Source organism: Vicia villosa, linkage group LG3 (genome assembly GCF_029867415.1).
Source record: "Vicia villosa cultivar HV-30 ecotype Madison, WI linkage group LG3, Vvil1.0, whole genome shotgun sequence".
NCBI classification, from domain to species: Eukaryota; Viridiplantae; Streptophyta; class Magnoliopsida; order Fabales; family Fabaceae; genus Vicia; species Vicia villosa.
Genome location: NC_081182.1, coordinates 182,207,466 through 182,279,554, shown reverse-complemented (window position 1 = coordinate 182,279,554; position 72,089 = coordinate 182,207,466). Strand labels below are relative to the sequence as shown.

Below are 72,089 nucleotides of genomic sequence, written 5' to 3'. Positions count from 1 at the left end.
AAACTTGCATTTTTGCGTTTTCCTTGAGGCAGCCATCAAAAGCTCAAACTAATCATTCATTTGTTCTCAATTGACATCAAAAGGAAGGTAAGTATCAAAGCTTGGTCCCTTGGACGTGTAAAGCCTCATTCCCATGGTGTTCATATGCATTCATTCTTTACACTTATCGTTTTACGTATGTATGACTATTTCTATTTGATCTAACCATTCCATCAAGTTTATAGCTTGTTTTAGAAGAGCTTTGACCCATCACATGCAAGGTTTGGGGCCAGAATCGTTAAGCACCATGGCTAGGACATGATGAAGTTTTTTCATCGTATTCACGGTTCCACTGCGTTTCAGGACAAATGGCCACCATAAATGAATTCAGAGTACCTTAATTAGGGGGTCTGGGTGTCCTTTTATTTTTCCTAGCGTGTATTTTTTTTAGTTTTAATCTGCACAAGAATATCCAGGAAAAATCGCAGGTAAAATCGTGACAAAAACTGCAAGAGAATCCGCAGGAAGGATTGAAGAAGATGATGAACAGGAACGAGACCAATAGATTACGCGTGTAACGTTAGGATTCGCTGGTCAACAATTCTGGCTTCTCTCTCTTTCTCCCATTCGCTGGTCAAAGAAGCCAACTTTCCTCTCTCCTCGCAATTGGTTGCTCGGAACACAGTGGGACCCAGTTTTGACTAACTTTTTGAAATTTCTAATTATGATGTGTTTTTATATATTTACTTTGTTGCTCATTTTAATATCAGCGCAAACAATCAGCATAAGTGGCTTGAGGGAGGATCCTAACACTAACAGGACCTGGGTTCGAATCCCAGGTTTTACAAATTATTTTTTCTCTTTGGTTGATCACAGATCCAGCACAAGTGTCCAGTGAGCGCCCACAATGCACCTTCGCCACATTTACCATCAGATCATTTTAGATTCCAATCTAACGCTCCTGAGAAGGAAGTTGCACCATGCACCCTCACAAATGTGATGCACAAGATGCCACGCCTTGGTCCCAGCTTCCAATATTGGGCCTACTGTGTTCATACACCTCTCTTTTCAGATTACACCCCAGGTTCTTTAATTTGTTTTTTTTAATTTATTTATTTTATTATTATTATTATATTTCTTTTTGAGTTTGTTTTTAATTACCAAATTACAATTAAAATTAACCCACTAATAGAACATTAATTTAGAAATTAGGATTGGTATAATTAATTTTAATTTTATTTTATATTAAATTAATTTATAAGTTAGGTTAGTTATCTTAATCGATAATTTAATTAGTTAACTTATGATTAGGATTAATCTAATAATTGAATTAATTTAGACTTTCAATCAATCTCCCTTAATTCTGATTTTTCCAATTTTGATTTTCTTCCGATTCTCTTCTCATCTCCAAACTCATTTGATTGACGCATGATTGTTTAAATTTCGTCTTTTATTTATTCCGCAATTTTAAAAGTTATTTCATTTAAATATTAGAAATTATGTATAGGTTGCAAGGTTTTTTTATGTAATAGTAATTAGGGCCTTTTATTTTCCGCACTTTAATTTTCACTTCCCCCGGTTTTTATTATGTAATCCCCCATCCCGAAGCCTTGTAATAGCGTGGATTTTATTTTCCGCATTTTAATTTCTGCACGATTATTTATTGCGTGGTTAGTAATTAGGGAGTGGCAAGATTAAAATTGAACATAGACCACCATTAAAACATAAAATATCCGAATACAATCACATGATTGGTGCACATACACACCTTTAAGGTAACCACTCTTATGCTGCCTTCTCGATCAAAAATAGTCAAGTCCCTTCGAGTGTAGGGATACCTTAGCCTGCTGCCTTCGATTCAAAATAACCATGTCCCTCCGATAAAAGATCATAGTCCCTTCGAGTTGCCTACGAGAAATATGATCTCGTCCCTCGATAAAATGGTGATAGTCCCTTCGAATGCTAAGGTATCCTTACTGTTGCCTTAATGACTATTATATCCTTCCCCGAGACTACCTGCCCTCTTTATGGTAGGGACAGTCTTGTGGTGAACGATTATTCTCGATGACCCTTTGATGACCCGCACATCCAATTGAAAGACTTCCTGCCTTCTCATGGTATGGATAGACCCTTTCGCCCGAAAGACTTAAAGAACGAGAAAGACAATTTTAGGGTAGGTGTTCTTAAATGCTTGCTCACATTCAATTCAAAATTCAAAATTCTTTTCACACCTCCTTTTCAAAACGATTTCCAAAAGGCTACGCTTATTTACAAGCTAAAGTCCTTATTCAAATCTTTTCTAAACACACACTACATTTCTTTTCAAACAATTCAAACAACAAGTGAGCTAAGCAATTAAGAGCCCATGGATAACCATGGATACAAAGGGTGCCTTACGCCTTCCCTTTGTATAACTTGCCCCCCGAACTCAAAGTCTTTTAAAAGGTTTTTTTCTGTTCTTTTATCCTTTCTTAAATTGGATAAAATAAAAGTCGGTGGCGACTCTTGCTATCCGCAACATTTAAATAAAGTCAGTTCACCGTATTACACCCTCGATTAGCCTCCTCTTGGGCTTACAATACAAGGACCCACGGGCTTCTTAAAAGCATATCTCACAGCTTTCTCTTGAGCTTGTATATAAGGACCCATCAGGTTTCTTATAAACATAGGAGCAGGTCTTTAGTTACCTTTTAGCCTATCTTGGTGAGATTCTTCTATTCTTCAAACCAGACTTCAAATAAGCCAAGTATGTCTCAATCTCAGTATTGAGTGCACCTTTTGGAATGAGAGACATGGACAATCTTTATCACCCATATTTTCAATCTCCAGTAAGTCTTCTCCTTAGTAGAGTTAAGATGTCATATCTGTTTTCCTCAAACAATTTCAGCCTTAATCTTGGGCTTTAAACAAGAAGTACTCTTCCCTGGAAAGGGTCAGCCTCCATTCATAAGTCCATAAATCACTCTTCCCTGGAAAGGGTCAGCCTCCATTCATAAGTCCATAAATCACTCTTCCCTGGAAAGGGTTAGCCTCCATTCATAAGTCGATAAATCACTCTTCCCTGGAAAGGGTCAGCCTCCATCAATAAATTCTCAACAGAGTAACATCCCTAGTAAGGTCAACCTTTAATTCTGGGCTTTCATTCATTAATCCCTGCTCAATAAAAGCAAATTCCCCAGTAGGGTCAATATTCATCAATCTCTATTCAATAGAGAAATCCTCAGTAATTTAGCCAAAACCTTGGGCTTTGTACAACGTAGAAAATAATGTTTCCCTAGCTAGAGTCAGCCACAATTCTAGGCTTTGTACAGAACACCAAATAAATCTTTCAGTCAAATAAAACAAAATATTCTCCAGCTAAAGTCAGCCACAGTTCTGGGCTTCATACAGAACACAAATTTCTTCAGTCAAAGTCAATTCCCAGTGGAGTCATCTCCCAGGGTCAATCAAAACACTCTTTTAAGCTTCAAGCTTTGGCCTTGTACAAGCCAGTCAAAAAATATAAATCTTTCTTACAGAGGTGAGACATGATTCATCTCTATGAATAGATTTTTTAATTGTTATACCACATTCAAACATAACAAACATCATTTTCATAAAAAAAAAATTCCCATTTAGATTGATACAAGACTATCTGCTCTGTTGACTTCACGTTCAGACAGCTGTCTTCCTCTAATGTTTGAAATCTTTTACTTTATATAAGATGATACTGACATACTTGCACACACACAAGTAAGGTCCCTCTCTTATCATAATGTAAACCTTTCATTATGATTATTTTTTCATATAAGATGATACTGGCACACTTGCACACACACACAAGTAAAGTCCCTCTCTTATCATGAAAGATCCCTCATTTTCATTCACTTAAAAAATGTTTGTGGTAAAACAATTGAAATATCTCTCTGTTAAGATGACAACTCATCTCTTTTCTGCAAACAGAGATTTAATTCAAACTTCAACCTTGAGTTCAAACAAGGCACCCAAAAATCAATTCATTTCCCTAATTAGTTCCTCGAACTACAAAAAGCTCTGACTTCCATTAGGGAAATGTAGGTATGAGATTCACAAGGAATCTTAGCGAGCTAATCAAAAACCAAAAACAGTCAGTTCACCTGTCTTTCAATTCAATTCAATTCTCTCTCCTAAAACAAAGGAGAAACTTTTCCAATCAAGCAGCATCACAAACACATAGACACGGAGAAGGTTCCAGTAGAGTACTACGGATATGTAGGGTGCTTAAAACCTTCCCTATGTATAACCGACCTACCGGACTCCAGAACATCTGCTTAGGTGAAATCCCCACACCTAGAAAACTCTTAGGATTTACTTGAGATCTTTTTCCCCTTCCTCCTCGTAGGATAATTAAAAAGTTTATGTGCTATCGTAGGAAGAACTGAAATAAAATTCCTCCCACAAGGGCGCCTCTCTTCTTCCAAATTTCGTGTGACGGGTCTGGCGTGCCGTCCTCCCAAGTGAAACTGGGAGGTAAAAAAACGACACCACAGGAGAGAAGGAGGGTCGTCATCCCTCGAGCCCCGGGGAATATCTTGACTCCTCGGTCCTCGTTTGGTTGTTGCTTCTTTCTCCTCGTAAGCGATGTAAGCTTATGGCTTGAGGAGGATGGCGTCCATAGAGTGGACCTTCTCGATCCCGATGGCCTTTTTGAAGTCGCTGTCGTGGTTCAGACCACGATCGAGGAGGCATCTCTTTATCTGGTTGGTTGTTTGGACCTGGATAGCTTCTCGGTTGAACCTATCGAGGTATGCTCAGAGGGGTTCATCGGCTCCCTAGAAGATGGCCTTCAAGGATGCTTCAGACTTGGGATATCGTCGAGATGTAGTGAAATGGTTAGAGAATAGGTGTTTCAGGTCTCCCTACGAGTGTATGGAGTTGTGCGGAAGTTTCCTGTACCATGTCATGGCGCCTTTCCTAAGGGTTGTAGGAAAAAGGCAACACTTGATGGATCCTCGGACCACATGGTAGTCCATGACAACCTCGATGTTGAGGAAATGTTCGTCTAGGTCGGTGGTTCCATCATAGGGATCTAGTAGGGGGTTTCTCCACCCCCCTCGGTAGTCGAGCTTTTTTGCTCTCTTAGGATAAAGGACTACGAAAGTCATCCTCGTCGTTGCGTACAGGCGAGAGGGAATAACCTCTCCAAAGGCTGTGGTGGCGACGCTGGGGAGGGCTTCGTGGCGGCTTTTTCTCAGGAGCTTTTTTCTTCGTATTAGAAGATGGGTGCTTTTCCCAGGGGGGAGTATGCTCTCGCTTCTTTTCTGGAATTTTTCTCTCCAACCCGGGGCCGCGATTACGTGGTCGCGGTGGAGGAATTTCAGAATCTTGTTGTCCTCGTCCTCGTCTTGGGGACCGAGTGTCCTTTCATCGAGGAAAGGGCGTATAAGACCTGTACTGATAAGTTCTTCTCCGGGGCGTCAGAGAGAGAGAGAGAGAGAGAGAGAGAGAGAGAGAGAGAGAGAGGCCGATGACGCCTCTATGGGGGAGAGCGTGATCGCTGCTTCTTTACCAACGTGAGTATTTTCTGGTTCTGCTGGAACAAAAGGCGATTGGTCTGGTTGATGGGGGAGAGCAGGATTGCTTTGGCCGGATCAGCATTCTCGGGCACAAGGATGTCCACGTGGGTGGAGTGGTTGTCATCCTTCTAGTTTTTGAGCCATCGAGAGGCTTGCGTCGAGGATGAGGTTGGTTGTCCATCCCTCGAGTCGGCCTCGTCGGGCCTATGTAGGGTATGCCCGTTTGCAGGAGTATTGTTTAGAAGAAGGTTGTCGAGGTTAAAAGGGTCATCATTTTGATGAATGTTGTTGTCGTTGCTGACCATGATGATCGGATATTGAACTGAGTTTCTTTGATTTTATTGCTTGGAAAATATGGGGAAGCAATAGGTTCCCATAGACGCCGTCAGTGATCTCACCTAATCAGAAGGATCGTCAAGGTCTGCAACATGTTGGACTTCTGTGAACTGGGGGTGTACCTGCAAGGTACTCCAATGTCAAAGTGAGAAGAGAGAGCAATCAGAGTGCAAGTACAAGGTAAGAGCAAATGAATGAAGTTACCTGACCCTCTTGTGAAATAGGGTATTTATAGCCCCCAACGCTGAGCCAAGATCTCCATCTTAGACTAGATGTCCAGGCCCAAAATAGAGACTGCCAGGATTCTACGTGTGTAGTGGAGACCAGCACGTGGTCTCCATCCTAGGTCAACCACTCCAAAGTTTCAGGGGAGACGCGGTCTTCTCGGAAGTGCGTGGACTCCGCCTTATTTGGAGGAGAGTGAGTTGTGCCCGGCATACGGGTAGGTATAAATCATAGTGACCAAGATCCCAATTGGGCCTTCTCTTGGGTCAGGAAGGATTTGGGCCTCATGCTCTGTTTGGGCCATGTGTCGGCCCAGTCCAGAATAGGTAATAAAGTTGCGACGTGGGAATCACGACACTAATTAATGTTGTCATCTGTCAACTGCACCCAATCACTTCCATATCAGTCAACTTTCCCACTTTAATTTTTGGAATTTCTGAAATATACGTTGCAACATGATATACACGCCACAACCTAAATTTTGAAAATTTGAAATTTCCCCTGATGTGAACGCCTGACTCTTTTAATTATTTATTTTAATTTTTAAGTTGCGACATGATTTTCATGCCACAATTTTTTTTTTAAATTCTGACTCCCCATGTGCTAACGTTACTTCTATTATTTTAATATTAAAAACACGTAGCGACATGATAAACACGTCGCAACTGCTATATTTTTGCCACCTATTCATCACGTACTAAATCGTGTCGCAAGAGAGAATTTTTCTTGTAGTGATTTTTATCAACGAATCCTCCTGCAATGGCGTTGACAGCATCATCTGCGCTTTGTTCTATCATCATGTTAGAGAAGGTGATTGTGGGTGAATGGTGATGAGTATGACTGAGGTTAATTTTGCTAGGCTCCACAGTGTGCGCCAATCGTTCTCAAGCTAATGTGATTCTTGTGGTATGTTCATTTATTCATCATTTATTGACATTAAACATTTGACCTCTTATTTTACAAGTTCAGAAAGATTGATTTTATAAATATTATTTTATGCTTTTTCATAAAAACATGGATCCATTTGATTTACTAAATGCTTGACATCATTATTGATTAAAAAATTTCATAATCAGTATTTAATATCTATTTAGTTAGTAGTTCTTAATCCTTTAGTAAGGATATAACCTTACTCTTTGAAACATTTTTAAATATTAATTTAATATTTTAATAATAATAATAATATATATATATATATATATATATATATATATATATATATATATATATATAGTTTTTAATTATATTAATTATTTTATCAAATTAAATACTTTAAACAATTAAAAATTATGTGATTAACAGTTAAAAGATTTATTAAATTCTATTTAATAAATAATTAATTAGGTATGAACTCATATTTGAGTGGAGGTTAGGATGAATCATTTTGAAATAATGAAAATCTTAATTGACGATTATTTTATAAATATTATCAGGTCCCCAATATATTATACAAGCAGTTTATTTTTCTTCTTCATCTGAAGAATATTCACGATAAAAAGAGTATTGATTGAAAAAGAACCACACAAAATATCAGGTGTTCGTTGTTTATCTCTTAACTTTCAAGATTACCGCCAACAAAAACTTTTTTATTGAATCCAAGTAATTATAAAATCAATTTATAAGTCTTTTAATTATATAGATCGATGTACGTATGACTATTTAATTAAAGATCTGAATGATATGCTATAATTTATTGAACATATATATTTGAGTGATTGTTATTAATTTAATTCTAATACTTACTTATTTGTTATTAAGTATATTCTTATTATGAAGTATATTCTTATTTCAAGAGTAGGTGTAGAAGAGTTTCTCCAAATTTTAATCATTGATTTTCATTAATTTAACAGCTTTAATTAATTCGTTAAACTAATTATTTATGGAAATATTTTTCTATTTAAAATTTAATTAAAGTGAAGGAAATATTTGTAGAAATTAATTAAGATTTAGAATAAGTCTTCTACACTACTCTTGGAATAATTTCATACGTACACAATACAATCCAGCTCAATCATCTTAAGCGTGAAATGTAGTCAATTATTCTTCTTCAAAAGTGAAGGAAAATTAGGGTTAGAGCCATGAGTCATAGTTCTACAAAAAGAAGAACAATATCTTGTGAATTTAGAAAGAACAAAATGGATGTGGTCCTATATATTATCTAATGGAAAAAGAATAAGCAAAGTTGATGTACAATATGGATCAAGTTATTGAACTTTATAGGCTCTCCACACTTTTATCGGAATTTGCTAATGTCTTATCATATAGTGGCAAAATCAGTCATTAACATTTATTATTCTTTTCAATGTGCTTTTTGAAGAGAAAACATATATAAAAAGAGATTGTAATATGACACAAATTAAAACATCAATATTGCATTATTATTTCTCTTTATTTAATTTTTGTTTTCTTTTTTCGATCAAATCAATAATCATTTTTGTTATGAAATTAACCAAAACAATATAGATCAAAGAGAGGTAGAGAAGAAAGAGAGCAATATTATCTTATCTTATTTCAAGTGTGCTTTACATTGTAATATGTGTCTCTATTTATAGGACTCAAGGGAGATAGAAAATCACACATATTAAACACATATTAAGTATGGAATAGGAAGATGAAGAACTAGGAGATGGATGGACATCCACTAACATAAATATTCATAACACTCCCCCTTGGATGTCCATTGAGGATATGCCTCGTTAAAACCTTACGGAAAAAAACCCAGTGGGAAAAATTCTAGTGAAGGAAAAAAAGTACAATATCCTTTGAATGTGAATTGCCTCGTTAAAAACCTTACCAGGAAAACCCAATGGGACAAAACCATGGTGAAGGAAAAAATAGTCCAAAACATATGTATTTCTCCCCCTCATGCAGACATTTACATGTGAGACGATATTCTTTGTAGTCGTTACTTAAAATGTCTTCTTCGAAATGACTTCATGTAGTGCTAATAGTTATGCAAGATTTGATGAAGTTGTTTCCATGAGTTGTTTCATAGATCTCCATGAAATGGTTGTACCATCACATGTAAACAAATAGCCTGTTTCTGATCTACTATTGTGAGAATCTGACAAGTAACCAGCATCTCAAAGATAACGAAGTATATGTTTGACTCCGTTCAAATGTCTTCATGTAGGCGAATAATTGTATCTTGGTAATAGATTGACCACAAACGATATATCGAGACGTGTATAATTAGCAAGGTACATTAGTGCCCCAATTGCACTAGGATATGGTACTTCAGGACCAAACAATTTTTGTAATCATTTTCTTGAGGCCTGAAAGGATCTTTCTCTACATCTAATGATATAACAATCATTGAAGTAGACAACGAATGAGATTTGTCCATATAGAAGTGTTTCAACACTTTTCTATATAATCTTCCTGATGTACAAATATTCCATTGTCCAAATTCTCAATTTGTAAGGCTAGACATAATTTTTGTTTTTCCTAGGTCATTCATCTCAAACTCTTTCTTTAAGGAATTTATAGCTTTTGGAAGCTCTTCAGGAGTTCCAATAATATGTATCACATTCACATAGATAACTAGTATTGCAAATTCTTTTCAACATCATTTTATGAAAATACAAGTACAAATTGAATTATTTGTTTATTCATCATTTAGTAAATATTCACTGAGGCGATTATATCACATGCATCCAGATTCTTTCAGCTCATAAAGAGACTTGTTCAATTTGATGTAGTAATTTTCTCGAGATCCATAATTACGTGCCTCTGATATATTGAACCCTTCAGGGAGTTTCAGGTAAATGTCACTATTAAGTGAACCATATAAATAAGATGTCATTACACCCATCATGTTCAAATTATGCCCTTCATGTGTTACAAGGCTAATTAATTATCAAAAATCGATTGAATCCACTACAGGTGAATATATCAAAATCAATCTTAGGTCTTTGTGAAAATCATTGAGCAATAAATCAAACTTTATATCATTCTTATTTTTCTTTTTCACAAAAACTCATTTATATCACATTAGTTTCACATCTTGAGGTGTTCGGACTACAGGTCCAAAAGTGAGTTACTTGTAAAGTGAGTTTAGTTCTTCTTCAATTGAATATATTTATTTTGGCCAATTCTCACTTAGTCTACAATCTTTAATAGATTTGACTCATGATCCTCGTTACCATTGATCACTTTTACCGCTATATTGTATACAAAGACAGTGTCAATATTGACTTTATTTGGTTATCTCAATTTCGGTTTCCATTCCATTTCATCCATGACATAATTTATCGAGATCTCTTTATTTCATATTTCAAGTACTTGATTTATTCTTCTGGAACTGAGAATTAAATTAGGTCAAAGTGCTCTTAACATTTTCATATCCTCACTTGGGTCATCTTTAGTTTTTTTTCTTAGTAGAGGATTTTTAACATTGGAACCAACTTTCATACCACGCTTCAGGCGCAACAACAACTCATTTGCATTATTATATTATCCAATAAGAGAATCCACTTTGAGTGGAGTATTATCAGCTGATAATTTATTTCATAAACTTTGCAAATGAATAATATTTTGAACATTTGGTTCATATTGATTTGTACGAGGATCAAGACAACAATTTATTTTAAATTGTTCATTTGAACTCCTTGTTCATGATTTCAGCTGTTCATTTCCCTCCCCCTAATATTGGGAAAATTAATTTATCGAGTGATAATCAGCCTATTGGGCTGCAATCAAGTATTTGATTATTTTCTCAAATTATATCCTCAAAATTGAGAGTCATATTAATTATATTTTTCCAATATTCTATCATGACTCATCTTAATGTATTATATTGGAGCAATTGGAATATACACAACACATCCAAATGTTCATTTAGATGAGAAGTATTAGAATAAATTAGGGAGGACTAAGATATAGTATCTTGTTGGCTTAATGCGAATAAATATCTTAATATCATACTTTGGGTGTTTCAAATATATAATTTAGAATTGATGATCTCATAAGTATCAACCATATAATTAACTTTAGACGTCTAAAGAATGGATCTTCGGGTCCATTTTCTTTTTATGAACATATATTACATGATATTCAATATCAATTTTAATAATATATGTGATACTTATACAGGAATTTCTAAAAAATCCAGAAAACAAGATCTTAGTCTAATTAGTTGAGAAAATAATTTCACAAACTTCTGGTTGTGAGTAGAGACATATGCATGATATTTTAGTCGATGCAACAATTAGTGTCATAAAATCGTAATTTCTCAAATTTTTATTTTCCTTTAGAAACACACAAAAATTGACTGGATTGAAGAAACTTCTGGTTCTTCAATACAAATTATCCGCGTCATATTAAATCCGAGATGACCCCACCGGTTTTACCAACGACACATTTAAGTGTAATTTGTAAACTACAGGTTTACAATGACATGTGCTTCAATTGTACTAATATAAGTGTAGTACAAGCCCGGGAAAAAAGACGGTAGCTTTTCTATTACCCATTTTCTGTCCAAATAGTGTTGTGTAATACAAAGATATTCGATACCTCCAATATAAGTCAAAACCAATATAATAGTATTTCATTATTAAACACTTTAATCAAATACATTCATATCAATTAAGAAAAATAATTCTTTAAGTAATTCTCTTGAGATATCTTAACATTAGTTTAAGAGACGTTTTTTTTGTGTAGTTCTTCAGGAACTCAATCACAATCACAATTTTTTTATAGTTCTTCAGAAACTCAATCACATTTTGTAGTTCTTCAGGAACTCAATCACAAATCGTTTACTAATAAAAATAATAATATTTATAATCCTTCTGGGATGCACGTTATTCATGCAATTCTTCAGGAATGCATGAAAATTACAATTGTTGTTTTCATAAAAATTGAACAATCATTCTTTAAGCAATCCTTCAGAGATGCTTCAAGAAATTATCGATGATAGACAACTTTAAAATATATAATTTTGTTAATCAAACAAAATTTCGAATGAAATCTTATACAAAAAAAAATAATAGAATAGCATGCTAAAATTTAATCTATAAGATGAAGAAAAATCTTAAAAACTTACTCGAAAGAGAAGAAACATGATTATTCAAATTGATCATAAAATCGCTCACACGGTAGAGTTTCGTGCTGATAACGTGTTATGAAATTAACCAAATTAATATAGATCAAAGAGAGGTAGAGAAGAAAGAGAGCAATATTATCTTATCTTATTTCAAGTGTGCTTTACATTGTAATATGTGTCTCTATTTATAGGACTCAAGGGAGATAGAAAATCACACATATTAAACACATATTAAGTATGGAATAGGAAGATGAAGAACTAGGAGATGGATGGACATCCACTAACATAAATATTCATAACAATTTTGAATTTATTTGAGTTTGTAGTGTTATAAACTTTCAATTGAAGCATTTTGTCCCTACTTCTATATTAGGGGAATGTGTATCATTAATTCTATTTTGGATAGAAGAACTTAAATAGCACAACATCTAACATGTCAGTGCTCATTCATATTAAATATTTTACATGATGCAAAATTAAGATATTTTAGAATTTTTATTGGACGGTATCTTCTAAGTCTTACTATGCATCTTAATATTAAGGAATTTAGAATACACTTAGAAAAAGTTTGTGCATAAAAAATTATGTTTTATGTGAAAAACAGACTTATGTGACGACACATACATATTATGAGTCGACACATGTAGATTATTATTAAACCCTGTAGGTTCTGTTTGCATGAGCGGCACATAATGTAACTTTTGTCGGCATGTGTCGACACATAGAAGAAAATGTTCCTCTATGAGTCGACACATACGACTTATGTGTCAACATATGTACTTACTTTTTAAAGCCTGCAACTTTGATTGGCATGTTTCGACTCATGAGACTCTTCAGATTGACACATAGCATCAAATTTACTGCTATGAGTCACATGACCTTCATGTGTCGACACATGTGTCAACATGAGTCAGCACATGACTTACATGAGTCAGCACATGACATACATGAGTTAACACAGGTGTGAATTTTTTTAAAATTTTGCATTCTTTTCTAAACCTCTAGTTTTCTTTTTGCCTCAAACTTGCACATTTATAAATAACTCATACATGCATCATTTCGAAGAAAATGAAACTATAAATACATACAAAGATTACTCTTTATCTTCAACCTCACAATCTATACATACACACAAACAAACTACACATAATCATTTTTTTGTGTCGTCTAGATTCTGTTGGATAATGTTCAATTTAGATTTGTGTACCGGATAAATTGGGTTGATAATCTTTGGGAGTTTAATCGGAAAACTGAGAGGGTTTATTCTCCAAGATCATGGTGTTGATTTGGGGGTTTTGACAAGATTTTTTCAATTCATATTCGATCGAGTGAAAGCTTTGAAGAACAGGAGGTTCTTGCACAGGAGTAGCGTAAAACAGTGAATCGATTGGAAATATTGGGTGAAAACAATTCACAATTTGGATTCGACCGAGTGAAAGCTTTGAAGAATGGTGGTTTCTTGCCAAGGAGTAGTGCGAGATGATGAATCATATTAGAATTGTTGGGTGACTTAATCAAACTCAAATCAATTGAAGAGAAGTGCTAGGATCAACATCAAACATAAGGTTTGTAGGGTTGGATTGCTACATTTCTCTTGTAAAACAAATTTTGCATAGTAAGATAGATTATCTAAATTCCTTTGAAATTGAGGGCAGACGTATATATAGCGAGGACGGTTGGTGAACTGCCTAAACAAATCCCCGTGTCCTCTCTCTATGTGTCCTCTCTCTCTTTCTCTACCTCTGTCTCTATCTCTTTACTTCTCTATTTTACGTTTAATAGCAAATTGTTGAATTCATTGATTGTTCGTTGATACGTATAGAAAAATCCTTTGTATCAAACTTGAAATTTCTTTGTTGATTATATTACAGTTCTTAGAATTGTAATTGAGCCTTCATATCAACAAAGTCAAGAGGTAAAATTTGAAATATCAAAGTGCACACCAAGTGTATGATAATTTTGATATTTTTGTTTTGTGTACCAATTTAACTATTTCGCATGAAACATGGTGAAACCATTTCCAAAATGCAAAAAAGGTTCACTTATCTAATAAATTGTTTGAATGCATATAGTAAGTGAGTTTCGAATGAAATTGCAACTATTAAATTTTCGAGGTGTCTTAATAGGGAATGACAACCAAAGGTCACCGCAATCAAGTAAGCTAATGATCTTACAATACTAGGCATCACTACACTGTTTGGTAAGCTTGAAGAACATGAGCAAGAACTCACTTGTTTAGAGAACACATGAGAAAAAGCACAAGAAGAAGCTAAAGAAGGAGAAAGGCAAGGATAAGAGGTAGAAAATAATTCTATTGCTCTAAAGGCTTCTAGTTCGAGGTCATCAATAATTGAGAAAAATGATGGTGATACTAGGGATGATGAAGATTCAGATGATGAAGAAATGGGGTTGTTTGTGAAAAGGTACAATAGGTACATCAAAAAGAATGGTGTAAGGCACTTAGAAAAAAATCTCATCAAATTCAGAAGACAGTCAATCACTTCAAAGGAATATGATATTAAGAAAGGAAATTAAAAAAACTCATGTTACAATTGTGGCAAAACTGGTTATTATAAGCCAAATTGTCCATTTCTTGACAAAGACAAGGAAAATGTCAGCACAAGAAATCTAGAAAGTTTAGAAGAGCTATTATTTCTTGGGAAAATGATAGTGTTTCCTCAAGTGATGAAAGCTCAAGTGATAGTAAAGTAAGGGAAAATGCGTGTCTCTCGGCCCATCAATGTCCAAAGAAGAAAAAGAATGTAAGGCATTCTAAACATGAACATGTTGATAAATTGTCTTATTCTGAATTACAAATATCCTTTGAAAATCTACATAGAGAAGTCATAGACGGTTTTAAAAAGTTAGCATAAAACAAAAGGATTTTTTCATACTTAAAATCCAAAGTTTTAGAGACTAAAAAACAAATGGAAGCTCTAAAGAAATCTATAGTAGATGTTCAAAAGGTTAAAAATGAGAATGAAGAACTATCACAGTTAGATTGTGAAACTTGTCACATTCGGAAAAAAGAGGTAAACTCCCCTAAAGCTAAATTGGACAAGGCATTAAGACCAAAGATTAAATTTTCTATTGATCCATCAAAGTTTGTTAAGAAGTCTTCAAATAAACCATATAAAAAGTATGGCTCTGTTAAGAAGAATCCAAATAGCAAAAGAAAATCTTATCATAATTTGACTTGTCACTATTGTTGTAAGAAAGCTAATACCATTAAAAAAATGTGAATTTAGGAGTCATTTGGTTTCTAAATATGTTTTTCAAAGGTTTCCTAAGTGAAACCATATTATCACTAACCCTCAAGGTTCCAAAGAAGATTGAGTACCTAGCATTTTTTGTTGATCTTGTAGGATAAATGTCTTGACTCTATTAAGAGAATATGAGTTCTCGTTTGTGGATGCTCAAGACATGTGACATGTGACATTTTCCTATTTCATTGACTTTATGGCAATGAAGAAGGTTTACGTGACATAGGAAGACAACAACAGGTGTTATTTAATGGCTAAATAATATCTACCTGCTTTTCTTGGATACTCTCAATCATGCAAAGCCTATAGAGTATAAAACAATAGATTACTTACTGTTCAAGAGTATGTTCTTGTCACTTTGATGAATCTTATTTGAGAAATGTTGGAAAAGGTATTTCTTTTCAGGATGCAAGTGTATCTTCAGAAGACATACTCAAAGATGCCGAAGAAGAAATTGATCAACCTGAAATGGTAAAACTTGAGGAGGAGGAGGAGGAGGAGGAGGAGGAAGATGAAGATTTTTAAAAGGAGAAGGATGGGAATCCAACTAAAGTGGATGATCTACCCTTGGTCTTTAGGTCTTTAAAGGACAATCCAATTGACAACATTCTTAAAGACATCACCAAAGATGTAACTACACGCTATAAGAGATAATGCAAGGAAAGTTTGAAATAAATTTAATGGGGGAGTTAAATTACTTTCTTGGACTTCAAATCAAATAATTAAAAGAAGGGACATTTGTGTGTCAGACAAAGTATTGTCAATAGTTGCTTCAACGCTTCGGAATGGTAGATGCAAAGTCAATTTACATTCCAATTCCCACAAATGTAAACTACGACAAGGATGAAAATGGTAAGGATGTTGATGTCAAAAGATATAGAGTTCATGTGAGTGCATTCTCCGTTTCTCATCCTATGAGGTAATATCGTTTCACTTATCTCTTTTTTCGTAAGTCCTTATATCTTGCGTTGCTTATTTATGTCTCTTGAAATTTGATTGTATGTTCATGTGATAAAATTGATGTATGATGCAATCCCATGAACACTCACTTCCAAAAATGTTGTTGATTAACCTATGAGTGTTTTCGATCCATATGCTTATAGTGACTTCATGTTTTAATCATTTGTATTTCATCATCATATGTTTTCATGATATAAATTCTGCACATTTGAAGTACGATGCTATTAATGTTTGAGCGTGGTATTTATCAGTATTCCTTGCATGATATATGTAAGCTTACTATCTATCAATTCTCGCATGAATTTATTTGAGCATGTCATAGTGTAAATAGAATTCTCGATCAAGTCATGTCACATTTTATGAAAGCATATTTGTTTTGATTTTAGTGGTGATTGGTATCTTTCATTTCACCAAGCTAGGCACATGCGTGTGCAACATCGGGAGCATTATTCTGAACAGTTGCATAAACGTGACGTTTTTGAAGCGACTCAAGAGTTTCGGATTTCATTGTATCTATCATCTTTCATGCTATTGTATTTGTTATTAGCATGATTTTTGGAAACAATATTACAATGTTGTTTGAATTGTTGTCTTATTTATGGTTAAGCATTTCAATTTTGCGTCATTTCATGTATGTGAGTGCACGTTCTTTCTTTGCAAATGTCTCTGTGTGATATATTGGTTTATGTGTGATATATGATACTTCTCATGGCTTCTTTTGTCTCTTTTTGATGTTTTCAAAGGGGAAGAAGCATATGCAAGACGAAGTTATGGATGCACATACTCGGAGGGATCCTTCATGAAGACATGAAACACATCATCGCAACTTTTGCCATCATCAAAAAGGGGAAGTATGTGAGTGCATATTCCTATTAGATGTTTTGCATGATATCAAAACTAGGACATTATAATGTTTATGTATATTTGACGGTATCATCTGATTCTTAATGTGCATCTTAGTACTAGGGAGCTTACAATGCATTTTGAAAAGGTTTTATGCATTAAAAATCATGTTTTATGTGAAAAACAGGCTTATATGTCGACACATATATGATATGAGTCGACACATATAGATCATTATTAAAGCCTAAAGGCGCTGATTGCATGAGCCGACACATACTGTAACTTTTTTTTGCATGTGTCGACACATAGAAGAAATTTTTCCTCAATGAGTCGACACATACGACTTATGTGTCGACACATGTACTTGCTTTTTAAAGTATGCAGCTTTTATTTGTATGTGCCAACTCATGAGACTCTTCAAATCAAAACATAGCATCAAATTTTTGCTATGAGTCAACACATGACCTTCATGTGTCGACACATGTGTCAACATGAGTAAGCACATGACTTACATGAGTCAACACATGTGTGAATTTTTTTGAAATTTTGCATTTTTTTCTAAACCTCTAGTTTTATTTTTTTCTGAAACTTGCACATTTATAAATAACTCATACATGCATCATTTCGAAGAAATTGAAACTATAAATACATACAAAGATTACTCTTTATCTTCAACCTCACAATCTATGCATACACACAAATAAACTACACATAATCATTTTTTTTTGGTGTTATCTAGATTCGGTTTGATAACTTCCAATTTAGGATTGTGTACCGGATAAATTGGGTTGAGAATCTTTGGGAGTTTAATCGGAAAACCGAGAGGGTTTATCCTCCAATATCATGGTGTTGATTTGGGTGTTTTGACAAGATTTTTTCAACTTGGATTCTATCGAGTGAAAGCTTTGAAGAACAGTAGGTTATTGCAAAGGAGTAGCGTAAAACAGTGAATCGATTGGAAATATTGGGTGAAAACAATTCACAATTTGGATTTGAAAGAGTGAAAGCTTTGAAGAATGGTGGTTTCTTGCTAAGGAGTAGTGCGAGGCGATGAACCATATTGGAATTATTGGGTGACTTGATCAAACTCAAATCAAGTGAAGAGAAGTGCTAGGATCAACATCAAACATAGGGTTTGTAGGGTTAGATTGCTACATTTCGCTAGTAAAATAGATTTTGATAGTAAGATTGATTATCTCAATTCCTTTGGAATCGAGGGCCGACGTAGATATATGAGGATGATTGGTGAACTTCCTAAATAAATCCTTGTGTCCCCTCGTCTCTCTCTCTCTCTCTCTCTCTCTCTCTCTATATATATATATATATATATATATATATCAATCTCTTTACTTCTCTATTTTATGTTTAATCATAAATTGTTGAATTCAATGATTGTGCATTGATACATATAGAAAAATCCTTTGTATCAAACTTGAAATTTCTTTGTTGATTAGATTACAGTTCTTAGAATTGTAAATGAGCTTTCATATCAACAAAGTCGAAAAGGAAAATCTAAAATATCAAAGTGCACACCAAGTGTTTAATAATTTGGATATTTTTGTTTTGTATATCAATTAATTTCAGTGGAAATTGGTTAAGGTTGTGATCATAGTAAAACAATTAATTAAGAAAATATTGTATTGTGTTTTTATCATTGTCTTCGCATTCCATTTGGTTTCCTACGCATATCCGAGTTTTCAATAATCGGTTCGGATTAGACAACTTTGTTTTATATAGGATTTCACTTTTGCTTGCCATAGTTTTTTGCACGTTTCAAAAATAGTTTTTAAAAGTATGTTTTTAACTTGGGGATTTATTCACCTCCCCTCTTGATAAGTTTTTGTTGTCTAACATAATGTAGTGCACATACTACGACAATAGACTGGGTCGTGGGAAGTAGTATCAAGAGTCTGTCTAAGATTATCAAGATCTCATGCAAGAACATGAAAAATTTGTCCGAGACTAACAATAACTTGTTCAAGACTATTGAGAGCAGGCACAAGACTAGCAAGAGTCTTCCCAAGATAACAAGACTGATTTAAATTGGATAAAAGGTCGGGTAGGGACGTGCGACCTAAAATTAAGGGAGTGGGATAACCGAATTAGCCTTAAATGCATAACTAATGTATTTATGACTAATTGGCAACAATGTGGCGTAAAATCTGGCAATAAATGCTAATTTTAATCCTAATTATGAGTGTCATTCAATTAGGGACAATCACTTTAAATGCGCCTTGATGAGTCCTAAGTGCTAAGGCTGTTAAGGCTAATAAATAAACTAAGGGTCGACATTGGAAAAGGATACACTATTCATAGAGCTTTTTAACTAAGACTTTACTGGACTTCACTAGTAAATTTATCATTAGTGTAAATTTACGAGTACATTTGTGTCATCTTGGAGCCTAATAAAATTGACTCGGGCCTTGATAATAAAGAAGATGACGACATGATGAGGAAGACCTAAGAAAATAGTGAAGACAAAAAAGACAATCTTGCTCATAACAAGGATAATAAAAACGTAGTTGAACCAAGTTCAAATAAGTGATGACTTCATTCAAGGCCATAGTGGGAAAGAACCAAAATTAGTAACAACCAAATCCCACCCTTCAAATTCTAGGATCGATAAGTATATAATGGTTATAAACATATTTGGTGAATCATAAGTGATAAAAATAACTAAGATATTATCAACAAGAAAAGAGGAAAAACATGGGATAAGAGTCAATAACACATCAAGGCCCTATAGGGTATTATGCTGGAACCTTCTAGAGTATCCTTGCGCTTATTGACTACTCCCTTTGGGGCATTATACTAGACCATAGGGGGACCCTTGTGCCTACGGGCTACTCTTTATGAATCATTATGCTGGAAACCTACAGGGTACCCTTGCGCCTACAAGCTACTCCATATGGAGCATTTTGTTGGAACATTATGAGGTATCCTTGCTCTACGGGTCATTTTGTACGAGTTATTATGTTGGAACCCGTCTCATGCTTTGGGGCCTATGTAGTTTCATGGACTTTCAAAAAAAGAAATTCACCCTTATGTGCCTCATGTTTGGGGGACTATGTAGTTTAATGGACATCAAACTAAAGCACTTCGGCCCTACACGCATCATGCTTTTGGGACTATGTAGTATCATGGACTTTCAACTAAATCACTTCTCCCCAATGCGCCTCAAGTTTGATGGATTATGTAGTTCCATGGAGTTTTCACATAAGCATTTTACCCATACGTGCCTCATGTTTAGGGAACTATATATCTTAATCCTATTTTAAACAGAGGGACTTAAATAGCACGATGAAGAGCATAAAAGGGGAGTAAGTCGGGTTGTAGCGTGATGTATCATGAGCCCTCCTAAGACTATTAACAACTCACCCAAGACTATAAAGAGCTCGCCTAAGACTATAAAGAGCTCGCTCAAGATTATCAAAAGTTATCCCAAGAATATCAAGAGCTCGGCCAAGATTATCAAGAACTCGCCAAAAACTATTAAGAGCTCGCTCAAGTCTATCTAGGAGTTTGCCCAACACTATCATGAGCTCATTCAAGACTAGTGAGAGTCCGCCCATGATAATAAGACGAATTTAAATTGGCTAAAAGGTCTGGTCAGGCCATCTTACTCAAAACTAAGTTAGGGGAGATAATCGAATCAAACTTAAATGCAATTATAATGTATTGATGACTTATTGCAACAATATGGCATAGAATCTGATAATAAAGACTAATTCCAATCCCCATTAAAAGCGTCATTCAATTATGGACAGTGGATTTAAATGATCCTTGATGATTCTTAAGTGCCAAGGCTGTCAAGGCTACTATATAAACCGAATGTCACCCCAGAAAAAAGATATACACAATTCAAAGAGCTTTTTTACTAAAACTCTACTAATCATCAGTAATAAAGTTATTATTGTTGTACATAGGGTTATTTTAGTTTTCTTTTTATTTTATACATTTAACAATAGATAAATTATTAAATAAAAAGTAGGGAAAAGTTATGAAAACTTTATCATGTACCTCTAATATTTTTAAAACACATGTGAGTAAATAAATATGGCAATTTCTTAATCCATTCTTTGATACTCTTAGGCACTTAACGCAATTCCATTTATATCCCCTACTTCGGAGATACATATGAAGTACCTTATTTTGACCAAAATTTAGTTTTTTTTCGGAACTACATATACGAAAGTATTTTAAACTGGTAAACGTTGGGGTAAACTTCAAAATTATTCAGTTTAAGGGAATTTCTGTAGATGCATATTTGGAACGTCTTAGTGCCAGAATTTTTTGAAGATATAGATCCGGAAGTTTCTTCTATATTTTAAAGCATCATGATCACTCCCCATTGTTGTTTTTCTTCTTCCACACTCACCTTCACCAACCTAAAAAACCTTACATCATCAATATCATTTTTCACTCCAAAACTCTAACTTTTTCGTTCAACAAATCAAAGGGAGCAGGAAAAGATTGAATTTCAGGTAAAGATTCAACTTTGTCCATTAAATTTCCCACATTAATCATTAAACTTTTGAAAAAAAAGTAACGTTGCTTCCAGAGGTGCATCTACGGAACGTGTTGAAGATGAACACTTTCGGTTGTACATCTCCAGAACATGTCTCTCCTGTTTTTTTACAGCAGTTTTATAATTTTTTTTATTTATTTTTGTTATTGGTTACAAATAGTTATGGTGCACCCCGATAATATCTCAAAAGAATTAGTTTCTACAAACGACGTTTCTCTGAATGTTCAAGGGGTTGTGTAAATTCAGTAGATGTCGGCGGTGACTTTAATAACAAGCAAGAGTTTGATGATCGTAATAGCATGCTCATATTGATTCGTAGGACTGCAACTAGACTTGGTCTTGGTGTGGTTATAGGAAGATCGGATGATGGTTCGGAAAGAAGAAACGCTTTTGTGACTTTGTTATGCGAAAGAAGCAGGAAATAACAGACTCCTCTAAGGAAGTTTAAAAGAGACGACACGGGTAATAGGAAATGTGAATGTCATTTCAAAATGGATGAGCTTCCTAGAAATGGGTCATCTTATTGCATGTGCATATCATAGGATGCAGGGCCGGTCTTTTGAATTTGGGTGCCTTGGGCGAATCAAAAGACGGGTGCCTGTATATTTTTTTTAACAATAAATGCATAAGGATAAAAGAAATAATTGGATAAAAACACTTTTTCGTTTGACATTGTGCAAAAAGAATACATGTATCGATCTTTGAATCAATGTTTATACTACATCCAAACATAAACCACTATAAAGAGACTTATTCTTCTTCTTCTTGATCTGATCTTTTTTCCTATAAAAAAAAGGGTTAAATATGTATTTAGTCCCTATAAATATGCGACCCTGCATTTTTAGTCCCTATAAAATTTTTCTTCAATGAATGGTCCTTCTAAAATTTTTATGCATGCAATTTCAGTCCCTGTTATTTTCTGAAATTTTAAAAACTGTTTAATTACCCTTTAATTTTTAAATTTTTGAATAATATTTTTTTATATATGTTTAGAATACTGTAACATATTTATTTACCAAGTTTTAGAATTTTTTAAAACAAGAAGAATTAAATATGAATTTTTCAAATTTTAAAAAATAATGATAAAAGTAATGAATATCTCAACTTAGAAATTAAATTTTGAGTTTCTTTTTTTTCAAGGAACTTTTTAAAACATTATGAACATGTCTGCAAAATAATCATTCTAAAATACACATTGGTTTGACAGTAGGGACTGAAACTAGGTGCATAATAATTTTATAAGGACCATTCATTGAAGAAAAATTTTATAGGGACTAAAAATGCAGGGTCGCATATTTATAGGGACTAAAAACGTATTTAACCCTAAAAAAAATTGACCAAATATTTAAAATTATTTAAATATCATCCTCTTGGCATTTTTTTATAAAGTTATTAATAATTCGTTCATAATCAAGGTTCTTCAAAAAATTATTTTCAATTGAAATCAATGCAAATTCTGATCAATTTGTTCCAAAAGTCTTTGAACACCAAATCAAACTTGATCCTGAAAAGTCAAAATCAACATGAAAATTAGCATCTTATAAAATATTTTTTATTTTTTACTCATTGACTGTTTAGCTTGGCACTTACGGTAGCCACTTATGCTTTTCCAATTTTCTTGTTGAATTGACAGGCAGCACTTATGCTTTTTCGGAGAGATAGAAAGACTATAATTAGATTGAGATTTGAGAATTAGAAAAAACACAGATTAATAAACTAGGGTAACGTATGTGACTTTTGAGTCTTAATAAAGAGTTAGAAATCTGACTTTTCAATGATTCGTATTCCTTATATCATTATTTTAATATTAGTCAAATTAGACACTTTAGTTGCTTAAATTATGGATATATGAATTGATTTTATGTTAGGGGAATTAATTAATTTTATTCTACTCTATTACTTAAGGGAAATTAAATTCATTTATTAATTTTGACTTTGTAATGCCCCTATAATTTTGTTAGCCAGTGTTTCTCAAAAAAAAAATTCTAACAAGTATTTTCATAATAGAAAATTCTCTTTTAATAAATATATATATATAGGTAAAAAAATTGGTGCCCATTAAATTATGGTGCCCTGGGCTCCCGCTCCGCGAGCCCGTGCTCAAGGCCACTCCTGATAGGGTGTGCATTGACTTGACATGATACTGGTTTCAGATACTTTTTTTCCGCTCCGCACCGCACCACCTCAAAATCCAAATGATTGAATCATGGTTTTCAAATTCAAGTCATTTTGTACAAGTTTACTTGAAACTGGGATGCCCCATATCACCTACATCACCGAAATGGGCGACTCATTCAACCGCAAATGCCAAGACGTGGCCGAATCGTTTTATTGAAAGGATGCACTATTAATGCTTTTGATGATTGGCTTTATGTATGGTAAAACTAATTTAGCAGCAATATGTTAAATAGAATTGTAACTTGTAAGAGAAAGCAGGTTGAAGTTCTATTTAATGGAGAAACTTGTTGTGTTGAAATGTTTCAACATCTGGAACAACATGTCAAAGAAGATGTCGTGACATCCTATTTGAGCTGACAGTTTGGATTCTGTTATAACAGAAATACAATATTCCTAAAACATTGAATTCTATGTGGAATATTCCTAAAACATTGAATCCTATGTGGAGCTATATCTAAGGAGATCAAGAAGAACATTTAGGAAACTAAATGTTGAAAGATTTTATAGGAGAATCTGTTGCAAAAGTGTAACAACTTATTGTTGTTACTTGGAGCATATTTTATGGAGATATTTGTGGAGAACATCTTGGAGCTTATATTGTGGAGAAATTTTAGCAACAGTTTGTTATGTCAGTTTGTTACGATTTAAAGGTCAAAAGAATCAAGCCAGAATATTGAAGATCATATAGTTTTTAATGATGGAGACAATTTAGGAAACTTATGATTAAAGACCTTTCTTTTAGCAGATGTTTTCTGCTGTTTTGTAACAGCAAATAAGGTTGTGATTGAAGGCCCAAATCTAGTTGGGTAATAGGTTATAAATAAGCAGTTGTAACCTAGTTTTAGCAAGCTAGCCGAGTATTGACAAGATGTAGTTTTTAAGGTTAGACATGTAAGTGAACCACCCTGTTTGTGGGATGGTCACTTATTTGTGCCTTGAAGCCTATAGGAAAGAGGTTTGTTTTACTCACTCAGAAGTTGTGAAGAAATGAGTAAAGTTTTGTTCTTGGAGAAAGCTTGTAGGAAACTTCAAGTTAACTTTGTATATGTGCTTAGAATGTTGGTGAAGGGTTGTTGATGCAGTGGCTGAGGTGTTGACTGCTAGACATTATTGCGATGATTGAGAGTGAGAGGGGTTTCTCGTATCTAGGGAGGACCTAGGTAGAAGGGTCATTGGGTAGTGATTAAGTAAGGAGTTGTAAACTGGGAGTTTAGCTCTAAATTGATACTGCTAATAGTGGACTTCATCCCTGGCTTGGTAGCCCCCAAAGTAGGTTGGTTGAACTGAACTTGGTAAATAATTCTGCTGTGTTTTTATTGCTTTCCTGCACTGTTGTTTGTACTCATACCTTGTCTGTTTTAAAATGTCAGATCAGATGTCAAGACATCCTAATATGACATCTAAGTCTGCTGTCACCAGAATTTCATGCACGAATTAAAAGATTGAATAACATTGAAAAGGAATCTAATGCGGAAAAGTTCAAGAGGGAATCACCAATAGATTTATCCGGCGACACTTGTTTTGATTCATTTTGAATTTTTGAAGTGCAATGTACTCACTTTTTAACATTGTAATATACTCACATTTTAACATTTCAATATACTCACTTTCTATATTATTTTGTTCTGGTTTAAAAATGTATCAGCGAAAGTTCAAGATATGTATCTACGAAAGGTTCTTAAGTTTGCAGTTCTAGAGAATGTTCCGAAGAGATACCTCCAGAACCAATAAATATGGGGTCTTTCCGTGGATATGGATACGCAAAGAAGTTTGAGAAAAAAATGGTTAGTCCATATTGTCATACCCCAAAATTTGCCCTATTATTTTAAACATTTAATTATTCTAGTTAAAACGTCCCTAATTTAAGCCCAAGAAAAAAAGCTCTAAAATCTGAATCAATAAAATCAAATCAAAATGAAACAGGAAGGGATTTCGTATTGAATGAGTAAGACACCGAAATCGTACAAAATTCATTACAATTACTACCAAATCTCTAAATACAGGAACAACTTGAAACAAAAAAATAAAATCATATCATATGTAATTACAACCATCAAATCTTCAATGAATTTCGAAATCAAAACCTAAATCTTTAATTCCCTAATCTGTAAAATCCTAACTCTATAAGATCAAAACCTAATAATCTAAAAAAAGGGGGACGAAAAAGATAAAGAGAGAAAAAACTGAAAAATCAAAAAGAAGAAGAAACTCTTGTTGCACCCTTTGTCTACGAAAAGAATTTTTGGGAAGAGGTAAGCCGAAAAAACACATAGCTTAGGATTTTTTTTTCTCGATGAACATGCATTTGATTTCTGGATTTTGTGATTTGTTTTAGATTGTTGGAGGGTTAGGGTTCTTAGGTTTGATGAATTTAGGGTTTATGTGCATGGGTTCTGGGTTTTTTTATGAAGATAAGAGGGGAAGAAGATGAAGATCATGAAGATCTTCATATGGGTTTTGTCTTTTTGGGTTTTTCATTTGCAGAGAGTGGGAGAATGAAGGGTAGAGACAAAGAAGAGAGAGAAGAACGAGTAACAAAAAAAGGAAATTAAATCCCCACTTCAAGCATGATCGCGACATGAGGCCACTTAAAGGCCACGTGATTGGTCAAGTGGGCGGTTCCCCACAAAATCTTATCATACTCCCTCGTTTAAAATAAACGCATGCAGGCCGTTCGATCCTCCTATTTTAGATCTACGTCCCAGATCATAATTCAGGGAATCATTAGATCTGAATCATGCGATCGGAATCATGCAGTCCACCGTAACACGTACACTCATCCGTAATATGTCCAAACAGACCAGAATCTTTTGGGTCAGGCCTGTATCTATTAACACCCCTTAGAAAATACTCATAAACGCAACATACACCCCTTCCTTAATTTTAATCAATTTTCTTTTCTTTTTTTCTAAATTACTCCTTATTAGATAAATAATTTAATAATAATATAATAATTTTTAATTTAATTTGATTCTTCTATAACTTATTTTGTTTTAAAATATTTAAATGAATAATGTGAACTAATAATCTTTTTATTTAGTTTTTTCTATTATATATATATATATATATATATATATATATATATATATATATATATATATATATATATATATATATATATATATATATATATATATATATATATATATATATATATATTGTTAGATACTTAATAACTAAAATTACTTTCAATTCATAAAAACGATTTAACAACTAATTTTAATTAATAAAATGAGTTTAGTTTAATATCTAACCATGAGATTTATTAGACTATTAAAAAATATTAAAATATTTATTTTTTAAATAGCTTTATAATTACTCTTTACTAATATATTCTTTATACAAACTTTATTATAAACATAATTTTACAAAATCATATCGATCTTTTAAATCTATAATCATTATCTAAATCTTATCTAAACAAAGGAACAATGGGATGAATATCTATTTCATCCCGCCTTCAAATTGATTGACTTTCTATGTCGCGTCGATCAAATAATCTATACATACATAAATCACACGAAATCGATTAAAGCCTCGAGCGATAATCGAGCGCACGCCTCTAATAATGCTTGTAATTTTATAACTAAATAAATCAATATATATACTTACAAAATACAATTATTCTAATCAACGAATTTCTTTTAATACTTGTCTTGCTTTAATTATTATCTAAATATTAAAAAAATATAAAAAAAAATAGGGATTGTACACCAAAAAAACTTTTAATCTTAACTACGAACTACGAAAAACTACGAACTGCATATACCTACTAAAACACACTCAATCTACATAATAACGTACAATCCCATAAAAATCATCAACAAATAACCACGAACTACGTTGACTCTGATCCCCCATCAAGGAGGTACGTAGGCATCTGGGCAACCGGAACGAGTCCCCTTCCCCTAAAATTAGGTAGGTTTGAGATTTTATTCTCTACCCTACTGTGCACTTTTAACCATAACCTTTTTATAAACCTTACAATGATACTCTTATAAACCTTAGAGACATTTAGAAAACCTTAAGGAAGGGTTAAGGGTGCCTAACACCTTCCCTTGACCCTAATTTCTCAACTTACCTAGAAACTCTTATTTAGGTTTTTATCCCATGTTTACCCTTATCTCAGGATAAAATAAAACATAGGTGGCGACTTTGTTATTTTAAGTTAGAAACTTAGAATTAAAAAGCCGGTCATAACACATATTTACCTAAGTTTTCTATAAATCTGGGATTTCATATGTTGTCCTTCACACAAACACAAAAATATCTCAATATGATATCAACATCCGTTGGTATGTCGCAAGTGTCTCCTACTCTGACGGCAAAATACCAGGACGGACGTTCAAACTCAACGATTACACCTCGCTCGATGATATCATTGACGAAATCCACTATCGCATACCTTACGGAGAAAAACAAAATATTGTGAAGCTCAAGTATCGTTCACCTTCAATTGACAACGAAGGGAATATCGTTTACAGCGACTTTGAGCTCAAGAACCGATATGATATTTTGGCGATGTGGCAAACGTATTTCAGTTTCGAAGAGAAAATCTCGCTCGAGTAGGTAGCGACGGTACGAAGAACGGTCGAGCAAATATTAGAGATGTGCAAGCGTCCACTAGGATATTGAAATGTAATATTTAATTTTCTGTTGAAATCATCAGTATAATGCCGATTTTATTTTATGAATGTTGATTTTATCATTGCAATTTTTATTTTCTGATATTCTGTTTATGGGTTTCTTCCTCAAATATGCATAGAGACATATTCCGTAAATGTAGTTCCGAAAAATTTAGACGTTAAGTAAAAAAAAAGTGCATCCAGAGATAAATCTCCAGAAACAAATGGATAGTTTTGGAAGCACACATGGTGCCTAAGAATCCCATAGAATGGGATAAGAAATTCCTATAAATATACATGTGTCTATAAGTATACATTTCATCGGAATAAGAAATTACTCCTTTGTCTCGTAAAAAGTGTTTAATTTACTTTTTTTTTTAAGTCTCAATAAATATTGTTCTACAATACGAATACAAATGAATTGGTCTAATTTAGAATCATTTGATAGATTTTCATCTTCTATATCTCAAAGATATATAAAGAGATAAATAATTGACCAAGTCCTTAAACTTACTAAAGGATTTATAGGAGCGGTATGAGGTAAAAAACCCATGTACGGTTCTATAACATAAACGGAAACATTTTCAAAATTTGATTTTCAATAGCAAAATATATGGAATAATTATTTCAATTATTATCCCTACCTAAAATAGTTTTATCAGATTGGAAATTATGTATGTTGCTGACATATACTAAATAATCACCAAGGTTGTAATTTGGTCCAATTCGAAGGTTTGATGTTTATATTGATCAATCATACAAAAAAAATTGATTCACTCAAATTATACATTCTTTAAATTTGAAAGTCTTTCTCAAATACATGGAAATGATTCAGTTCCAGAGCAAAGATTTTGGAGCATCCGCATGTTTCAGTATTGTTCCTCCAATAATTATAGTTCCAAATACTTTTGATGAGCATTAATATGATTAGATTTATAAGTCAGCATCTCTTATAAAATATGTGCAACACCAAATTACTCGAAGGGCTAAACCCCCATTTCGCCTACATGTTGTCTTCCTTGTTTGGCTATGTCTAAAATCTAAATTACATAATTTTTTATACCTTTTCATTATTTTTTTTTCTAAGTTCTTACTAATCTTCTAAAATGTTATTCCTTTCGATCCTATTTTTAAGAGATAATTTACTTTTCAAATATATTGAACGATCAATGTATTTTATTCATACATAGTCCAAATACATTAATCATTCAATGTATTTGAATTGTAAATTGAATTAGAGAGAATAGAAAAAAAAACATTCTTTTATTTATATAAAAAATTATAATAATAATAATAATAATATAACTCAATATTGATTAATTAATTTTGTTAAAATAAAGAATGCTAATGTTAAAGAATATAGAAATTAATAAATAATTTATTAATTTTTATGTAAATAAATATACCTGCTGTCTAGAAAATTTTCAACTGAATAAAAACTTACTCTATCTCATTTGTATTTTTTTCTCAAAATAATTGTTATTTTCCATTAATAATTTTTTTAAAGTATAATTTTCTAGTGGTTTATGGGTGGAAAAAGAGACTTCCAACATTGATTCATGCATGTTGAGCCCAATGCAATGAAAGAAGTATGTTAGATTCGTGTTATTGCTACTTATCACATTTATTTTGCTATGACCCACCAAACTGCAAAAACAACTAAACAACAGAATTACTCCTTCCTCTCTACATCACCCCGTCGTCTCCCCACCATTTATACCCTTTGCTTCATCATTATTTTCCCCACCCCATTATCCCCCGCCATTAGTTCTCACTATATATGATTGAGATTTTTTTTAATTGTAAGTATCTAGTAATTATAACTTCTAAATATATACACATTCCTTCACACTGTTTAATGTATCACCACAAATACTCTATTCATTATTCCCTCAATTCCTTTTCAAGTGTTATTTTAGCATAAAAGTCTTCAATCAAAATAGTAAATTGTTAGAGTTACTTTTTTTATTATACCTTTATTTATTTTTCTCTTTTCAAATAAATTCAATCTTACACTCTCTTTTTTTCGATAACTAATTGAAAAATATGAGGTGGAGTTATTGAGAAAATAAGAGTATAATTGACAAATTACAATATTAAATTAAAAATAACACTTAAATAAGAAAAAAAATTCTTTTAAAATGACACTTAAAAAGGAACGAAGGATAATTAGTTTTGGTAGATGTGTTGATGTGCCTTTTGTTATGAACTATGTTTTTACAAATTTTAGTTTTTCTCATAAATTTATAAATTTTAAGATTTTCTTTTTACAGTTATTTTCCCAATCAAATTTAAAAAATAAAAGAAATTATCTTTTAACATTAATTAAAATATTAACAAATTAAAATAGTTATTCGTCAGAAATATATCTGTCAATTTTTTTTAGGAACACTCGCATGTACATGCGCAGCTAATCCGTAGATACATTTGCAAGTAAATCTCAAAGTAAGTCTCTGAGTAATTTACAGGTTACTTTTTATAGTTTTTAGATCATTGGCTTTTATATCTTCATTTTCTTTTTGGCAAAGGTACCTTTGAGTTTTAGTTGAGTATCGGTACCTTTAGTGTTAATATTAAAAAATGATGTGATATTGAATATCTTCATTTGATTGGAGGAAGATATCGTACCCAACCAAATTCAAACGTACTGGAATGTTCACTTTTTTTTAGAGATTACTCCTTCGATCAAGCACTTTTCAGATTTAACTAATTATTTTTATAAAAATAGAAAATTATGGCGCTTATAATATACATAATTTATATTATTATAAATTAAAAATCATAACCAAGATATATTGATATATTGAAAATTGAAATTCACAAGACAATTTATTTGAAAATTTCTTGAGATACTTTTTTGAAGGACTCCTAAATTTGGAAAAAAAAACTATTTAATGCTCCTTTCAACTTATTGGAGTTTGGAAGCAACTTCTTCCAAATCAAAATTTTGTCATCGATGTTAAAATTTTGCGTTAAATATATTTTTTTATTCTTATAAATATTTTTAATTTTATTTTTAATTTCTATTAAAAAATAACATATTTTAGTCCCTACAAAATTTTTGTAAGTATAGTTTTAGTTCATTCTATTTTCTAAAAATTTGAAAACTGTTTTGTTATCTTTTAATTTTTAAATTTTTGAGTATCTTTTTTCAAATATATTTAGAATACTGTAAAATACTTATTTATCAAATTTTACAATTTTTTAAAATGAAAAGAATTAAATATAAATTTTTCAAATTTCAAATGGTAATGATAAAAGTAATGAAAATCTTGACTTATAAATCAAATTTTGAGTTTATTTTTTTCAAGGAACTTTTTAAAATATTCTAAACATGTTTGCAAAATAATCATTTAAAAATACACATTGGTTTAACTGTGGAAACTAAAACTACATGTATAATAATTTTGTATGGACCAACGATGCAATCTTATCTTTCTTAAGTGAGTAAACTTTGCAATCTCATGAGACTTGGGATCCTTTTCTAAACCAGTGAAGGGAATCCTTCCAGAAATAGGAAACCCAATGATGCTTGAATATTCTTCCAAGGTTGGTAGCGATTGATAATCAGGAAAGGTGAAGCAATGATACAATGCATCATAGAATTGGATCAACGTAGAAAGGATCCCTTCTTCCATCTTGGTCTTGAGGAGATACAATAGTCTTCCATACTTGCTACAAAACTTGTCTTGATCAACAATCAAGGACCCTAGCTTTATCAATTCTTCCACGTCTAAACTCTTGTAAGTATATTTCTTAGTTTTTCTTCTTTCAAGTTCCATTCCTATAATGTTTACAAATAAAATGTTTCTTTTAATTCCTTGAAAGATATTTTAGTTTTAAAATGAATGGATGAATGAATGCAAACATAGAAAAAATATGGGGTTTAAGGAACCAACGTCACGAGCATGGAGCCAAAGATCTACCCATCTTAAAGGTGTGTACTATGGTTATTTTATACCTATAGATCAAGGTTCTAAAACTTCCCAGACTCAAGCAGCTCAACTTGGGGATTATAAACTTTGCAACATACAAGCTCGTTTGAATAATATCCCAAGAGAACCTCATCCTAGTGTAGTATCGTGTAACAACTATTTTGGAATTGAATCCAAACACTCCACACTACTTTCTAATGGCCAAGATTGGTTAAGGTGTTTCTAGGTCCCCAGCTTCTACAACCTAGTTGAATGCAATGATGTATTCCCAACTACATGGTCAACAAAGTTACATCCAAAAAGGCATCCTCTAAGCGATGGATCTCAAATTGACTTCTTTCACTACAACACGCTGGGGCTTTAAAAGTGCTTTTTATGGGCTTTTAAAGCGCTTAAAAGCGCTGTGAAAGCCAGCGCTGGCGTAGGTAACAAAAGCGCTTCAGAAAGCGCTCTGGTAGGTCCCCCTATAAGAGCGCTTTTCTGGAAAAAGCGCTCTGGTAGGCCCCCCTATAAGAGCGCTTTCCTGGAAAAAGCGCTCTGGTAGACCCCCCTTTAAGAGCACTTTTCCAAAAGCGCTTTCGTATGTTGCGTTTTTTTTTTTTTATGCTTTTTTATTAATCTTTGGCAGCGCTTTTACTAAGAAGCGCTTTTGTAGGTGGATCTTTAAGAGCGCTTTTTAAAAGCGCTGTCGTTGCTAAATGAGGTATTTTAATGTGCAGCCTGTAATTTAATCCTCCCAGTCGACCTGTAATATTTTCGACCTGTAATATGTTTTTAACCTGTAATATTTTCGACCTGTAATATATTTTTGACGATATAATTTCAGCCATCAGTAAGACAATATATATACTAATATAATACCATTATAATATCCAAAATTATATATATACATCATTACAACATCAATAATACTATAGTTCAAATCGACACAAATCCTACATGAAAAATTGCTTAATATAATATTGACACAAATCCTCTTTGATTTCTTCCAACTTAAGTCTCGGGTACCCAGCAGCACGGAATTCGTCAAGGTACTACAAAACAAAAACATAATATGAATGATATATTTAGTTAAATGTAATAAATTATATGAAATTATCTTAAGTTATAAATTCATACCGTGAGCGGAATCTCTAATTGATTCGCCTGAAGGATTTCTTTCATAAACCTCAAAACAAAGTATCCGCAATCTGAACTGTTTCACTGTTGCGGACACTACGTAGAAAAACAAATAAGATTTTATAGTTGTCTTGTTTTATCAAGTAGCATAAATATTATAAGCAAAATTGTGAAAAATAATGTACCTGCACTTTGATCCAAGTAATGTTGTTTGATTTAGTCCGGGATACATGTGCGTCCCGTTGACTTCGGAACACTTGTATTGATCTAATTAACAAATATATAAAAGCATATGTTTAGATTAATCCCACAAATAAGTAAATATATAAATATACACGAATATTTAGAACGATCCCACTTACAAATCAACGATTTCCTTCATAGCCGGATAATTGGTCCAGTCACCATTTACCGAATTCAGATAATACACGACTTCTCTTATAGGGTTGATAGCAAGCAACAACCAGTGTGCTCTATAAATTAAAACAATAGGTTATATGAAAATTTTGCTATACACAAAAGAAACAGAGATTAGATGAACCAAGAATGAGAAACTAACCCTACTGGTCGGGTATTATACGCCGGTGGACATGAATCTATCGACTAAGAGCTATCTAACTGATTCCGGTTCCGAAGAAATTGCCATTCCGCTGCAATGGGCGGAAGACACGAAACGGAATCTGTTAGACAATGCAGTCCCGCGCAACACTCTGTCATACAACAACCTTAAATAAAAACATAATAAACATTAGATTATTTTCATTGAAATGTGTAAATAAATTATATTGTGGGACTAATTAAATAATATATCGGATGAGTGAATATTACCGGATGTATGAGTGCATATTACTGACGCCTAGTTGTTCATGCGTAAAAATCTCTTCCAAGTCATCCATTGCAATATGTGACTTGAATTCAATACCGAAGACACTTTCATCCATATTGATTTCACGTAAAGCACCATCCTTCAAATCGGACATATCAACCATTGTTGCGAGCGTCGTCCGGTATCGAGGCACAAAAGCACCGCCTTTTTTTGCCGCTTGCTTCGGAGGACCAGTGGGTGGTACGCTACGAACTTGCTGCGTCACTTATTGTGACTCCCGAGCGGATGCCTAAAAATCATATAAGTTAGGTAAAATAAAAAATCATGCAGATTTAGATTCAGATTATATATTAACACTTTAAATGTACCTCTTTTAGTGATGCAACAGACTCCTCCTCCTGTAAAATCCCTTTACCCTTAATTGCGGGTTTTATAGGAGCAGTCTAAAATTAAAATGTAAAAAATAATTAATAAACGGTTTAGAATTGACATTCGAAAACTAAATGATTCATAATCGTTTTCAATATACCTCATCACTAATGGTAATGAGCTCCGAGGGCCATGCAACAAATGATCCTATTGCATCTCGCAGCAATGTCGTCTCTGAGACCATGTCAGGTACCGGTAGCATCGCATCATGATCTAATACAACATCCACCGATACTTTCAGGTGTCCATCCGGGAGCTGTCTATGGTGAAGTAAATCTCCCAAAGTGTTGTGCACTTTTCCCTTGCCAACTAGTCGATAATTCGGTGACGATAAGTATAGTTGGCAAGATGAAATGCCCTAAACCAATAGTAAATATAAAGTCATTATCATTAATAAAATAGAACAATTTGTAAGGAAAAAAATTTATAATTACCTCGGGAAATTTCCTTTGACAGTTGATACTAGCCTTATCACTAGTTTCTTTCACCGATGAAGTGTTTCACTTTTCTCTCATATACATATCTTTATCTCTTTGCAATTCAGAGACTTGTGCTTGCAATTCCTGCAACTTTTGCAACACTTCTTCATTGGTAAGATTTGATCTTCTCCTAGGACTCTTGTAAAAAGAGGTTGGAGTCACACCATGACCCTTACCCCTCACCCGACCGGGATACTCAGGAGCATCTAGTGCTCTACTAAGTACGCTCCCCTCACCGGTGGATACCGATTGCGACAAGGTCTCCTGTAATTCATTTACATTTCAATAATTATTAGTGGAGATAAAAAATCATTTATATATTAAAAAACATTTGATTTAATTAAAGACACAGTATTATACTTACACATTCAGTATAAACTCTCTGAACATCGGGATCAACAACTTGATTCTTGCCCACACGAGCTTCCTTCCACAACACATGTACAGGAAGTGAAGTTTCCTCACTTTTAGTCTCCTCTAACTATGCATTGACACAAATGATAAAATCGTCAAATAAAACATGCACATTTAGACAATTAATTAAAACGCATTTCTATTTACTTACAATTTTATCCTCTAAGCGTGCATATCCCAAACGCCCTTTTTTGTATGGATACGCGGGTTTGGATGCTCTCGCACTATTCGTGGCACTCCTTTTCCGAAAATCTTCATCTCTTTGCTTTACAAACTCAGCCCAATCTTTTTCATCAATGAAGATCTCATACTTTTTTGGCCGTCCTGGTGCCTCTTCAAGAAAGTTTCCATCTTTATCCTTAAGATAGGTGTTTGTCAAAAAAGCTTTCCACCCTCTATATCTTTTGCCGGCCAAACTAAGTATGTAGCGTCTACGATCATCTGGTATCTCAAAAGTCCTCTGCAAAAAAACATACGCATAGTGTGTTAGTATAAGTAATTTAAACAATTTATCGTCAAGATAATAACAACAATTACCCATATATGATATATACCTGAAGCTTGTCCCAAATCGCTTTTTTTTTTCGCATCCAACTCTAAACTTTTCAGATTCCATTTAGCTACGGAGACCGGAATATGCATACGAACAAGTGTACCAATATAACTTGTCAACTTTGCAGAATTAGGACCAATTGCTTGATTTTCAGAATTCCATTCCAATCGGTATACTAATCCTTGGTCTCTATGTCGAATGATTCCCTTCATAATGGTGATGCCTCGTGCAACTTCTTTTGCTTCAGTATCAGGTGGAGCATTTGTATCCGGAGCATCTCTTTCTTGAGCATCTCTTTCTTGTGAGTTTCCTTGTGAGTTTTCAGGTGGAGCATCTTTATCCGGAGCCATTGAACCTGTATCAAACAAACTAAAGCACATTAGTACACTATTAATAAGCTAACAATCTATACAAGTAAATCGGAAACAAAATCGGTACAAATCAAAATAAGCGTAAAAAAAGAAAGTTGTCGGAATTGAACGAAATTTACATGGCTATGGTAAAACGTCCCCACGGACTCAAAAATAAAGTCGGTTTTCCGAAATTCAGACCCTAAGCCCGACTTTTGATTACGGGCAAAAGCAAAACCGATAAAAAAAACAGTCCCGAAATGTAAAGATAAGTGCATGAGCAGCTCCGGAATCGTCAAAATAGTATAGTTACATGTAAAGAAGTCAACAAACGGATACATGGTTCAAAAGTTATGTACAAAACGAGAATATGCACCAAAATTGAATAAGTACTATACTATTGAATAAAACAATCGGTACAAATTGAATAAAGCAAATTAGTCGGAATATGTATACTATTACCTTTATCACTAACGTCTCTTTCTTTTCTTGGTAGGATTGTGTTCTACGCGTCTCTTAACAACGCGGACGGTTGGATTGATCCAAATACCCACATTATGATCATTTCTAGTACAAGATTCATTCTCATTTTGATCGTTTCTTGTACAAGATTCAATGCCAACACCAATATCAACTTGATCTTCAATGTTTTCATCAACTATTTTGTTAGATAAAAGCACTATAGACCATTTCGTACTTGTCGGATCATTGACATAGAACACTTGTTTAGCTTGAGAGGCTAGAATGAAAGGCTCATCTTTGTACCCTACCCTATTGAGATCCACTTGCAAAAATCCTGACTTATCCATTCGTATGCCACTATTATTTTAAACCCACTTGCAACCAAATACAGGAATCTGAAACTTCGCGTAATCAAACACCAAAATGCGCTCGATAACCCCAAAATATGACAAATTTGCAAATTTCGGATTTAAGTCATTCGCACTTGATATGTGCATTGCTTCAGCTACCAAGGTAACACCACTATTTTGCATAGTACTTTTATCATCCTGTTCTTTGGTATAAAATGTGTATACATTAATTGCGTATGCGCTATAAGAAAGCACAATTACACTTGGACCATAGGCTAAACATCTCAACCTTTCTGTCACTGAAGTAGGATCTGAACGATAATTTGAATAAATATGATCCCTAAACCACGGTATGAAACTTCGATTGTGCTCTCGTACTATCCAGTTCTCATTTCTATTTGGATTTAAATCTCGGAGAACAACCTTGTGCATTTCAACATACGGCTCAACCTCAATCTCAGTGTGCAGAACATACAAATGCGCTTGATCCCGTTCGACCATTGATACTGTCACAACTTTATTTCCAATTAGCCTTTTTCCTTCTTTTTTTTCGACAATATGAGATTTGGGGAGTCCAATTGATTGAACATTTGACAGATATTCAGTACAAAACTCAACCGCTTCTTCAACAACGTATCGTTCGGCAATACAACCCTCCGGTCGACTTCTGTTTTTCACGTACCCTTTTAATATTTTCATATAACGTTCAGCAGGGTACATCCATCTCATATAAGCTGGTCCGCAAAATTGTGTCTCTTTCACAAGATGAACGACTAGATGAACCATTATGTCAAAAAACGAGGGAGGAAAATACATTTCAAGATCACATAAAGTAACAACTATCTCTTTTTGCAATGTTGGTAAGATCGCGGGATCGACCACCTTACTGCAAATAGACCTGAAGAAGAAACACAGCTTAGTTATTGCGCTTCTTACTTTTTCTGGCACAATAGAACGTATACCAATTGGTAAAAAAAGTTCCATTATAACATGGCAATCATGCGTCTTCAAACTCTTTAACTTGAGGTCTTTCATGGACACAAGTCTTCTAATATCTGAAGAGTAGCCTTCTGGAACTTTAACTTCACTGAGGAACTTACAAAATGTTTTCTTCTCCTTTCTAGATAGAGTGTAAACAACAGGTGGGAGATATGTTCGTCTTCCTTTCGTCACGGGTCCCAATTCAGTTCTCATTCCCATGTTTACCATGTCCTTCCTTATGTTAAGGCCATCCTTAGACTTTCCTTGTATATTGAGTAACGTACCTATGACGCTGTCAAATACATTTTTTTCAATATGCATAACATCCAGGAAATGTCTTACGTACAACGACTTCCAATATGGAAGTTCAAAAAAATTGACTTCTTCTTCCACCCACCCTTGACAAGTGAATGTGCAAAAGGCTTGCCAAACTGAGTGCTCATATCTTTCACATTTTCAAAAATTTGATCACCTGACAAAAAAGGCGGGGTTGTACCATGTTCGGCCTTTCCATTGAATGCTTTTCTACACCCACGGTAGTGATGATTAGAATTTAAGAATCTACGATGACCGAGAAAGACATTCTTCTGACAAAGCTCCAATCGTGTCGTATCGGTTTCGTCTTCACAAACAGGACACGCCTTTTGACCTTTATTGATGTACCCGGATAGATTTCCGTATGCTGGAAAATCATTAATTGTTCCAAACAACATCGCCCTCAAGTTGAAACTTTCCTTCCTATACCCATCGTAAACCTCCACACCGTTCTCCCACAAAAACTTTAAATCTTCGATTAAGGGTGCCAAGTATATGTCTATGTCATTCCCTGGTTGTTTAGGCCCAGAAATTAGCATAGATAACATCATGTACTTACGCTTCATACATAGCCACGGAGGTAGGTTATAAATCATAAGAATCACAGGCCATGTGCTATGCGAGATACTTTGAATACCATGCGGGTTCATCCCATCAGTAGACAATGACAACCGAAGGTTTCTTGCTTCTTTTCCAAATTCAGGATAATCAGTATCAACTTTCATCCAATGTGGTGAGTCTGCCGGATGTCGCAACTTTCCATCAATAATTCTTTCATCTGCATGCCAAGTCAAGTGTCTTGAATTGGTCTCACTATGATACATGCGTCTAAATCTCGGAATTATAGGAAAATACCATAAGACTTTAGCAGGAGACAACTTTTTCTTATATCGAGGGGCACCACATTTAGGACACTCATTCAACGCTGCATACTCGTTTCGAAACAAAACGCAATCGTTTGGACATGCATGCATCTTATCATAGCTCATGCCAATAGAGGACAACATCTTTTTGGCTTCATACGTTCGATTGGGAAGAACATCATCCTTTGGTAGCATATCTTTCATAAGGGCTAATAACTCTGTGAAACTTTTATCCGACCATCCATTGTCCACCTTTAAGTTGTACAACTTTAACACCGCAGACAATCTTGTGAATTTTGAACAACCATCATACAACGGTTTCTCTGCATCGCTTACCAGCCTCTCAAACATTTTGGGACAATCCGCAAGATCTTCTTCAAGCGCTTCTGCAATCTCTTCGACTCGATCGCAATCGTATGTGTCTGTGCAATCGTTGTTTGAAGCATACTTCCTATTACAACTCGACTCAGCATTCCCGTTACTTTTCTCACCATGCATTGTCCAACATGTATAACTTCTATCAATTCCAAACCGTAGTAAATGGGATGCCAACTTATTCCCGTCAACCTTACCCTCATAACAGCAACCCAAGCAAGGACACGACATTCGAAGCGGGTCTTCGGAGTGCGCAACCGCAAACTCAACGAATTCCCATACCCCTTTCTCGTACTCTTTCGACAATCGGTTTGAATTCATCCATGTCTTATCCATGTCTTAATTAAGCTAAACAAAAACGGTCAAACTTTCACTCTTCACAAGTAACCCCTATGGCGAATTCAATTCACAAAGTTAGTAAGTTCATCACTTAACGATTAACGAAATTGACATCAAGAATATTCCACATGTCGGAATAATGAGTATTACTTAATATAATCTAAAAGTTACAAAGTTAGTAAGTTCATCACTTAAAAATCAGAGAATATTCCACATGTCGGAATAATGAGTATTACACTCATGTCTTAATTAATTAAGCTAAACAAAAACAACTAATTATTAAGGAACATAACGGTATAATGCGTTTCTGTCAAAACGCAAAGGATACACGGAATGAATCAGAAGCAATAAAACGCAACATATTACTTTGGCGAGAGAGAACAATTAATTACCTGTATAGTAGTAAGCAACTTCTTGAATGAGATCAAACTTTCACTCTTCACAAGTAACCCCTATCTAGCAAAGATATTCCTAAAAAATATAAAATAAAAAACTTAATTGAAGAATATAAAAATTAGGTCATAATCCATAGCTTAAAAAAATCAGCATTGTATCATTATGTCAAATGCATTCAAATTCAAGTAAACTCACAAACTAACACAATTTTCAAACCAAAAATGAAACAAGATGCAAGAAGTCACATTGTACCATGAGAAATTGGGTTCAAAACAAGTTCTAAATCCCTAAACCAACATCCCGGACAGCCATGATATACGTATAAATTGGCTCTCAAAATTCACTTCAAACAAGTTCAAGATGAAAGAAAGTAAACTCAACCATAGCCAAAAGATCTATCGATCAACCAAAATCATGCATATTCAAATATCAAAGCTCAACGATGTCTTTAGAATCAAAATCAAATAATATCAATACAAAATATGACTTAATTCCACTTCAAAACATGAGATCAATTCCAACCACCTTTGAATCAATTAACTTAGAAACCGGGAAGCCACTACACCAACCTATTAACGCATACTTAAGTTCACTTCAAACATGTCTACACAACGGACTCGGGCAGCCATGAACATGAACCAAAACCAAAACTCAAAGAGAAGCACAATATCATTCAAACCCAATCTAATACAATATATGGATTATCAAACACTTAGCAAAAAGAACCACCAATAGTTATACTCAAACCCGACACATAACTATGCTAATGTGAGTATTTCGAGCCATACAAAACATGAGAATTGAAGGCGTGCTCTAAAGTAAGGTTAGAAATACAAATGCCAAGTTCTTTATGTTATAGTAGTTAGCTTTACCGGAATTCTAATGAAACAAAAGAAGGTTGAATTGGGTATCTTTAATCAAACAAAAACGTGGGATTTTGGTAACAGCAAAATTTACTTTAGAATAATAAAAGAAGAATTGTGGGTAAGGGATGTTTTACGAAGCAGTGATACAGCAGAACCAAATACAATTATTTTCTATCCCAACACTCCAATAGAGCCACACAGTCACCATTCGTAATTCATACAAGACTCAACCTTAGAGTTATCCAACAACCATTTCTACTTCGTAACAAAATACTAGGAGCTAAGTAGGGAAAATATATGCATTCCAAAACTCCTAAATAGTCTAAACCACAGAGTAGGTAAATTGAATGTATCTCAGAGAAAGAACCTTTACCTGTATGTGTCTCTCGAATAATCTGAACAAAAGCCCAGAGTTGAACAAGCGACGAGTAGTGCCGTTGAGAAGAAGACGATGAGAACAAGCAAAGAGCAGAAGACGATGAGAAGAAGACGATTGAGAACGGAGAATGGTGGCTCACGATTTTATGAGATGGTGAGTTTTCTGAGTTGAAATGGTGGGCAACGATGGAAACGATTTGAATTCGATTTTCAGATGAAACGATTTTCTGAGTTTTCTGAGTTCAAAGATTTTCAGTTTTCTGTGGGCAGCAATGAAGAAATTAGGGATTTGGAAACGATGAAGCGCGTTTAGTATAATTTGTTTTTAAAAATTTTAATTTTAAAAAGGGTATGACAGCGCTTTTGAAAAGCGCTTTCGTAACTAAGGCTATACCAGTGCTTTTTAGGATAAAAGCGCTCTTGTACCCCACCCCCTATAAGAGCGCTTTTGAAAGCGCTTTCATAAGCCCCCTATAAGAGCGCTTTCAGAAAGCGCTTTCGTACCCCCCCACTATAAGAGCGCTTTTTGAAAGCGCTTTCGTACCCCAGCCTATAAGAGCGCTTTTTGAAAGCGCTTTCGTAACCCCCACCTTTAAGAGCGCTTTTTTAGCGTGTTTTTTTATTTTGTTTTTAGCGCAACCTATACCAGCGCTTTTTACTAAAAGCGCTTTAGTAGGGTGTTGCACCCCAAAATTTGCCCATCTGATTTTAGTTATAATTGGCTTATGCGTCTCATAATTTCATTCATTAGGTCATCTAACTCATCATGCATCATTAGTAAATAAACCTGGCATTAGGATCAAGGATATGAAGAATATGAATTAGGGTTTTGAACTATGAAGTAGGGTTTTGAAGAATATGAATTAGGGTTTATTTCCCTACGATTGCATTCATCAAAGTTTTTTGAGATCATCTGGATTAGATTTTATTTCACTATTCTTTTATTAACCAAGGGGTTTTTCTTATGGAATTCGGACACAATTGTTTGTTACACTGCCTGAATTATAAATCATGGGTACGGTGCTTGGTGAATTCATCTGTACAGAGATGCTAGCCTATGACAAATTTTGTGAGATGGAGACTATTATCGTATTGGTTTAAGAAGAAAGGAAACCATAAGCACCTTGTGAGTTATTGATGTGTATTGGCGAGAGAAGGCCTTTGGAAGCTAATTGCAAGGACTTTGACCAAATTGCAAAGACTTTGACTTTTTAGCCAAAGTCAACCATGTGGTTGATTTTAGACTAAAGTCATGATTAGTCCATATTTTTGGCTATCATTCTAATGGGACTTTCTTTATTCAAGATTCGCACATTGAAAAGAAAAATGAGAAGTTTCATATTTAAGAGAGATAGGAGGAAACTCAAATCTTATTTCAAGAATGATTCATTACAAGTCTCATTACAAAATTCAATTACAAAATTCAAGAATCCATTACAAGAAGTGAAGTTACATCAAAGAGAACTACAAAAAAGAGGGGTTTCAAAGTCTTTCAAATGCACCGCTCTGGCCTCAAGCCTCAAGCCATGTCTTCATCCAACTCTCCCATGTTGTGACTCCATTCTTACTGCATACAGAAATACGAAGAAAGTAAATGTCAGTTCACAACTATTACCAAGCCAAACCAGTACAAATCACCTATTTATAATCATCAAACCAGTTCCATACCTTACCTACCAAGACATTGCAGTATTCCAAACAAAAGAAAAAACTCCTAATAGATTTTGCAATCCATAGCAGAATTCAGCTAACATTTCTAACCATTACTATAACCCTGCAACATAAACAATCCTTTAACCAGTCAGCCCATAACATATATATCAACTCTACAGCCATGTTCATGAGATAATCCAAAGAACTCTGCATAACTCTAACTAACAGCATTCACATAAACAACCAGCAGCCACTTGACTCCCATTTAAACATCCAAAACAGTTTCACATTCCATGACTAACCTCCAATCCCTTTTAATTCCTATAACAGCCCCATGCCAACCTACTGCAGCCATCACTTTTGAAGGTATCAAATCTGCTACAAAGCAAAACAGAACTCAGCTCATAAACTTTCAAAAAGAACAAGACCTGCAAATTCCCAGTTTTGATTCAATACAAAAAAGAACCATCCTAAATAACTAACAGAAAACCAGAAAAAATCAGAAACCAAATGCAAGTCCCACATTCAAGAAACTGAAAAAAATACCTTGCAAGCTATAATGCTGAGTCCCACATCTAAGGATTCCTAATGATCACCCAATGATTGCTCCTATAAATAGTCAGCTTCACCCACCTACAATAGAGACCAAAAAAAAAAGCACTATCATTCTTCATCATTGTCTCGCTTGCAGACTTTGAAGGAAGAAGGGTAGAGCCCCAAAATCTTCACACATTCACCATTCCACAATCTTCTCTTCCTCGACACCACCTCCATTCCTTCAGCTTCCACAACAAACTCGCATCATCTTCATCACTACTTCCTCCATCTTCAATCACCAGAGAAAAATCAGGAAAATAGAAGAGGAAACCGGATAACAAAAAGAAAATTGATTGGGAGTAACCTGATAACGGAAGAATCTTCGCCTTGTTGCTCTCTGAGCCCGTCTGCGATCCATTCCCTTCGACCACCTTGAGCGTCACAATCCAACATATCATCAATCGCCTTCAACTCTTCATCAATCAGCTTCAAAGATTCGACGTTGCGAAATCGCATCCCCACGTGACATCACCGTCGTAACTTTGTTGGCAGAATCAAGTCGCCGCCGTCAGTAAGAACGGAGAGCTGAGACGAAATTCGTCGCGGCCGGAGAAGACACGAGTGAAGACGAGAAGCGAGGCCACTCCGGTTTGATTCACGTCGGCGAACAAATAGCTTCTGTCGGAGAACGATCGCGCCGTCGCTGAGATTTCGTTGAGCGAAGAGATTGAGAACGCCAAAGGTCACTCACCTAAACCCTAATCTCCCCTTTCAATTTTGACTTCGTTTCATCTGTTTTAGTTTTTTTTCTATTTTATCGATTTTTGTATGAGGACTGAATAATGCTACATTAAATCTGAGTATATGATAACAATTGGGCCAAACGCTACCCTCACCCCCTTTTTGGCCCATGCTAGTTTTGTGCAGCACAAAAATCTGAAACAAAAAACTGCTTATGGGCTTGATTTTGGGTCCTGCGCCCTACTGCTTACCACACCACAAAATTCAACATTGCACCCCCTTTGCATTCATTATTTTTATTTTGTTTTTTTTGCAATTTTAAATACTATTTTTCCATTAATTGTTTTAGGCTTTTAACACAATTTTGACATTAAAAAATGAATAGAAATAATAATTCTTTTACTTTTTTTTAGTTGAAATCCCTTTTTAGATTTTAATTAAATTTCCTTCATAAAATTGTCATAAAAAGATATTAGTTTAGGACTAATTTTCTTTTAATTGCTAATACATTTTCTCAATAAAATCGATACATGAAAATATTAGTTTTTAGGCTATTTGTTTTTAGTCTTTTTACTTGTTGTAATTCAATTTCTTTCACAAAAATCAATATAAAAAATAGTAGTATTTTTAATTCATTTTGTACTATGTTTTTGAATTGCTACTTCATACTTGTGTATAATTTTGTACCATTGTATCCTTACTCAATTTTGCTCATGATGTGACTTTAATGTTTCTCTTATTCCTAACCTTAGGTAGAAACCATGATAACATTAGGTAGAAATTCCCTTCATGCTTAGGCTAGTTTCTTTTCCTTTTCAACTTTAAATCATCTAACAAATACTTGAATAAATTTCCCATAAAAAATACCAAGAAAACTCATAAAAAATGACTAATAAATACTTTGACTAATAAAAAGGGAATGGAAGCTTGTAACTTCCCTTGCTTAAGGGATGTTCGAGTGCTTGGGGCTCCCTTGCTTAAGGGTTCCATTCAGGCGTAAGTTCCCAACCTCTAAAAAACACAAACCAAAGAGTAACTCGAGTTTCCCTTGCTTAAGGGATTTCCTCGAAACGCTCAAAATCTTTCTTCTCTCTCTTGCCTCCGAGGCATTCTTTCTCTTGCCTTCAGGGCATTCTTTCTCCTAATCGGACACGTTATTTCCGCTCCATTCCCAGCTTAAGACTCCAGAGGTCGAGCAGCGGAGTGCGAATGTAACTTCGCCCACTAAAAAACACAAAAACAAACAAAAACTAAGGAGCCGAACTACGGCGCTCTGATTCCCGAAAGGGATACGTAGGCATCAAGTCGCGGGGCTTGAACGAGCACAACTATTTATAAACCTTATTTTCCCCGTGTTTCTTTTTATTTCATTTGCATGCATTCCCTTAGTAATTAAGCTTTAGATTTATACACCCTTTAGATAGCAACAAACATAGGTGGATACCATCGAGTACGATGGGCGTGAGGGGTGCTAGCACCTTCCCCTTGCGTAACCGACTCCCGTACCTTGATTCTCTGGTCGCAAGACCCTGTTCCCTCACCTTAGGTTTCCTGATATTCCTTTCCCTTTATGGGATAAATATATTGGTGGCGACTCTGTTCATTTTCGCGAGCGTGCGACAGCTGGCGACTCTGCCGGGGATTACCTAAGCAAGTCGATCCTAGCCTTTGTTTGTTTTATTTGGGTGTTTATTTGTTTTTATGTCTATATCTTGTATATATGTTTGCATGTTTTCTGCTTGCATATCATGTTTATTTCTGGTTGCACATCATGCATATGGATTATATTTTGTGTTCCCTGGGGTCTTCTGTTCTGTTTTGCAGGTGGGGGTTTTTGAGGTAAAAGGCCCACTACCCAGGCCAAGTGACATATAGGATTAGCGTGGATGCTCATGTTGACTCCCGTAGCGCTTGCTATGGCTGAGATTGGCATGGGGTACCACAACTGGGCGAGGTTCTTTCATGGAACACTGTGTCTGGCACGCTTGTTGCCTCAAACACTTTGTACCCCATGGGAACTGTAGACCCTGGTGACCATTAGGGACTACCTGTCCGTGTCTAGAATTCATACCCGTGAGATTGGGGTGGGACAGGAAACTTGTCCTTCATCACACCCGGATTTCTGCCATTCAATAAAAGGCGTCGAACCTTTGATCCTGGGACATTTGAATTATACAGAAGTTCTACATTAGTTACCTATCAACGTCGAACCTCTGAATCTGGAGGTTTGACCTTATTTGACTTATGCAAGGGTTATTTATCAGAATCAACGTCGAACCTCTGAATCTGGAGGGTTCGACCACCTTTGACTTATGCACAAGCTGTTTATCCAGAAAGCAACGTCGAACCTCTGAATCTGGAGGGTTCGGCCATATCTTATTGACCATGAGAAGTTGTTATCCAAGAGGCCTTGATCCTTGATCCTGATACATTTGCATCTTCATTAACATTTTTGCATTCATGCATATGCATCCATGGTTACCAAGACTCTTACATTCTTCCTCTCCATCAGATTAATCAAGACGATTCCTCCACACCGATATCTGACAAGAGCTCACAGACAAAGAATCATGGGGAATTACAGACAAGGTCAAGCTATTATCAAACAAACCCATGGGGCACCTTCCACCAGTGGAGCCTGAAGACTTTATGTTTGTCAAAGAACTTTTCATTTGCATTAGAATAAGGCCAAGCTTGCCATTGTATAGATTTCTTTAGTATTTTCAATTGTATTACTTTTGTTGTTATCAAGTACTTCTCATTGTAAGAAACTCATTCTGTTCGAATAAATAAAAATAATGCAATATACATGTTTTTCTCAAATCATTTCATCTTTGTCATTATGTTCATTGATACTTCACTCATTTGTCTTAAGCAACTAAAAAAGGAGAATGATGAAAATCAAAAACACATGAACTACTAACTGTATGCTTTTGGAACAAAGATCCTGCTGACGATGTACAGGCATTGTTTCAATTCCTAAACACTGGAGTTATAAGGGAGTGAAACCTTCGTCAACCCCTTTGAGCCTAAGGAGTAGTAGTTTCTTTTCAAAAAATACAAAACCCTCAATCTTAACCAGGGGCAGGGTAGTCTTCAGTTAGTGCGACCGAGCGCTCAACTTTCAGGTATTCCATCAGAGGATCAATTACATCTCATCTCTCGCAACAAAAAAGGAAGAACACAATCCACAATGGATGTCTCTCATTCACTAAGAAGAAGGCAGACACAACCTTTTCATCAAGTCAATCACAAAAGTCATACAACTTGTTCCCGAACGAGGCAAAAGAGAATGAAGAAAAAAGTATTGAATCATGATCAAAAAAGAAAGAAGCAATAGCCCGCTAAGTCAAAAAGAAAAGCTTTGAAGCAAATGACTTAGGCAAAATTAGGGCATATCCCGCTGGACAACAAAAATCAAAGTCAAAAGAAACTTTCTGTCCAGGCAAAAGTTAGGGAAAGCAAAAGTCAAAAGCAAAAGAACAAAAATCCTCCAAGGAACAAGTTGTTGTGATCATCAACGAAAGCATCAAATAGTGACTGCCACTTCAATCAAAGCTACAAAGGATCCTCATTCATCGCAATCCTTCCTGAAAGGCGAACACTCGTGTCAAACTATCTGAACGTAGGACTGGAGAACATCACGAAGAGGGGTGGGTTAAGTAGAACTTGAGCCTTTATCCTTTGTTTCTCAAACCGTGAACCCGGCCACGTTACAACCCTCAAAAGTCCTAATTGAGGCATGGTTCGTTCCGAAAGCATACAAACTATAAATCATGTCAAAACTGACTCCTAATGTTGCTGTGTCACTTGTGTTAGTATCAATACAACATTTTGACAAATAAAACTTTTTCTTTGAGATTAACATGTGCATCGCATTTCTCATTATCCCTTGCAAAACAGATTTGTCTCTAATCAGAAAGTAAATGCTTGATACCAAGGAAAGTCCAACATTGAAATTCCAATCGAGTAATCTTACAAGGGCAAAGGTTGGTCATCCACAAAGCAAGTCTCTGAAGCACCCATCTGGTGGAAGAGTTCCTTCCAATCTGGGGCATTCATCCCTTCATCCACACTGGGCCAGACCATTGCACATCTCCATGATTCAAGCATGTCAAAATTCTATCTCAAAAGGTCATACAAGCTGGGGCAAGCTAGTGACAATTCTTTCTTCCATCCCCAAGCAAGTGTCAGATATCAAGACGAGTGTCGAGGAGTCAAACTAAACACCTCACCTTCACAAGTGTTGTCCTTCAAGCAACAACCTTCCACAAGGGCATACTCCATCCACTCCTGGTATCTTGGAGACAATCATTGCACTCATAATCATACAATCATCATGCATATCATTGCATTTTCATTATCATTTCACCCGCATGATCCGATCATCAACAAAGCAGGGCCATCCACCCCATCTTGAATCAAGCAGAGTTTCAAAACTCCACCTAATCTATTCCACATCAAAGCAGAAACCCTGAACAATGCATCAGTACACTGCATATAGAATCCCTTGCATTGCATTTCCAGAAGTGCACAAATAAATCAAACATTCGCATGTGAAGCATAAGCCAAGTTACTCATCAGATGGGTTCTCTACAAGCAATCAATTGATATTCCACTGGGGCACTCAGAGTTACCATCGTGGTGTCATCTCCTCAAGTCAATCATGTTCATCTTGCTTCAACCCAGAGTTGGTGTCTTTGTGTTCAACCTAGAGTTGACCTTCCTTTCATCTTTTAACCCCGAGTTAATTATCTTTTCCCACTCACCCAGAGTTGACGGTCTTCCTTTATTCAACCCAGAGTTGACCCTTACCTTTTCCCCACTCACTCAGAGTCGACGGTCACCTTTTATTCAACCCAGAGTTGATGTTTGTCTTTTATTCAACCCAGAGTTGATGCTTATCTTTTTCCCACTCAACCCAGAGTTGATGGTTGTCTTGTTTCTTTCCCACTCACTCAGAGTTGACGGTCACCTTTTATTCAACCCAGAGTTGATGTCTGTCTTTTATTCAACCCAGAGTTGATGCTTATCTTTTTCCCACTCAACCCAGAGTTGATGGTTGTCTTGTTTCTTTCTCTCTCACCCAGAGTTGACGGTCACCTTTTATTCAACCCAGAGTTGACGGTTTTCTTTCTTTATTTTCTTCTCAACCCAGAGTTGACGATCATCCCTAATTGTTCTTCTTTCCTTTTCTCAACCCAGAGTTGATATCCTCATCTTATCTTCGACCCAGAGTTGATGTCCTTCTTTCCCTTCTCGATCCAGAATCGATGTTTATCTTTTATCTAACCCAGAGTTGACTTTTCTCCGTTCTTCAACCCAGAGTTGACCCACTTTTCTTCTTCAACTCAGAGTTGAATTCTATTTCATTTCTAACCCAGAGTTACTTCGTTCAATCCAGAATTGACGCAATTTTCCTCAATAAATGACACTATCACTTTCCCCAGTGGATTCTATCTCTCATAAGGCAAATTTTCAGGTTCACTCGATATTTAATCATCTTCTACCTTGAATGTTTGAAAAGCTGACGCCAATCTCATTCAGGTTTAAGACGATTAAATAGGGGCAGCTGTTGCACCCCAAAATTTTCCCATCTGATTTTAGTTATAATTGGCTTATGCGTCTCATAATTTCATTCATTAGGTCATCTAACTCATCATGCATCATTAGTAAATAAACCTGGCATTAGGATCAAGGATATGAAGAATATGAATTAGGGTTTTGAACTATGGAAGTAGGGTTTTGAAGAATATGAATTAGGGTTTATTTCCCTACGATTGCATTCATCAAAGTTTTTTGAGATCATCTGGATTAGATTTTATTTCACTATTCTTTTATTAACCAAGGGGTTTTTCTTATGGAATTCGGACACAATTGTTTGTTACACTGCCTGAATTATAAATCATGGGTACGGTGCTTGGTGAATTCATCTGTACAGAGATGCTAGCCTATGACAAATTTTGTGAGATGGAGACTATTATCGTATTGGTTTAAAAAGAAAGGAAACCATAAGCACCTTGTGAGTTATTGATGTGTATTGGCGAGAGAAGGCCTTTGGAAGCTAATTGCAAGGACTTTGACCAAATTGCAAAGACTTTGACTTTTTAGCCAAAGTCAACCATGTGGTTGATTTTAGACTAAAGTCATGATTAGTCCATATTTTTGGCTATCATTCTAATGGGACTTTCTTTATTCAAGATTCGCACATTGAAAAGAAAAATGAGAAGTTTCATATTTAAGAGAGATAGGAGGAAACTCAAATCTTATTTCAAGAATGATTCATTACAAGTCTCATTACAAAATTCAATTACAAAATTCAAGAATCCATTACAAGAAGTGAAGTTACATCAAAGAGAACTACAAAAAAGAGGGGTTTCAAAGTCTTTCAAATGCACCGCTCTGGCCTCAAGCCTCAAGCCATGTCTTCATCCAACTCTCCCATGTTGTGACTCCATTCTTACTGCATACAGAAATACGAAGAAAGTAAATGTCACTTCACAACTATTACCAAGCCAAACCAGTACAAATCACCTATTTATAATCATCAAACTAGTTCCATACCTTACCTACCAAGACATTGCAGTATTCCAAACAAAAGAAAAAACTCCTAATAGATTTTGCAATCCATAGCAGAATTCAGCTAACATTTCTAACCATTACTATAACCCTGCAACATAAACAATCCTTTAACCAGTCAGCCCATAACATATATATCAACTCTACAGCCATGTTCATGAGATAATCCAAAGAACTCTGCATAACTCTAACTAACAGCATTCACATAAACAACCAGCAGCCACTTGACTCCCATTTAAACATCCAAAACAGTTTCACATTCCATGACTAACCTCCAATCCCTTTTAATTCCTATAACAGCCCCATGCCAACCTACTGCAGCCATCACTTTTGAAGGTATCAAATCTGCTACAAAGCAAAACAGAACTCAGCTCATAAACTTTCAAAAAGAACAAGACCTGCAAATTCCCAGTTTTGATTCAATACAAAAAAGAACCATCCTAAATAACTAACAGAAAACCAGAAAAAATCAGAAACCAAATGCAAGTCCCACATTCAAGAAACTGAAAAAAATACCTTGCAAGCTATAATGCTGAGTCCCACATCTAAGGATTCCTAATGATCACCCAATGATTGCTCCTATAAATAGTCAGCTTCACCCACCTACAATAGAGACCAAAAAAAAAAGCACTATCATTCTTCATCATTGTCTCGCTTGCAGACTTTGAAGGAAGAAGGGTAGAGCCCCAAAATCTTCACACATTCACCATTCCACAATCTTCTCTTCCTCGACACCACCTCCATTCCTTCAGCTTCCACAACAAACTCGCATCATCTTCATCACTACTTCTTCCATCTTCAATCACCAGAGAAAAATCAGGAAAATAGAAGAGGAAACCGGATAACAAAAAGAAAACTGATTGGGAGTAACCTGATAACGGAAGAATCTTCGCCTTGTTGCTCTCTGAGCCCGTCTGCGATCCATTCCCTTCGACCACCTTGAGCGTCACAATCCAACATATCATCAATCGCCTTCAACTCTTCATCAATCAGCTTCAAAGATTCGACGTTGCGAAATCGCATCCCCACGTGACATCACCGTCGTAACTTTGTTGGCAGAATCAAGTCGCCGCCGTCAGTAAGAACGGAGAGCTGAGACGAAATTCGTCGCGGCCGGAGAAGACACGAGTGAAGACGAGAAGCGAGGCCACTCCGGTTTGATTCACGTCGGCGAACAAATAGCTTCCGTCGGAGAACGATCGCGCCGTCGCTGAGATTTCGTTGAGCGAAGAGATTGAGAACGCCAAAGGTCACTCACCTAAACCCTAATCTCCCCTTTCAATTTTGACTTCGTTTCATCTGTTTTAGTTTTTTTTCTATTTTATCGATTTTTGTATGAGGACTGAATAATGCTACATTAAATCTGAGTATATGATAACAATTGGGCCAAACGCTACCCTCACCCCCTTTTTGGCCCATGCTAGTTTTTGGCAGCACAAAAATCTGAAACAAAAAACTGCTTATGGGCTTGATTTTGGGTCCTGCGCCCTACTGCTTACCACACCACAAAATTCAACATTGCACCCCCTTTGCATTCATTATTTTTATTTTGTTTTTTTTGCAATTTTAAATACTATTTTTCCATTAATTGTTTTAGGCTTTTAACACAATTTTGACATTAAAAAATGAATACAAATAATAATTCTTTTACTTTTTTTTAGTTGAAATCCCTTTTTAGATTTTAATTAAATTTCCTTCATAAAATTGTCATAAAAAGATATTAGTTTAGGACTAATTTTCTTTTAATTGCTAATACATTTTCTCAATAAAATCGATACATGAAAATATTAGTTTTTAGGCTATTTGTTTTTAGTCTTTTTACTTGTTGTAATTCAATTTCTTTCACAAAAATCAATATAAAAAATAGTAGTATTTTTAATTCATTTTGTACTATGTTTTTGAATTGCTACTTCATACTTGTGTATAATTTTGTACCATTGTATCCTTACTCAATTTTGCTCATGATGTGACTTTAATGTTTCTCTTATTCCTAACCTTAGGTAGAAACCATGATAACATTAGGTAGAAATTCCCTTCATGCTTAGGCTAGTTTCTTTTCCTTTTCAACTTTAAATCATCTAACAAATACTTGAATAAATTTCCCATAAAAAATACCAAGAAAACTCATAAAAAATGACTAATAAATACTTTGACTAATAAAAAGGGAATGGAAGCTTGTAACTTCCCTTGCTTAAGGGATGTTCGAGTGCTTGGGGCTCCCTTGCTTAAGGGTTCCATTCAGGCGTAAGTTCCCAACCTCTAAAAAACACAAACCAAAGAGTAACTCGAGTTTCCCTTGCTTAAGGGATTTCCTCGAAACGCTCAAAATCTTTCTTCTCTCTCTTGCCTCCGAGGCATTCTTTCTCTTGCCTTCAGGGCATTCTTTCTCCTAATCGGACACGTTATTTCCGCTCCATTCCCAGCTTAAGACTCCAGAGGTCGAGCAGCGGAGTGCGAATGTAACTTCGCCCACTAAAAAACACAAAAACAAACAAAAACTAAGGAGCCGAACTACGGCGCTCTGATTCCCGAAAGGGATACGTAGGCATCAAGTCGCGGGGCTTGAACGAGCACAACTATTTATAAACCTTATTTTCCCCGTGTTTCTTTTTCTTTCATTTGCATGCATTCCCTTAGTAATTAAGCTTTAGATTTATACACCCTTTAGATAGCAACAAACATAGGTGGATACCATCGAGTACGATGGGCGTGAGGGGTGCTAGCACCTTCCCCTTGCGTAACCGACTCCCGTACCTTGATTCTCTGGTCGCAAGACCCTGTTCCCTCACCTTAGGTTTCCTGATATTCCTTTCCCTTTATGGGATAAATATATTGGTGGCGACTCTGTTCATTTTCGCGAGCGTGCGACATAGGGGTGCTGCTAAAAGACAAATTTGGTATAGTGTTTGGGACTACTCCCGCGATATCAAAATGACTATACCATCTCCTATCATAAGTTGCACTCTAATCCGGGTTAGGATTTATCTCACCACAAGGGGAATCAAGCCCTTTCCCAATACAACCCAATAAAATTAACAAGTATTCACATAGGAAAAGTAAAGACAAAAGTATGTACAATAACAAAAGCAATAACAAAAACAAAGGTCAGGTCAACTCTTCCAAAGATACACCAATAATTTGATCAGTATCCCCAGCAGAGTCGCCACTTTTCTGTAGCGATGAAATTGGTGAGACTAAATCCATGGGAAAGACTTAGCTCATTTGTTTTAAACAGAGTCGCCACCGCGCGTTATTGTTTCCAAAAGGAATGAGAGAAAGAGCGAATAAGACCCACAAAAGTTTTTAAAATCAAAACTAATAAACTTATCAGAGATTTGGGTAAGTGGGTTTGGGAGGTTGTGGAAGTGGTAGACAGCTTCTAAATTATGTTTATAAGTTGTTAGAAACCTTGATTGACACTCAGAATTGGTGGAACTCAAATTCACTAGAAAAATGCAAAGATAAGGAAAATGAGAATTTCAAGTGAGGTATGACTTGGAGAATTCTGGTGTGTTTGACAAAGGGAGTGATACCCTTTATTTATAGGCATGAATTAGGGTTTGTGGAGGGAAAAATATGATTGAATTGAGCTCCCATGTGATACTTGTACCATCTTGCTTGTTTGTGAAGAAATGAGAAAGTTATGGTTCCCATGGTGTGGTACAAGGCTTAAGCATGCTTCCATGACTTTATTCTGAACATTAGGAGCTTGCTTGTGGTATTTGAAATGCTTTTGCTGCAGAAGAAACATTGTAGTGGCTCAAGAAAAGAGTTGTTGTGATTAAAGCCTCTTTTTCAAAATGGAAGTGTGATCTTTATGCCATTAATGGAATGATCACTTGGATAATGTCTTAAACACTTGGATCATAGCTCAAAAGCAAGTGAAATCTTCTGATTTTGGTGCCTTAAACAAGTTAGAGGGGCTGCAAGAAAGGAATCTTTGCATTTGAAGTGGTTTTGGTTCATAACTTCTTCATGTTCATGGAGTTTTTTTCAAGTGTTACGGAGCCTTGTTTGCAAAATCATATCTCATCGCTCAAGCCATGGAATTTAATGTTATTGGTCTCTTTGAAAAGCCCTTGCTACATATTTCAATTCACTTGTTAAAAGTTTCCTAAAACTCTTTTGGGATCATGGAGAAAAATGGCCACAAAGTTAGGAAAAATCCAAGTGAAAACACTTTAAAAATTTCTAAGTGTTTATGAACATAATCTTCATAATTCCATATCTCTCAAAATATATCACTTTTAATGAAACCATGAGACGGGACAAAGTTGTTTGCTAGATTGAGATCTACAACTTTCATGTTGGGAGATTTTTGAGTGTGTAGGTGAAATTTGAAGTTCCCAAAATAAGGTCAAAATCACTTAAAACCCCTAATTTTGACTTTTGTTGACTTTTTGATTCTTGATGAATTTTCTTGATTTCTCTTGGTCAAATGTCTTCAATAGTCATATGATGATGATTTAAATCCTTAAAAGTCCATGGTTGACCATTTTTCTCAAAAGTCAAAGGTTGACCCACACAGTTGATTTTTTTCAAATGAATTGCAATTTTGTGGATTCCACATGAATCAAGGTCGCCTCTTCAAATTAATGATGTGAATGGATTGTAATGTTTATTTGGATGCCCTTGAATCATGGTTTGAGTCTTGGAGCCATGGCCTGATTAAAAGTCAACCTTCCATTTGAATTAGATCAAAACCCTAATTTGGGCCTCAAGTGATCTTGAGAGTGATTGATCTTTAATTGGTCCATATTTGGACTTGGATATTTATGATAGAACCCCTTTGAATCATAGGAGAATGATGAAATTCTTTGTGGGCCTCAAAACCCTAATTTGCTCAGTCTCCTCTTTGATCAGTCTCTTGTCTTGGGACACAAGTAACAAGCAACAATCTTTTGGTATTTTTGGTTAACAAATGATATGCATGATGATAATGATGATAATGATGATCCTAATATTTGGAAATATGGTGGGATCTCAGTGGTCAAAAATTGGGGTACAACACCCCTCAAGCCATTGTCTTTGCTTTACACGATGAGGATTTACCATACGTGCTCTAACCCAACCATAGGATCTAGGGCGTGAAAGCATATAGGATCTAGGGGCGTGAAATCATTTTATGGGACATATGTAACACCCTAAAACTCCAAAAATATTTTTGAAAAAGATAAACAATCATTTATTCAAAAATAGGTGTTACATGTAACACATTGAAAATCTAGATTAATTATTTAATTAGTTATTGAATTAATTTAGCATGATTATATGAGTCCTGATGAAGTATTAGATGTTTTGGTGATGATATGTGATATTTTGGTGATTTATGTAATGTCCATGCGTGTTATGAGGATTATTGAGAATTAAGAGCATTTTAGAATAATTAGAATAATTAGTTGGGACTAATTTAATTAGGAAAATAGAATAATATTGGTGCTTGATATTATAAGGGAAAGATATTCAACTCAAGGGGCTAAGTGAGGGAAATAAGAGAAAAGCCATATTAGGGGTCCAAGGGTTAAACAAGGAAGAGTTTATGTTAGAGTTCATTCTGTGCAATCGTGAGATTTTTGGAAGAACGCTGTGAAGATAAATTTGGGCACAGGGAAGAACTCAAAGAGAAATTTGAAGAACGCAAAGAGGAATTGGAATGAAGCTCCAAATCTAAGGTAAGAGGAGTTTATATTGATTATTATAATTGGCTTAAGTTTCAGATAATGGTAGGATTGTTTTTGGGGTTTTCAATTATGATGAATAGATGATGATGTGAGGAATTGATGAGAATACATGATGTTTTATGTCAATGGATTGTAAATAATTGTACCTATAATATGGAATATATTGGATTAGTGATATAAGATGAAACATGATGATTATATTATGTTTTAGAGCCCATAACATGAAGAAATTGTAGCTTTTGGGACTGATTTTATGCAGGAAATCACAATAGGAAAACCATGTTCGCGTAGATTCGTAGAGCGGATCGACCCGCTCGCCGGAAGAACGAGCTCACCCAAGACGCGTGAGGCGAAAGAGGAGGCGACTGGAGGCAGAGGCTTATGACTTCAATCGTCGGGCGAATATATCCCCTCGCCAGGCGAATGTTGCCTGAACCAGAAAAATTTGTAAAATTCATAACTTGAATTTCAGGACTCCGATTGACGTGTCGTTCGAAGCGTTGCAAAATAAAATGAACCATAGGGCTCATATTTCTAAGAGTCATATTATGATGAGATGATGACGCCTAGTGATTATGTACTAAAAAGTGTGGTTTCTATCGTGAATTAAGTTAACTATGCCTTGTTGTGAATTGATGTATGTTTTTATGAAGATCTTGATGTTATGATGTGCGTATTATGAAGCTTGTGATGATGTAAGATGAACATGCTGAATGATGATGTGTTTTGACTAGTTATGGTCGTATCTTTGTGTGTTGTCGTGCATCATGCATTCATAGCATTTGGTAGGACGATAGTCCAGTGATATTTTGCAGGATGAGGACTCCAAGGAAGTTTTGTAGGACATTAATTCCAGTGATGGCCTTAATCCCATAGTGTGGATTATGTGAAAAAATTGTGATGTGCTCCGGTTCCAAGCGGGAATCGATCGTACTGGTGAGGATATTTGGAGATGACGATAACTTAGTCATTAGTGATGTTTCGGTACCAGATGCATGAGTCTTATTAAGTTGCATTTCTTTATTTGTGTCATTACACAATATTTGAATTAAGTGATATGTTTGATACATTATTGAATTGTGGTGCTTTGATGCGAGGGATTAATGATTGCAGTTATACCATAGATGTAGTAAACGATGACATGATGTTGTTGTCCCTATGCCATGACTACTGTATATATTACTTTTGATTTTTATAATGATTGTGATTTACTCACCCTTTCTGCTTGAAAATGTTACCTCGAAATGTGAGTAACTTGTAGGTGATCAAGATTAGTGCATGAAGCTTAGGAGGTAGCTTCAGAGTGCGCTCGTTTAGTTTCTGTTGAGCCTAGTGGGTCTTGCTCTGATATGTAACATCAGGGATTGGTGTTAGATGGAGATTCTGACAATCAAAGATGAAGTATCTTAAACTGTATTCTTCGAAGGAAAAATGGAGAAATGGTTGTGTAAGGCTATTTCAAATTTCTTCGTATGAAAGCTTTTTCTCTATGTCGAGTTGGAGCTTAAGCTAAAATGTTATCCAAGTTTAAAAATAAGAATTTAGGATAATTCGAGATATTTCGAAGATATATATTTCGACAAGTCACGTTGGTCGTGTTCTAGAACTTTGAGCGGGAAGGTTTGAATTTCAAAGTAATTCGTTTTAGCTAGAGGGACGCATGGAAGCCTCAAAGAATCGAAGCACATGCAAAGAGGCAACATGGCATTTCGTTAGAAAAATACCGTTAGGGTCGAATTAGTATAAATAGGGGTCTTAATGTTAGGATTCAGTCGTGTTCAATTTGTACAAAATCACTCAAAAAATACTCAAGTACCAGCGTAAGAGAAAGATATTGCTAAGAATGTATGTTTGGGAAACACCAATATTACTTCCAATGTTGTTTTTATTTTATCAATACTGTTCCTTTAAATATTCCTTTCGAATTTCCTTTACATTTCAATCAAAGTCTTTAAGTTTCATTTCCTTTCGCATGTCTGTTACTTTCCTTTAAACATTAACTCGAATCTCTCATTCCAGTCATTTAGATTCTGTCATCGAAGTCATTTTATTTACATATAACCACAACCTTTATAGAAGTCTTCAATACTTTTGTCAAAAAGAGTAGGTTCAGAAGATGAATTCACAAATAACATACTTATACACATGTCCTAGGATAGATCTAGTCGATCCTGTAAGTTACCAAATACGTAGAATTTGGAAGGCTAGCAGTTGTTTACTAGAAATCACTGTAAACACTGGGATCGTTTGTCTTGGAACTATCATGTTCTTTTTTTTATTAGACGGCCTTTGAATTACCGTTTGTGGTGCTTAGACTATTTTTGAAGTACGATTTCATGGATGATAAAGTGTGATGAAGTCTTATGAAGTATTTATTTTAATAAAGGTATTTTGAACTATGAACTTCGTTGTGATATGTGAAGCACTATATGTTGTTGGTAAAGAACTATCAGATTTATTTGTTTTTGAAACCACTTTAGCGGTTAACTATTTTTATTAAAGTGGCTATTGAAAATTGAACTGATTCAGTACACTTCGTGAACCACAAACACCCATAGATTCCTATAAAATGCTCAAGTGTCTTTAGTGGAACTCTCAAGAAATTGTTTTTGGGGACAGGAACAAGCCAAGTGATTAGGCCGAGTTTGTACAAATCTCTAGTGTACTCTATATATCTTTTCTCTCTTTTACTTTCATTATTTATGCTATTTTTTTTATTTATCTCTCTTCATCTTTATCTTGTTATTTTCACAACCTTATCTCTGCGTGATTATCAAAATAAAAATTATTGTTTCAAATAGTAAAGTTTTTATAATTTGATTTTAATTTTAAATCAATACAATTTAACTTCCCCACCTGCCAATTTTCATATGTTAATGGAGATCTTTGTGGGGATTATCTGTTCGGAGCACCAAAGTTGGGGATTTTTTTCCCCCGTGGGGATGGAGATGGAGGGAAAAATTCTCTCGATGATACTTTGGGGCGGGGACTGGAAAAGTACCCTCCGTCCCGTGGATTCCCCGACTCCGATCATGTTATTTAAATTTTATATTTTATGTATTATATAATATATAATTATATAATTTTACATAAAAATTGTGTATTTCACCTTTAATGGTTTCAAAATTGTGTATTTCACCTTTAATGGTTTCATTATATCTCATTTTAAACAAATCTTTATTGAGGCCTTACACTTAATAAACCTCAATAATCTTATATAAATTTGACATTATAAAATAAATCTAAAAAGCTAATTATTTGGTAATTAAATATTAAATTTATATTATACCATGTATTTATGATAAAAAAATATGTTATTAACTTATTATCACATGAATTTATATTTTAAAAAATTATGCTATTTAATTATTTTATTGCCTCCATTCATGCTTAACTTATTATAGGATGGGTGAGATAGGTCCATTAGTATTTAATAGTTGGACTAAATGAATTTGAGACGTATTAAATAAGAATTTTTAATATATTGAGAACTGAGAATTTTTAATAATAACTATTAGATTTGAATTAATGGTTCAGATTTATCTCATATTTTAAATACATATTACATAAATATCTTATACTCTTAACCATTAATTAAATATTTAAAAATATACCTCACAAATTGCTGAAGTGGTAAAGCGGCAAGCAACAAAAGATTTAGAAATATTTATCTGGAAATTTATCGTCTCCACACACTACTACGGAAAAGGGCTTTAAAAGCGCTTTTTTTGGGCTTTTAGAGCGCTTTAAAGCGCAGCCAAAGCCAGCGCTGCCGTAGGTAACGACAGCGCTTTTGAAACTCCAAAAGCGCTCTCATAGCCCCCCTATAAGAGTGCTTTCTCCAGAAAAGCGCTCTCGTATCCCCCCTATAGCAGCGCTTTTTCCAGAAAAGCGCTCTGGTAGCCCCCCCTATAAGATCGCTTTTTCCAGAAAAGCGCTCTGGTAGCCCCCTATAAGAGCGCTTTTCCAAAAGCGCTTTCGTAGGTTGCGTTTTTTTTATTTTGTATGTTTTTTTTAATCTTAGGCAGCGCTTTTAGTAATAAAGCGCCTTAGTAGGTGGCCCTTTAAGAGCGTTTTTTAAAAGCGCTGTCGTTGCTAAATGAGGTATTTTAAAGTGCAACCTGTAATTTAAGCCTCCCAGTTCGACCTGTAATTTATATTTATTTTCAACCTGTAATATTTTCGACCTGTAATATATTTTCAACGTGTAATATTTTCGACCTGTAATATATTTTCGACCTGTGATATATTTTCAACCATAGGTAGGACAATATATATATACTAATATAATACAATTATAATATCCAAAATTATATATATACATCATTATAGTTCAATTCACATGTAACTAACTCATGTCAAACAAACTAAATCAGTAACATCAACAATATTATACTTCAAATATTGGCAACAGTATGAACAAAGTTAGTAACCACCTAGAGTACTATAATATTATACTTCAAAAGTTTGATCGTTTCCCCGCCTGGTCCTGCAAAGTATGAACAGAACAACACGGTCAATTAAAGGCTCAACAACAACAAAAACAAAAATGAAACAAACTATCAGTTTCAAATCAATCCACCAATATTGTAATGTGTCATCAATCCACCAATGTAATGTGTCATCAATCCAGTTTCAAATCAAACTATCAGCACCACTTAACAACAACAAAAATAAACATGATTCATATAACAACGTCATCATCGTCAACTAATATTAAGCAAAATGAACCAACATCCACCAAAGAAACTCAAACACAAAGTCATTATCAAAATAATGTATTCATAAAACTGTTCACACAATAATGTATTCATACCTATATGAATAGTTGCTGAATATAAAATTGACACAATTCCTCTTTGATTTCTTCCAACTTAAGTCTCGTGTAAGAAGCAGCATAGAAGTCATCAAAGTACTACATAACAAAAACATAATAGGAATGATTTAGTTAAATGTAATAAATTATAAGAAATTATCTTAAGTTATAAATCCATACCGTGATTGGAATCTCTAATTGATTCGTTTGAATGATTTCTTTCATAAACCTCAAAACATAGTATCCGCAATCTGAACTCTTTCGCTGTATCGGACACTACATAGAAAAACAAATAAGATTTTATAGTTGTCTTGTTTTATCAAGTAGCATAAATATTATAAGCAAAATTGTGAAAATTAATGTACCTCCACTTTGATCCAAGTAATGTTGTTTGATTTAGTCCGGGATACCTGTGCGTCTCTTTGACTTCGGAACACTTGTATTGATATAACAAAAATATAAAAGCATATGTTTAGATCAATCTCACAAATAATTAAATATATAAATATAAACGAATATTTAGAACGATCCCACTTACGTATCAACCATTGACTTCATAGCCGGATAATTGGTCCACTCACCATCTACCGAATTCAGAAAATATACCACTTCTCTTATAGGGTTGATAGCAAGCAACAACCAGTGTGCTCTATAAATTAAAACAATAGTTTATATGAAAATTTTGCTACGCAAAAGAAACAAAGATTAGATGAACCAAGAATGAGAAACTAACCCTACTGGTCGGGTATTATACGGCCAAAGAATCAGACTTTCTGTATAGCCGGTGGACAGGAATCTATCGACTAAGCGCTGTCTAACTGATTCCGGTTCCGTAGCAACTGTCATTCCGCTGCAATGGGCGGAAGACACGAAACGGAATTTGTTTGACAATGCAGTCCCGCGCAACACTTTGTCATACAACAACCTTAAATAAAAACATAATAAACATTAGATTATTTTCATTGAAATGTGTAAATAAATTGTTCGACTAATTAAATAATATAGCGGATGAGTGAATATTACCGGATGTATGAGTGAATATTACCGACGCCTAGTTGGTCATGCGTAAAAATCTCTTGCATTTCATCTAGTGCAATATTTGACAGGAATTCAAATTATAACATGGTAAAAAATGTTCCATTATAACATGGCAATCATGCGTCTTCAAACTCTTTAACTTGAGGTCTTTCATGGACACAAGTCTTCTAAAATCTGATGAGTAGCCTTCTGGAAATTTAACTTCACTGAGGAACTTACACAATGTTTTCTTCTCCTTTCTAGATAGAGTGTAAACAGCAGGTGGCAGATATGTTCGTCTTCCTTTCGTCACGGGTCCCAATTCAGTTCTCATTCCCATGTTTACCCTGTCCTTCCTTATGTTAAGGACATCCTTAGATTTTCCTTGTATATTGAGTAACGTACCTATAAAGCTATCAAATACATTTTTTCAATATGCATAACATCGAGGAAATGTCTTACGTACAACGACTTCCACTATGGAAGTTCAAAAAAATTGACTTCTTCTTCCACCCACCCTTGACAAGTGAATGTGCAAAAGGCTTGCCAAACTGAGTGCTCACATCTTTCACCTTTTCAAAAATTTGATCACCTGTCAAAAAAGGCGGGGATGTATGTTGTTCGGCCTTTCCATTGAATGATTTTCTCCACCCACGGTAGTGATGATTAGAATTTAAGAATCTACGATGGCCGAGAAAGACATTCTTCTGACAAAGATCCAATCGTGTCGTATCGGTTTCATCTTCACAAACAGGACACGCTTTTTGACCTTTATTGTTGTACCCGGATAGATTTCCGTATGCTGGAAAATCATTAATTATTCCAAACAACATCGCCCTCAAGTTGAAACTTTCTTTCCTATACCCATCGTAAACCCCCACACCGTTCTTTCACAAAAACTTTAAATCTTCGATTAAGGGTGCCAAGTATACGTCTATGTCATTCCCTGGTTGTTTAGGCCCAGAAATTAGCATAGATAACATCATGTACTTACGCTTCATACATAGCCACGGAGGTAGGTTATAAATCATAAGAATCACAGGCCAGGTGCTATGCGAGATACTTTGAATACCATGCGGGTTCATTCCATCAGTAGACAATGACAAGCGAAGGTTTCTTGCTTCTTTTCCAAATTCAGGATATTCACTATCAACTTTCATCCACTGTGGTGAGTCTGCCGGATGTCGCAATTTTCCATCAATAATTCTTTCATCTGCATGCCAAGTCAAGTGTCTTGAATCGGTTTCACTACGATACATACGTCTAAATCTCGGAATTATAGGAAAATACCATAAGACTTTGGCCGGAGACAATTTTTTCTTATATCGAGGGGCACCGCATTTAGGACACTCATTCAACGCTGCATACTCGTTTCGAAACAAAATGCAATCGTTTGGACATGCATGTATCTTATCATAGCTCATGCCAATAGAGGATAACATATTTTTGGCTTCATACGTTCGATTGGGAAGAACATTATCCTCTGGTAGCATATCTTTCATAAGGGCTAATAACTCTGTGAAACTTTTATCCGACCATCCATTGTCCGCCTTTAAGTTGTATAACTTTAACACCGCAGACAATCTTGTGAATTTTGAACAACCATCATACAACGGTTTCTCTGCATCGCTTACCAACCTCTCGAACATTTTGGGACAATCCTCAAGATCTTCTTCAAGCGCTTCTGCAATCTCTTCGACTCGATCATAATCGTATGTGTCTGTGCAATCGTCGTTTGAACCATACTTCGTATTACACCTCGACTCAACATTCCCGTTACTTTTCTCACCATGCAAACTCCAAACTGTATAACTTCTATCAATTCCAAACCGTAGTAAATGCGATGCCAACTGATTCCCGTCAACCTTACCCCCATAACAGCAACCCATGCAAGGACATGCCATTCGAATCGGGTCTTTGGCGTGCGCAACCGCAAACTTAACGAATTCCCATACCCCTTTCTCGTACTCTTTCGACAATCAGTTTGAATTCATCCATGTCTTGTCCATGTCTTAATTAAGCTAAACAAAAACGATCAAACTTTCACTCTTCACAAGTAACCCCTATAGCGAATTCAATTCACAAAGTTAGTAAGTTCATCACTTAACTATTAACGAAATTGACATCAAGAATATTCCACATGTCGGAATAATTAGCAAAGCTCTTGAGCCTCTTTCATTTATTCTTTGAAAGTAGATAACATGACTATAGTTTTTGTTAGAAATCATAAGCCAAGAAATTGATAGTGCATGAAAAATAGAAGAGCAACTTATTATCTTGAAATTTTGTATCCTATATTAACTCTCTAAACACATAAAACTAATGAGCTATCAAGGAGGGTACTCTTATGTTTGTAGTTTACCATTATACAAAATATTAAAATCAAGTGGTTACAAAAAGTAGGTGCATGTGATCATATTATAACACATCATAATGTAAGTATAAACAGAATGAATCCGGAGCAATAAAACGCAACATATATAATCACACAATTTCAGACAAATTCAGCATAATACCAGTAATTTGAGAAAGAAATTTACCTCGGATGTTACCGAACTCAAGAAAACGCCAAACGTCGACCTAGGCCGGGAAACGATCAAACTTTCACTCTACACAAGTTACCCCTATAGCAAATTCACAAAGTTAGTAACCACCAAGACAAAATCGATTGAACAAATGAAATCAACAATAGTTTGAAGTGTGTACATACTCGTAAATATGTAGTACTAGAGTCAATGATACGAGCTCCAAAGAGATCCAAAGTTATCAATCCAGTCAGACCTATACAAGAAATTCAATGCAATGTATGATTATACATTTACATGGACAACATGATTATCAAGTCCAAAGCGCAAGAAGAACATATAACCCACTTAGAGGCCATATTAGGAGAAGGTAAAAAGTACGACATGCGACTAAACCCCAAAAATTCCACTTTTGGGATAATGTAACACCCCAAATCTACCCGACGAATATTTAATAAAATCAGAGTGCGGAAATTCAACATACAATTGGGATGTCACATTCAACGTAAAACAACAAACAACTTAATCACATATCTCTTAGATACATAGCACATAACTCGGATGAACCGATAAAACCTGTTTACTCTTTTAAAAAATAAAACAAATTTTATTAATAATAATAATATCAATTATTCAACTTCACTTCGCATAATATTTTTATTAAACTAAAACAACTTCACCAACATCATATTATTTCATAAATTCCACTTAAAAGTTAACAACTTATAGTTATAACAACAATAAAAAGACAATCGTTCATCCCCCGAGTGCTACGTATCAGAGCAAGACCAACTCGAACTAACAGTAACTAAAGACTTCATAAAGTTACTTCACTTCCACAGCTATTCTTGAGTACCTGCTCAATTACCCATAATAGGTAACATCATTACAGAAGGGGTGAGATATCCAACAATATAAGCAAGCGTATGATAAATAATATATTAAGATTAGATCATACAATATCACCACTTCATACTTATTCAAACAACAGTTATAATAACAAATAGTAACAACGGTTATAATAATTATTTACCAACAACAATTATGATAACAATATTCAGTTACAAGTATAACAACAATTAGTAACAACAATTAGCAACAACAACTATAACAATAGTTATAATAATTATTTCACAATTTAAATCATCATAACTTAATAACAACAACCACTTATAACAACAAAAACGAAAACAACAACTTAAACATGCATCAATTGCATCAACTTAATCATTACAAAACAACCCCTAAACATCTAGGTACTAATTCTTCAATTCTATTATTCGTTAATTCTATTATTAAATCCAATTATGCTACTAATTCAGCCTGCTACATATATCATCGTTATTACTACTGCTATTTCTTCTTCACGCCAATTCCATCTTTATACAACTTAATCCATTAACTACGTATCTCATCACTAAGAATCATCACTATAATTTCTACTAATTAAATTAATCAATTGCAACGGTATAATATTCTAATTAATTTAAACCAATTTCTTCACTAATAATAATTATAATTCTAATCAAAGTTAATCCTACTAAGGCTTGATCCTAACAACCAACATAAAACATCAACAGCCAGAAATCAAAACATATTTCTAAAACTCGTATAGCACGCACCGCGAACCTCTCTTTGCGTCACAAACACCACATAAACCTTCAGTTCGCGCCGCGTCCAAACCTTAGCGCTTACCTGCGCTGACAGCGTCTTCCAACAAAATTAAAACTCAATTTTCTTCCTTCGATTCCAGTACAATTCAATTTCGACCATCACAGAAACATAGCAATATTATAGTTATACTTCACCAACATCTATCAATTTTCTACAACTAATTCCTCAATAATAATAATTATAAACCCTAGGTTAATTTCCCACAACCATTGATTGGACTTTTATAACCTTATTCACAGACATCAATCAATTCCAACATTCAGCAATACAATCACAACACACAAAACAGAGGCAATCATACAACCATAACCCCCACATATCATTCATCATAATCCCGTTTATAGAGCTAGAACCCCACCCTTACCTTGGATATGAGATTGCTCTACTCTCACGGTTGCCATAGCTTATGCCGCCGCTTCCAACTTTTCTCCGAAAAATCTTTTCTAACAACGTGCAGAGACGCACCAAAAACCTGTTCGGAAATCGCTTTGTCAGACGAACTTAAAATCATCAAAACGAAAATCGCTCCGGTCAGAAGTTACCTCTACGAGTCTGGAACGTTGTGTCCAAGAACCGCGACGATCCAACGGTTGGATTGGGAGAAACGTCCGTTTTACTAAGGTGTCTCACTGCAGAAACTAGCTGCGAAAATTGGACTTCCTCTAGCTTTTCTCTTCCGCCATGGCTCTCTTCTGCACCTCTCCTCTTTCTCCAACTTTTCTTCTTTCTCCACATCTACTGAGACCTAACTTCTCTTCTTATTTCTTTTATTTTATTATAATTATTATTATAATTATAATCTTCATTTGGGCTTACTAATTAACACCCCCATGATTACTATCACCAACGCAACGTCTAAGCCCGCTTAAATAAAACACTCTCATAATCCATAATATTAATTCTATTATTATTTCTCTCCACCAAATTGACTAACTACCGACTATAAAATAAATCGTCCGAACCACCAACTCAACATATTCAATATCATTCTCTACGGCTTAAATCAACTTAAATTAATAATAGTCCATTATAGTAATATTATCTCTAATATTATTCTCCGATTAAACCGACTAATTTCTCGATCATTAATTTATCCGCCCAACACAACGTATAATTCCAATTACGCCTCTTATAATAATGTCAATAATTCTAACTTCGACTAATTCCAACAAATAATTTCCTTATACAATTTAATTAAATAAATAATTAAATTCCGGGTGTTACAGATAACGTATGAGAAATTCTTAGAATAATACCTCGCAAAGAGAGGGATATGGGTTAACCAATAAAGTGTTAACAAACATGTGGAGGATGTAAGAATCATGTATGTAATTGAGATCCCTAGTTCTAGGATATTTAAGACTAGGAAGATTGGTATAAAAGTTGTAGGAGGGGACTCTAGCAATCAATTAAAACCTATTTTATTATACTTTATATAATATATGAGTATTGCAAACGGGTAGTGTGTAAACTAATGAAGTAATAGCTATTGACATTTATTATACTTTATATTATACTTTATATAATATATGAGTATTGTCTCAAAAATCTTGAAGAAAAGGAAGAACTCTTAAGTAGAAAACTTTCATCTTTGTACACTTATACTCCTCCCTTAAATGGAAAACCATCTGATCCTCTTTCCCCAATCACAACCCTCTATCAGAAAGAATTCATCAATTCTAAATGGTAACTATCAATTTCACTTTTCATATTAATTCAGTACCATTCTTACTTTTGGATTTGATGATGCATTATCTTAGAAGTTAAGGATGTGTTACTGTTATTCATATGTTAGAGACATACCAACACTAACTATTGCATTACATGCATGTGATTTCTTCTTGAAAATTTCACTCAAACATGATTGAATTTTATCAAATGGGTTTACATGCTTTTTTTTTTATTTTAATGTTTCTCACAGAAGGAACCAAAAACCTTAGGAAAAGTTTGGATAAACTAAACATCACCAAAAAGATTTTACAATGATTTTTTAAGCAAAAACAGCTTATTTGAGAGTTGAAATCAGCTTACAAGGTAGATTCATAGCTGAAGTGAAGATAGATTCATAAATAACAGAGTTTCGTGAGAGTGGTAGTAATTGAGCATTTTCTATACTCCATATGAAATTAAAGCATGTGAGAAACAGGCAGAAGATTTTATTTTTTTATTCATTGAAGACGGTTGAAGAAGTGAGTAACAGGCAGAAGATTTTACACACCTTGAACAAAACCCTAAATCTGGAGAAGAAGATTTTACCTGAAAACAGTGATGCCGGAGAAGAGAGGTAACGGCCACGAGACGGCTGGAGACGGACGGAGGCGAGACGAACGGAGACGAGACAGACGGCGGCGATGAGACGGACGGCAGCGTTGAGACGGACGGAGTTGATGAACAGAGTTAGCGCGAATTGATGGAGAAGAAGATACAGAAGCTAGCGTATCTGAAAGAATAAGCCAAAAATTTTATTAATTTTAATTATAACATGGGGTACCAAAACGCTTTTGAAAAGCGCTCTCTAAGCATGGGGTACTAGAGAGCTTTTAAACTAAAAAGCGCTTTCGTAAGGAAAGGCTATAAGAGCGCTTTCAAAAGCGCTTTCATACGTCAATCTATAAGAGCGCTTTTCAAAAGCGCTTTCGTAGGGTATGCACTTTTTTTAGCGAATTTTTTTTAAAAGGCTGTGAGAGCGCTTTCACTAAAAAGCGCTTTCATATTTCCACCTATAAGAGCGCTTTTCAAAAGCGCTTTCGTAGGGTATGCACTTTTTTTAGCGAAATTTTTTTAAAAGGCTATGAGAGCGCTTTCACTAAATAGCGCTTTTGTAAGGGCGATTTTAAAAGACATTTTTGGCGTAGTGACAGGGACTGATGTGTTGAAATGTCGTTCAACAGTTTTCAAAGTTATGCGTTTGAATTGAACTGTTTAAAGCATAAAAATGGAAAAGAAAATATCAACACAAAAAGAATTCATTTTTCAGAAAAAAGAGACTTGTCAGGCATTGCATATAATCTACTTATCACAAACTTAAACTTATCGACCATTTATACTCAACCTACAATACCCGTCAATATCATCAAGCATCGATCTTTCAGCCAAGCAAAATAACATAGAAGACAACCTTATTGCTCGCGTCGACGATCTCTCAACCAACACAAACAACACAGAGGCATTAAGCTTCGATACCCACGGCGAATATTAGCTCCAAAATCTATCTCTAGGTTCTAGAACTAATAGATATCCTTCCCTAATCAAGAGTTGTGAGGTATATGTCTATAACAACCCAAATCCAAACATAAAACAAAAAGATTAAGGAAGACATCAATAATAATTTGTAAAGCAAACTTTATACAACACCATGATCAACAAAATATACATGAGTTCAAAGTAAAATCATATACAAAATCCAACCAAAGAGAAATACACAAAGAAGAAGAGAAATGAACCGAAAATCTCCCGGTTTGTCAGCTCCGATTGATGATCAATCCACCTCCGATCATCCAAATGCAAGCTCCATAGTTGTTTTCTAAGCTAATCTACCTAAATAATGTTTGGTGATGGAGTGGGAGCAAAAAATACCCAAACCATAACCTAAAAATGTGTATTTTGCCCCTTTTAACGCACTTCTGTCCTGCCAGATTCGTCGGGCGAGCCTTTCATTCGCCGGGCGAGTGACACCAATAGCAACATCACTGTTTTGGCCATAACTTGGGAACCGTAACTCCGATGTGCGTCCGGTTCGAAGCGTTGAAAAGCTTATTCAATTTCCTATCTAACAATGACAAAATATCAACCAAATTGATGATTTTTTATTATTTTATTGTGAGTCTTATTTGTTGATGAGTTGGTTTCGTTGCTCAAAATCGCGCGTTTGAAGTCGTGTCTTCGACACTTTATTGCTCATGCTCCAAATACGCATCAATACCTACAAAATGAATAGAAAACTATCAAAAGGTACACAAATGAATCAAAACACGAGTATAAACAAACTAAACGTATTTACACTCTAAACGGGGATTATTCAACGAAATTTACACAAAAACACGATAAGTGCCACAAAACTATATATACAAAAGCACTACAAATTGGCACTTATCATCTATTCAGAAATTCACTATCTTTTGGTGATGTTTTAAACTTAAAAAATATGACAAATTCGTGTGTTTCATAAAAAAATTATGTATTCATCCATTATAATTGTTTCATAAGAAAGTTATATATAAACTCATTTATAGTTTTTATAAATTCAAAAATATAAAATATATTTGTTTCAAGACTTGAAATTACGTTTTTCAAGAATTATGTTTTAATAAAGATATTAAAAATTGACACTTAAATATAATAATAATAATAATAATAATAATAATAATAATAATAAATTAAATTATCAATAAATACATTTAATAAAATAAAAATTAACTTAAAACAATTATATATTCTATCTCATTTATAATGAGGTTAGTTAAAATATTAAATACCTTCTGATTGGTTTGATTATTTATTAATAAATATATAATCTGAATAATTAATAATATTATTGAATCATCATAATATTTAGTTGGCTTAATTGCAACTTTGGTCTCCCTATTTTATCTTTTTCTCGATTTTAGTCCCCCTTTTGAATTTTTTATTGAAAAAGATACAAGAATAGGGACTAATTTTGCAGAAAAAGACAAAATAGGGGACGAAAATTGCACAGAAAACTTAAAAAGGAGACTAAAATAGTAATTTTTAAAATAGAGGGATCAAAATCAAGAAAAAGACAAAATAGGAAGACTAAAATTGCAATTAAGCCTATTTAGTTACTTATATTAATTTTTTTCAATTATTTATTAGATTACTATTATTAATAAATAATATTGATTAGTAATAAGGAAGAAACATGTCGAATTTAAAATATTATGATTTTAAGTGTAACTTTTTGG

At 34.6% G+C, this 72,089-nt stretch overlaps 3 long non-coding RNA genes across 5 annotated transcripts; all 3 read right to left on the bottom strand.

The window, feature by feature from the left end:
• Positions 1–33,352: 33,352 nt before the first annotated feature.
• On the bottom strand, positions 33,353–34,122 carry LOC131656988 (uncharacterized). The gene is made up of 4 exons (XR_009300414.1): positions 33,931–34,122; positions 33,754–33,835; positions 33,569–33,664; positions 33,353–33,483 (listed from the first exon to the last, which is right to left on the bottom strand). It is a non-coding gene; the product is annotated as an uncharacterized LOC131656988 (long non-coding RNA).
• A 9,259-nt stretch (positions 34,123–43,381) lies between these two features.
• LOC131656987 (uncharacterized) lies at positions 43,382–44,255 on the bottom strand. Of its 2 annotated transcripts, none has more exons than XR_009300412.1 (4): positions 44,144–44,255; positions 43,900–43,972; positions 43,613–43,718; positions 43,382–43,511 (listed from the first exon to the last, which is right to left on the bottom strand). It is a non-coding gene; the product is annotated as an uncharacterized LOC131656987 (long non-coding RNA). The 2 variants fall into 2 exon arrangements; XR_009300413.1 differs by having other exon boundaries at positions 43,900–44,025; positions 44,144–44,232.
• Positions 44,256–51,208: 6,953 nt separating this feature from the next.
• LOC131656986 (uncharacterized) lies at positions 51,209–52,082 on the bottom strand. 2 transcript variants are annotated; one of them, XR_009300410.1, is made up of 4 exons: positions 51,971–52,082; positions 51,727–51,799; positions 51,440–51,545; positions 51,209–51,338 (listed from the first exon to the last, which is right to left on the bottom strand). It is a non-coding gene; the product is annotated as an uncharacterized LOC131656986 (long non-coding RNA). The 2 variants fall into 2 exon arrangements; XR_009300411.1 differs by having other exon boundaries at positions 51,727–51,852; positions 51,971–52,059.
• Between the last annotated feature and the right edge of the window lie 20,007 nt (positions 52,083–72,089).